At 35.0% G+C, this 72089-nt stretch overlaps 6 protein-coding genes across 9 annotated transcripts in view; 2 read left to right on the top strand and 4 right to left on the bottom strand.

Annotated features, from left to right (window-relative positions):
- The window catches only part of LOC140987322 (uncharacterized), a 4175-nt gene extending 44 nt beyond the window's left edge, over nucleotides 1-4131 (top strand). The window contains exons 1-7 of the mRNA XM_073455782.1: nucleotides 1-288; nucleotides 959-1016; nucleotides 1326-1406; nucleotides 2534-2569; nucleotides 2649-2888; nucleotides 2973-3114; nucleotides 3248-4131. The exon at nucleotides 1-288 is cut by the window's left edge and continues 44 nt beyond it. Coding sequence (XP_073311883.1) covers nucleotides 110-288; nucleotides 959-1016; nucleotides 1326-1406; nucleotides 2534-2569; nucleotides 2649-2888; nucleotides 2973-3114; nucleotides 3248-3729 — 1218 coding nt within the window. The 5' untranslated portion in view covers nucleotides 1-109 and the 3' untranslated portion in view covers nucleotides 3730-4131. The remainder of the gene's footprint in view (nucleotides 289-958; nucleotides 1017-1325; nucleotides 1407-2533; nucleotides 2570-2648; nucleotides 2889-2972; nucleotides 3115-3247) is intronic.
- A 1123-nt stretch (nucleotides 4132-5254) lies between these two features.
- Nucleotides 5255-5941, bottom strand: LOC140987727 (uncharacterized). Its single transcript, XM_073456372.1, has 2 exons — nucleotides 5766-5941; nucleotides 5255-5576 (listed from the first exon to the last, which is right to left on the bottom strand). Exons 1-2 carry the CDS (start codon nucleotides 5939-5941, stop codon nucleotides 5255-5257), a joined length of 498 nt encoding a protein of 165 aa, XP_073312473.1.
- Nucleotides 5942-23367: 17426 nt separating this feature from the next.
- Nucleotides 23368-35961, top strand: LOC140988038 (autophagy-related protein 2-like). 3 transcript variants are annotated; one of them, XR_012177265.1, is made up of 15 exons: nucleotides 23368-23718; nucleotides 24097-25148; nucleotides 25620-25768; nucleotides 26453-26628; nucleotides 26767-29997; nucleotides 30096-30208; nucleotides 31002-31209; nucleotides 31532-31645; nucleotides 33874-33981; nucleotides 34066-34198; nucleotides 34431-34633; nucleotides 34850-35046; nucleotides 35160-35235; nucleotides 35323-35442; nucleotides 35740-35961. XR_012177265.1 is itself a non-coding variant. In XM_073456891.1 (13 exons), exons 1-13 carry the CDS (start codon nucleotides 23515-23517, stop codon nucleotides 35233-35235), a joined length of 5964 nt encoding a protein of 1987 aa, XP_073312992.1. In that variant the 5' UTR covers nucleotides 23368-23514; the 3' UTR covers nucleotides 35236-35238. The 3 variants fall into 3 exon arrangements, 1 of the variants encoding a protein (XP_073312992.1); XM_073456891.1 differs by lacking the exons at nucleotides 35323-35442; nucleotides 35740-35961 and having other exon boundaries at nucleotides 35160-35238; XR_012177266.1 differs by lacking the exons at nucleotides 35160-35235; nucleotides 35323-35442; nucleotides 35740-35961 and having other exon boundaries at nucleotides 34450-34633; nucleotides 34850-34904.
- An 886-nt stretch (nucleotides 35962-36847) lies between these two features.
- Nucleotides 36848-37396, bottom strand: LOC140987726 (uncharacterized). The gene is made up of 2 exons (XM_073456370.1): nucleotides 36958-37396; nucleotides 36848-36867 (listed from the first exon to the last, which is right to left on the bottom strand). The coding sequence occupies exons 1-2, from the start codon at nucleotides 37394-37396 to the stop codon at nucleotides 36848-36850; spliced, it is 459 nt and encodes a 152-aa protein (XP_073312471.1).
- A 5514-nt stretch (nucleotides 37397-42910) lies between these two features.
- Nucleotides 42911-47252, bottom strand: LOC140987471 (ceramide synthase LOH2-like). Of its 2 annotated transcripts, XM_073455989.1 has the most exons (7): nucleotides 47071-47252; nucleotides 46854-47000; nucleotides 45476-45684; nucleotides 44820-44975; nucleotides 44024-44209; nucleotides 43596-43774; nucleotides 42911-43182 (listed from the first exon to the last, which is right to left on the bottom strand). In XM_073455989.1, the coding sequence occupies exons 2-7, from the start codon at nucleotides 46968-46970 to the stop codon at nucleotides 43163-43165; spliced, it is 867 nt and encodes a 288-aa protein (XP_073312090.1). In that variant the 5' UTR covers nucleotides 46971-47000; nucleotides 47071-47252; the 3' UTR covers nucleotides 42911-43162. The 2 variants fall into 2 exon arrangements, with proteins under 2 accessions (XP_073312090.1, XP_073312089.1); XM_073455988.1 differs by having other exon boundaries at nucleotides 46854-47252.
- Nucleotides 47253-52472: 5220 nt separating this feature from the next.
- Nucleotides 52473-55334, bottom strand: LOC140988067 (ferredoxin--nitrite reductase, chloroplastic-like). Its single transcript, XM_073456958.1, has 4 exons — nucleotides 54846-55334; nucleotides 54057-54411; nucleotides 53658-53946; nucleotides 52473-53402 (listed from the first exon to the last, which is right to left on the bottom strand). The coding sequence occupies exons 1-4, from the start codon at nucleotides 55222-55224 to the stop codon at nucleotides 52662-52664; spliced, it is 1764 nt and encodes a 587-aa protein (XP_073313059.1). The 5' UTR covers nucleotides 55225-55334; the 3' UTR covers nucleotides 52473-52661.
- Nucleotides 55335-72089: the final 16755 nt, after the last annotated feature.

The raw sequence follows: 72089 nt of genomic DNA, 5'->3' as shown, positions 1-72089 counted from the left end.
TACCACCAGGAACAAAACATCATCACCTTCTCCTTCCATCCAAATCTTCAGTTCCCCACAATCTCCAATTTTGGAAGTCGATTCTACTGGCTTTGAGTTCTAGTCGACGATGAGCATCGGGGGAAGGTGTTATTGGGTGCGGAATCGTGGGGAAGAGGTGAAAGTGAAGGGGATAGTCGTGGTTTTCACGTGGGCGTCGATTAGTGAAGCTCCATTGAAGGATTTCGTCGCTCTATACTCTTCTCTCGGATGGAATTCTCTTGTTTGCCGCTCCGATTATCTCAATCCGTACGCTCTTATACCTTTAGCAGTTTGGTTTTTGTTTCCTTGATAGGTGTGGATTCTGATGTTTGGACTTTTGAGTTAGATGTTGCAGTAATGAAGTCTAGTTAGCTGTAGACAAAAGTGCCTAACTGTATGAGATAATCGACCTTATGACGATTGATTGAATTGGGTCAGGTTGCTTGGTTTGTTAGATGAAATGAGCGTGTGTGCTCTGTCTATTGGAGGGATTGAGATTTGAACCCTTGTTTCTTGATTATAGACGTAAACTGCATGTTTGAAATGTGTCTTGTTAGTTACTAAATGATCATCATGAGCTAATATAAGGTGGCGAAATGAAATTGTGATTATTGTAATATTTTGAAAGAAATAAAATTGGAAATAATTAATTACACTGGATTGTCTAGTTCTCCAAGCCGCATACTCGTTTATATGATTGATTTTTAGTAATTAATGTGATAAAAATTCACATTAGACGAAGATTTTTGAATGAGATTCTCCTCCCTCCTGCTGTCAACAGTTGTCGCAGATTATATATGTAGACTGCTTATTTGGCTTGTTTTCGTCCCTTTTCCTGCTTAGTCTAGAAGAAATGGTTTTGTGTCTGATCTGCATTTTCCTTCGATCCTGTTTTTTGGTGAAATATCATTTGATTGGTGGGCTATTTTTTCTGCAGATTTATTCCTGAGAGAGCTACATCACTTGCTTTTTCTGTTCTTGGTGAGATAGTCAAGGTCAGTCTTTTTGCAATATTTGCATGTGGAAACAGTGGCAAATCGAACAATAACTTTTGAGCACAAGATTTCAAAACCTTTTGCAATTATCTATTTATTTCAGGCCTCTATGATTGAATGTTAACCATGTTGGGAAATTTTGTTGACTTTCTTCCAAGCATGACTCAATGTTGATGTTCCTGTGTCATTTAAATTGCATGTATCAATACTGTATGTTCTTTTGGTTAATATAGACACGTTTAGCTAGCTCATAAATATTCAGTTATAAAATTTGACTCCTTATTTTACTCCGTGTGACTGTATTCACAGGAGCTAAGGGCTGGACTATGTCCTGTGGTCTTTTCTTCCTTTTCAGGTGGTTCTAAAGCTTGCATGTATAAGGTTTTCCAGGTAAAGTCACTACATGGGCATTTTCACGACTTATACATGCAAAAAATTGCCTCTAAATTATGTGTTGCTTCTTTTCCATTCACTAATCATTCTCAAACTATTTCTTTGACGACTTTGTCGCACAAGTCTTTTCAATTAAGCCCATAGTTGTCAAAGGCGAGCGCCTCGCGCCTCAAGGCGAGAGGCGCTACCAGGCGCGGGCATTGCGCCTGGGGAAATCCCAGGCGCAACGATTTACAAAGGCGAGCCCAGCGCGCGCCTCGGCTCGCCTTGGAATGGCTCTCGGGCGCGCCTAGATTGCCTTTTTTTTTAAAATTCAGTGACAGAGACGTAGCATTTGAAAATGCAACTTCTCTGTTTTTTTTTAATATTAACTTAAAATGTAAAAGGCCCAACCCAACCTTAAACCCTAGCAGCCCAGTTAATAAATTAAATATCATAAGGTGACAAGAGCAGAAGTGTGCAGACTGCAACAGAATTACAGAAGTCAACAACGTGACAGCGTGAATAAGAGAAAGGACAAGAACCATTTATTGAAGAAAGCTCAGGTATCAGTTATAGGGACTCTGATGATTCGATGGAAGAAGATGAACTTGATTTGGATGATTGAAGAATTTTAATCGTGTTGCTTATTATAATGAACTTATTAATCATTTGTTGTTTTGTGTGACATTGTGACTTAATTATTTCATATTTTAATATATTATTCTAAGATAAATATAAGGATCAGAAAAAGATTCATTCTCTTCATAAAAAATAGGAGGTAGAACCAATAAAGATTTCTTTTTCGATTCATCCCTGGCCTCATTCAAGAATTGTTTTTGATCCAATCCGTATGAATCAATAGAAAAAGCAAATCCTTTATGATACACCAGATCTTTTTTAAAAAATAAATAATGTGCGCCTTGCTTCGGTAAGGCGCGCGCCTCGCTTCGGTAAGGCGCGCGCCTCGCCTTGCGCCTCAGGCTCCAGAGCCCTTGTGCGCCTTGCGCCCTTGACAACTATATTTAAGCCTCACATCACTCTGACGATGAAGTCACTTCTCTTATATGTAAAATAGGACTAAAAAATACTCTCTTCTTGTTCTGGATGTGGCATGTCAATGGTTCTTTTTCTAATGGATGCAGATTATTGAAGGATGTTCTGAAGTTGAGCTAAATCTGGTAGATTTTGTCCTTGGTCTTCTATCTATTATGTGTATTGAGGTTACCCCTTTTATTGAACTATTCATGTCACTTAAAGGAGGATAATAGATTGGTTGCAAGCTGCATCTCAGGCCAGATCTATGATTCTGATCCTGTTGATTTTGTTCATGATTTGGGTGCCCGATTTGCTTTACACCGTTCCATCCTCAGAATGCCTGGTTTGTCAAAGCTACTATCGTTGTTTGCAAAAGGTGTTACTTCAAGCTTGGATGCTTTATTCCTCACCAGGTTTGGATCCCAAAATGCAGAGTACTGGCAAACTCTTTACACGTCAGTTGTAAGTTACCAACTGGCCTGTGCTTTTTCAAATCATTTCTCGGCTCTTTTGTTCTCACCCTTGTATTCTTTTACCTTTTTCTAGGGTTTGGGTGCCCCCTTTCTCATTTTAAGCTCAAAAAATGATAGTGTTGCTCCATATTCAACTCTCTGCAACTTTGCTCAGCATTTACAGGATGTGGGGGGTAATGTAAAAGTTGTGAAGTGGACCACCTCTGCCCAACAAGGTGTTAGTCTTAAACCGATGTCTGCCATTGTCTTAAATTTTCCTCTGCTGCCCAACTTTCTTTTAATTTGTTGCTAATTTATATTTTTTATTTTTTATGCATTATTACCTATTTGTTCTGTTACGTGATATAGGTCATTACAAGTACCTAACAATGCAATACACATCTGCGATAGCACAGTTGCTTGAGCAGGCAGTTTCAGTTTTCTCCCGAAAAATACAAAAACTTGGAGAAAAATCTGGGACAGACTATATGCATGATGTAATCTCTGATTTGGTTTGCGATCTCCAGAATGCAGCAGTTGACTCGAATCAAAGCTTCCGAAGAGTTGCTTTGGGGCCAAACGACCACTTCTTCCTACCAAGTTCATCAGCTTATCAAAACAACAAAGAATTCGGGTCCTTACTGGAGGATCAAAAAGAGAGGTCTTCTTTACGATCAAGTCCTTGTATGCACACCAACAGTGTTCTTGGCCAAGTACTTTTTAATGTCTGTGTCCCTAAAACTGTTGAAGGTTGGGATATTAAATTCTCAGGTGCCTTGAATGGAGAGCCGCTTGCCTCATTACACAAGCGATCACCATTCAGTTGCATTAAGCATAGATCAAGATTGTGAGAGCTTCCGAGGTAACTTTGTGCACTTGCCAGTTCTTGGATGTTTGGAGAATGCATAGTTTTTGAAGTAAACATGACATAGAACTATGTTCGAGGTTTTGGATCATATGCAAGGTGGTCTTGAATTTGATGGGGTCACGACACTAAAGGTGGAGTTCGATGGATGTGCATATTAGATTATGTAAAGGTAACCTACTGACTATAGTTGGCACTATAGTTGTGCTTATGAGGGATGAAGCTTGACCAGCAGTCCACTAGCTTACAGTGTGCTGGACTTGATATTTGCATGTGTTTATAGAATAATGTAATCAAATGCTTGTAAAACACCTGTAGAGGACGAACAATGTGAAGTTTAATTTGATGTTTATAAATAAAGGAGTTCCAGCTTTTATGTTAAATGTTACTTACCCGCTCAGATTCTGTGTCCACTGGGTGTGCTTTCTCCATTCATTTGGCGTGGGGCTTCATACCAAATGAACGCCAGATACTACATTGGGTGAAATACATCCAATATAGCATATAATGACCCAATTGGGAAAGGCGTGAAGCACAACTAAAAGAATGCTTCATTTATGCTGTTGGATTAGATTAGATTATTTAATTTGATTTACATAGATTAACTAGGTGATATGACGTTGATGCACCCATTTCATTTTGAGTAGGTCTCTTGTGAGACGATCTCACGAATCTTTATTTGTGAAACAGGTCAACATACTGATATTTATAATAAAAAGTAATACTCTTAGCATAAAAAGTAATACTTTTTCATGGATGACCCAAATAAGAGATCCGTCTCACAAAATACGATCCGTGAGACCGTTTCACACAAGTTTTTGTCTTTCATTTTTTAAAAATACCAAAATTGTTAGAATATAATTTTTTGTAAAAAAAAATAATTTCAAGTCTACCATAAAATTAGAAAGCATTCCTATTTCCTCCCATCTTTATTATGTTTGCCACGTGTCTTACGATTGTCTCATTTTTGGGTCACGTGACGTGTCCAACAAGTAATCTTTCTTTTTTTAACCAAACTTCAATGCACGGATATGCTGCGATACGATGTTAAAAAATAAAATAATAAAAAATGTTGCGATACGACGGATGAGCATATGATAAATCGTAATTATCGAATAGTATATTTAAAAGTACTTTAAAGGGATAAAATTAAAATTTAGAAATAAACATGTTTTTCAGATTGTATATAAAGATATAGACTTACTTAAAAATATAAGTTTTTATTAAATATAATATTTCTCCACTCTAAATTTAGGACACATTTACGAATATTTTACACTTACAGAGCGCCATATAATCATTGTGCGAGTACCTTTTTTTTTTTTTTTTTGAATGAAATACTAATAATATTAAATCAAATTCGGAATAATCACATTTTCAAATATATGAGGCTGAATGTAAACACGGTCTTCAAGATCAGATAAAGAAACAACAGCCCTAACTAAAACATGAGCAGCATGATTTGCTGATCTCCTAACGAAAACAAATAATAAAGATCGTAAATCCAAGGCTTATATTTTGCAATCTTCCAAAATAAGCCCAACTGAAGAGGAATTCGGGATTGAGGAATTTAATCCATTAACAATTGATAGAGCATCGAATTCAATTAAGACATGAGAGAGGGCCAAATCTTTGATCCAACTAAGGACTTCCCTAATTCCTAGTACTTCGGCTACTGAAGGATTTCGAATACCTGGCAAAATCCCATGAATAGCTCCAAGAACAGACCCGAGACGATTCCTTATAATACAACCATATCCAGCATGACCCGACATGAAAACAATTGCTGCATCAACATTACATTTCAAGAAATGCTCTAGAGGTTGAGTCCACCTAATAATATGGAGATGAATAGAAGTAGCATGCGAGTTCAAATAGATATTATGAGCAGCTTGCCATTGAGATCTAATATCCAAAGCTGTCTAGAATATTTTGATTGCCGTTGTGCTCTTTTGATTCCACACTACATCATTTATGTTCTTCCAAATACACCACAAAATGACCACGGGTATCTCGACTTACATGAGTAAATTATTTGTAACCAAAGAGTTCCACCACCCAACAAAAGATCCCACTAAACCAACAAGACTACCAATTGATTTAAGACTCCACACATTATGAGCTAAATCCTCCTCCAAATCATCATGACATAAAAGGGCACCACTCGAGGACCTGTACTCGGTGTATACGTAAAGCATTCCTCGTAGGAAGACAAGATGACAGAGCACGCAAAACTAAATTATGTACTTTGGTTGGGAGGTGTAATCGCCAAACTTTATCTCAATTTACTATTGTGGGATTAAGAATTGGTTCTGAATTTTCCATCAAAATTTTGTATCAACTCCTGACTGTATAGCTTCTTTTTGCATTAGCATCTCACATCCAACGATCATCACAAATTCTGTTGCTCAGTGGGATCGACATAATCTGATATTGGTCTCTCTCGTTAAAAAATTATTTCAACAAATCAATTTTTTTTTAAAAATTGGAAGGCTCATTTTGCTCTACATATATAAATTTTATACAATATTTTTTCATTTATAATTTAACTAGATTTTAAAAAATTTGAAGGCTCATTTTGCTCAACATATATTTTAAAAAATAATAACCTTTTACTACGAAAGCATAATAAATGACAATTTGTTACATGATAAATAATAAATAAATAACTTTTTTTAGTGGTAAATTCAAAATTGAAGGAAAAACAGAAATCGCTCAAGAGTTTCTTTAAAGATCTATATGAATCCTTCCTCCGATTCCGAGGTCGATTGATTATTTAGTACAAAGGGGTTTGATTTGTGAGTGTTTTGTAGATGCAGCTATTGAGTGGTAAAAAAAGAGTACACCAAGGGCCAGAAATACCACCACCGGAAGAAGGTAAAAATGTTCTCTTTTTCTTTCTTAGTATGGAAATGGGATCCTTCGTCTTCTTCATCAAACCTTGTGAATGAATGCTCCGTGTTAGATGCTTCAAATGTAGCTTTTTCATCACGCTTAAAGAATGTTCTGTCACCTTTGTATCAGTTCTCTTGAATCTTTTTCCTGCTAGCATTTCGTGTCATTCGAGTATTTCTTGAAGGGGTATTATGTCTTCCTAACGGCTTCTCAAGTAAGCGTAGGATAACTAATGAATTTCAACTAAAAGATGGCTTTTGTTAGAGTTTGGACCATCATTTATGGCTCATGTACACTAGTATTGGAAGAACTGATGGAAAGGCGAAAAGGCCGGACATTGGTGATCCGTGCATTCGAATATTGGCCGATGGTACTTGGATATGTTGGTCCACAGCGATCTACTAGTATTAGCGTATTGGATAGGACGTTCTAAGAAAGCTAAGATTTTGGGGTTTGATGTCCAGACGAGGCCCTCAGCCCAGATGCTTTGGGTGCAACTTGCATTCAATGACTAGCGCGAGAGTATTCAGTATGTGGTTGAATGATTTACCTTTTATTCAGTATTGATTAAGCGAGTGTTTGTGCATGATATATGCTACTGAAAACTAATACAGAATCCTAGGTATTAAAAGTTTTTTCTGCTATTTTCCCCTGCTCACCCCCTATATTCTGCTCTTAATGGTCAAGTTTAGAGATAGAAGCGATCAAAAAAAGCTATATATCTTCTGAGAGTTAGATATCTATGCATGTTTTTTTTTTATGGCATTTTACATTTTATTTTCCATTTTCAATTTTTTTCTTGGTTTATAGAATATGTTATGTTCCATAGCTGGATAATTTTCATCATGTTACCCTATCATCTTCAGAGCAAGAAATGTGTTTTAGAGAAAGATCTTTTCCTAGTTGCACATATGATATCACTACTATTACTCAAAGATACATCACATCGTTATCGAATTTAAATGCAACTCTCGATATACTAATGGTTGCATTTTTTATCGGGATATATGAGTTGAAAGGACCGTATTATACGCTAATAATAACTTAAGGTTCTTGCAGACACTAGCAGTGATACCTACGAGATTATGAGACGATACTACTAGATGCTCTTACCATGATCTGATGAGTGCAATCAGCCTTGAGTTCTGACATTCTTGATCAAGGGTTAATGAAAAGAACGATGCTAATTAAAGTAAGCCCGAATAAAAATAAATGTTATTCTTATTCACATGAAGTTATGAACCCATGGCTAGCTATATGTCTGAACCATTGAGGGTCATATAAGTATCAAATCCTGTGTTTCTGTTGAGATAGTCAAGTTCAAAGAGTTGAATTTGACAACTGTAGCTTGATGAAGATCAAATAGATTGATTATAAAAGAGTTTATAAGCGAATTCCAAATGATGAAAGATGTGAAAGCTTGCTTAACTGTTAATTAAGTGACGAGAGTGGAACTATCTGTTCTGGTGAAAGAGTTCACAAAACTGGCAGCTGCCAAAAATAGATTAATGAAAATTTTGATCTTTGAAATTTTTTATTCTCATTATATAAAAAAGATTTGTACCATTGTTATATCAGCGTTGTCCGATCGTCGGTTAGAGTTATAATGAGTTCATAATTATTTTTTAGTAAATTTAGAGTCTACTAATTAAATAATAATGTTAGTAGTGATGACTACTATATATACATGATTCTAATGAAATATTCTAGGGACTAGAATTAATTAATTAATTTATTAACAATTAAATAAGAAATTAAATAATTGTTATTTAATTTTACATATATATCTATACATATACATTATGTGTATATGTATGTATAAATCTATACAAAAGAAGAAGAACCGTTCGTAGGGATTTACAAGAAAGAAAAACTCCGCTAATCCCGTACTAGTTTGTTGTCCAATATTAAATACACAAAGATAAACATTCTAAACATCATATAGATATTATAATTACACGATGTCCAAGGAATGTTTCGAATATCGAAATTAAAATTTTTAAACTTATGTTGCGCTGCGAGAAAACAGTTTTCCAACATCCACTTGTACTGGTGAGCCATTCTTTTCATAAATTTGCTAGATTGTTTACAGATTGTTAAAGGGAGAAATCACAATTTGCTAGTCCGAAATAATAACAAGAACGTATTTGATCAAATGGCAGAAAATACAAAAATTGGCATAGCTATAAAGGAAGAACATGATCTAGATTGTATTACGGAAAACAACCATCAAGAGAACAGTACATCAAATCTAAATTTGGATTGTCTGCCTCCCCTGTATCATTGTAATAATTTATGCTCAGTTTCCTCTAAAGGCATCGAGCTTTCAGAATCTGTTGGATATCATGATTTACGTGAATGACCTAATTCTTGACTCGGAATTACCATTACATGCTAAAATGAAGTATTATGAACTGTGTCGCAGCAAAAAAAATGTTTCTTCATGATCATCTTATGAAGGGCCTTGACAGTAAGCTGGTTACTGGAACGATTTTCGAAACCTCAAAGATTGCTGATGCTCTAAAATCTGCTATTATCACGTCCTCTGTTCAAAATTTGCAGTATTGGGACAAAACTTCTAAATTTTTTAAAGACTTGGGCACGAGTGTGGGATTTTTACGTTATTGGATAGATATGCTAGTCATGCTTTCATATGAATACGAAACTACTAACGAAACAAGGAGGGCGAAATTTGCACAAGTTGAAGACAAGAAGAGAGCTCGAGAGGAGGAATTTTTTTACCTTGGATCGTTGCTAAAAATAATAGAAACCCGTAAAGAGTCGATAAAGAGTCTCGAAGCCGAGATAGACGTATCGTGCAGAAAAATGAAGGGCTAATTTAATTCTAAGGCGCATCACAATCGTCTCTTACTCTTTAAGATAACTCATTCGATTTTTGGCCCACTTTGTCCGAAGCAGGGTTTAAGACAAGGTGATCCTCTATCGCCTTACCTATTTGAATTATGTGCACACGGATGATCTTACGTTCTCACCGAGACCACAGAACGACGTTTGATAAAGGGACTTAAAATATCGAATTAATCCCAGCCATTTCACGTCTTTTTTTCGCAGATAACAACCTTGTTTTCTTTAGGGTGGCAAGGGGGGATTCATTGCAAGTCCGACATTATTTGAAGCTTTATAAAAGGGCTTCTTTGCAGCTGGTTAACTATGATAAATCGGCCCTTACATTTAGCCCGAGTACATCACCCCAAATTATCGAGGACATACAAGAGGTGTTGTCGATGGAAATAGTTACGGGCCATTATTTTTACCTAGGACTCTCAACTTTTTCCGTTCGAAATAAAAGATTACAATTTGCGTACTTGCGAGAACGTGTCTGCCAGAAAATTCAGAAATGAAGTTTATTTCAATGGGAGGCAGAGAGGTGCTCATTAAATCGGTTCTACAAGCCACACCATCGTATGCGATGTCATGTTTCAAGATTCCTACATCTATCTGCCATGGAATTGAACAAGCTTGTGCCACATTTCGGTGGAATGTAAAAAATGGTAAACGAGGACTTCATTGGTCGAAATGGTCCAATCTTTGAAAACCAAAATGTGCTGGAGGCTTGGGATATCGCAATATGGTTGCTTTTAACAAAGCCTTGTTGACAAAACAGATTTTGCGTATCATTCATTATCCCAATTCTTTGTTGGCTAAAGTGCTTAAGGGTAGATATTTTAAATTTGTGGATGTGATGGAGGCTAAGCTAGGCTACAATCTATCATATGTATGGCATTCCATTTTATGGAGCTAGGATTTGCTCTGAAAATGTTTTTGCTGGAGGGTGGGAGATGGGCAATCTATATTGGCTAAAACCGATCTTTGGATTCATGGATTGCCATCATACAAGAGCAGATTTTCCAAGGGACAAGAGATACAACGAAAGTAGCAGAATTCATCGCTCCTATGGGGGTATGGAATGAGGTGGCTATCAGAAGTATTTTTATCCCATATGAAGCGGAAGCCATTCTTGACATTTTCTTGAATTGACTAGGCTGCCAAGACATCGAATTTTGGAAAGGTAATCTGAATGGTTTATATTCTGTAAAATCTAGTCATAGGTCCCCCTTTCCAATCCTCACAACCAAACCAATCTTGGTGGTCACTGCTTTGGCATCTTATACGTATCCCCCGAAGGTTCGCATTTTCATATGGAGAGACTTTTGGAGCTTCATGCCAACCACAACGAATCTGTTAGCAAAGCATGTGCCGATTGATGGTGTTTGTCCCTTGTGTAAGATTCATTTAGCCACCACGACACACTATTTTTCTATATTACAGTTAGAAAAATCTGAAGGCAATCGGTTTTTTTGGCAGAATTTGAGAGGTCTTCTGACCACCTTTCTTGATTGTGGCTTACTCTTATCGATGATTCACACAAAAGAGGAGGTTGATGTCTTGACTTTGATGGCTTGGGCTATTTGGCAGGAAGTTTGCAACATGGTTCATAATCAAATGCAACAGAAGATTGAGATTAATACTGGTTGGGTAGTTTCTTTCTTGGAAATATTCCGTATTTCGAATACGAGGTTTGGGATACATGATGCTGCTGTCCAGTTGCAAGATGGAAAAATTTGGAAGCATCCATATCCAGGTCAGTTACATTTAGATGTTGATGCGAGTTTTGATAATATGAAAAATAATCAGAGTGTTGGGGCTGTGGTGAGAGATAGTCACGGCTTTGTTTGGGCGCGAAATCCAGAGGTGTGGAATTGGAAGCCATTGGATTTGGGATGGATTTTTGCTTGAACTAAGGTTTCATCAATGTTTACATCTTTTCGGACTCTTGGTATTAATAGTTGATCGACAATCAAAAAACCTTGGTCCGGAGGGAGCTATAGCTATGGAAATCCGATGGACCAATAGGGAAATCCCAATTCATTGTCCTTGCTTTCTTCCACCGATTTTATTTCTATAAAAAATATGCATCGATCGGAAAATCAAGTTGCACACCATTTGGCTCACGACGTCCTCAGTTTTTCTTTATCTTTCGAATGGCTTAATGGTTGTACATCATCTTGGCTAACTGATGTTGTAAAACTTGACTCATTATATTAGTTTCTAATAGATGTTTTAATTCCAAAAAAAGAGAAAGTATTAGTCATGAAACATTGAATTTATATAAAAAAAAATTCTAAAAAAACTTAGCAAAAATCAAAAAAATTTAAATTTTATTTTAAGTGTTTCGATTTTAATTATTTCACAAGAGTAACTATAAAAAAATTCGACTGTACATGCATACAAAGCTTGCACATGAAGACTAGTTATTATAAATGTTGTCATTTACTTAAAGTCGCCAATGAAATATTTATTTGAAATTTGAGTTCTGATATTCTTCTTATCATGATTAACTTACTCCAACATGATGCAAAGTAATATCCATATCATTAGAATATCAATGACTAATTGACTCTACAAAAAATTGTGAATAATTTTAATGTGAACATTCGATGATAACCTGTTGACAATCCAAGCATACACTACAAGAAATTCTGCATATAACAACGCACATAAGACAACGGTTTTTGTGAAAAACTGTTGTCGTATGTGTTTTAACAACGGTTTTAGCGAAAACCGTTGTCTTTTGGGGGCCAAAGACAACGGTTTTCAAAAACCGTTATCTTTGGGGGGGTCAAAGACAACGGTTTTTAGGGTCAATGACAACGGTTCTATAAAACCGTTGTCTTTGAGTGTTTTTTTAGGGTCAATGACATGAACCGTTGTCTATTAGCGTGTTTTTTTGGACAATCTACAACGTTTTAAGAAACCGTTGTCGATTAACGTGATTTTTGGACAAACAACAACGGTTTTTGAGAACGTTGCAATATTTAGCGACGGATTTTATAAAACCGTCGCTAAATATTGCGACAGTGAATAAACAACTGTCGCTAATTTTAAATTAGTGACGGGTTCGGCAAAACTGTCGCTAAATTTAGCAACGATTTTACGTAAATCCGTCGCATGTTTAAAATTAGCGACGGTTTTACAAAACCCGTCGCTAAATATGGCGACGGTTTTGTTAACACCGTCGCTAAATTTAGCGACGGTTTAGATAAAAACAGTTGCAAAATCAAAAACTGCGACGGTTTTTCAATTACCGTCGCAAATAGCGACAGTTTAAACAAAACCCGTCGCAAACTGTCTACAAATATCACCATACTCGGTCCATTTCCCTCCACAACACTTAAAATTTTTCTCCCTACACAAATTTATCACTTCACATAACACTTAAAATTTTTCTCACCACTTCAACACTTAAAATTATTCTCACCACTTCACAAAATTTAATATTTTTCTCTCTTAAACGATTTTACTACTTCACAACACTTAAAATTTTTTTCTTTGACACGATTTTAGTTTCAATTGTTAGTTTTTTTAGATTTATTAAATTATAAAAAGTTTTTTTTTTATTTTTCGAAACAATTTAGCGACGGAAATTATGATTATAAACCGTCGCTAAAAGTAGCGACGGAATTTATTAGAACCGTCGCTCATTTTAGCGACGGTGTATTAAACTGTCGCTAATTCAAAATTAGGGACGGTTTTGAATAAATCCGTCGCTAATATTATTTGCGACGGTTTTAAGAAACCGTCGCAAATTCGACCTACCACAACGGATAAAAACCGTTGTCGTTGAACGGACTTTCAACAACACCCTCAGTTACAATAGTTTTAGTATGGCTACGAACGGATAAAATCCGTTGTCGAATGCCGTTTTTGTAGTAGTGATAATTTGTATTCAAATTATTTTTCAAAGTTTGGTTCAAAGTTAGGCTACCAAACTTTGAAAATACATCCATCATTCATACTTCACCAAACCCAAAATTTTTCATATAAATAGCCATACATTTGCATTCATCCATCCATTCTAAGACAAGCAAAAACACAAGCAATTGAGTGTTGTATAGCTTAGTCATTTGGATAAATTTTAGTATGCTCTGTGGTTGCGGCAATGTCCGATATTCCAAATCAGAAAGAATTTTCTATGTGATTAGAGTTGTGTGAATTCAACTTTGAAAGCGATATTGAGTATGTCATCCAAGAATAATTATTCTTGAAGTTCTTGGTGTCACCTAAGTTATTCTAGGGTGAGTTCTTGTTATCTCCTATTGTTGTAGGAACGATTTGTACCCATTATTGATATAGTGTAGATTTCTTTTATTGGACTTCGATCTCGTGATTTTTCCCTAATTTGGGTTTTCCACGTAAAAATCCTTATGTCGTTTTCTTCATAATTATTATCATTGTTGATATCGTGAAAATATTTTGATCCGATATTACCGCTAAAGAGAAAAGAATCAACCCTTCTGCTGTAAGAAAAGTTATTTAATTTGGCTATATTTTCCAACAAGTGATATCAGAGCCACATTAGGATACATGGAAGAATCCATTGGAGGGATGTTTAAACTCAACGGATCAAATTATTCCATATGGAAGGCAAGCATGTTGGACCTGCTATATTGCAAAGATTTGTATTTGCCATTGAGTGGTGATATTGCTAACCCAGAAAACCTATCAAACGAAGAATGGACTATACTACATCGGAAAGCTGTCGGTTTCATACTACGTTTTATCGAACACAGTATCTTTCATCACTTCGCGAACGAGAATAAAACTGATGCTCTGTGGACCAAAATTGAAGCTATGTTTGAGAGAAAGAATGCCTTGAACAAAGCTTCGATTATCAGAAATCTTGTACGACCGAGATACAAAGAAAATACAAATATGATAGAGCATTTGAATGCTTAACAAGGTTTAATCAACCAATCTATCACCATGAAGATTACCCTGGATGATGAAGTTACAACACTATTATTACTGAGCTCTTTGCCAGATAGTTGGGATACTCTTGTGGTGCCGCTCAGTAATTCTGCTCCTGATGGAAAACTGACATTACAAACAGTCAAAGATTGTCTTCTAAATGAAGAGTCCAGAAAAAGAAGCAAGAAACCAACTCTGAAACTAAGGCATTTGTTACATAAATTTTTGATAATCGAGGAAGAAATTACACCAGAGGACCTCATAAAGGAAGATACAAATCCAGAGGAAAGTCCAAGACTAGAAAAAAATTCAAGTGTCATTATTGTGGAGGTCCAAACCACTATGAAAGAGAATGCAGAAAAAAGAAGAGAGATCAAAGGAATGGGACAAAGTCGGGAGAGAAAGACACGGCTGCAGTTACATCTATAATATATTTGGTGATGATGCATGTGTCAGTATATCATACCAGCAAACTGATTGGATTATTGACTCAGGAGCTTCATATCATATTACTCAACACAGAGATATGTTTGCGTCCTCCTCAAGTGGAAACGTTGGCAAAGTTAGAATGACCAATCAAGGTTTGACTGAGGTCGTTGGTATGGGGAACATTGTCTTGGAGACAGATACATGGTGTCATCTCATTCTCAGAGATGTTCGACATGTTCTAGATATTCGATTTAACATCATCTCTACATTGTGACCTTTATTGATGATTTCTCACGAAAGGTTTGGTGCTTTGCGCTAAAATATAAAGATCATGTCCTTGAGGTTTTAAGAATTTTCACGTAAAAGTTGAAAGAGAAACAGGAAAGAAACTGAAGTGTATTCGTTTCGACAATGGTGGTGAATACAGAGGTCCGTTTAAGCAATACTGTATAACTCAAGGTATCAAGCTTGAGAAAAGTGTTCCAAAAACCCCTCAACACCATGGTCTAGCTGAAAGAATGACCAGAACAATTTGTGAAATGATAAAGTGTATGTTATCACACTCCAAATTGCCCAATTCTTTTTGGGGCGAAGCTATGAGAACTGCAATTGATTTGATCAACCTTTCTCCATCAGCTTCGTTAGATGGTGATGTTCTTAACAGAGTTTGGACATGGAAAGATATATCATACAAACACTTGAGAGTGTTTGGTTGCAAAGTCTTTGTTCATATACCAAAAGATGAAAGATCCAAGCTTGATAACAAATCCAAAAAGTGCATATTTTTGGGTTATGGCCATGAAGAGTTCGGAAACAGATTATGGGATCCATTGAATCAAAATATTGTTAGAAGTCGAGATGTTGTATTCCTCGAAGATGAAATTGGTTCTGATGTGGAACACAACAATCAATCACAATCATCCAATTCAAAAAATTCCTGTAAATTTAGATCTAGTTTATTTCCCCACAATTCAGGATCACAGGGGAGAAACAGAAACTGAGCATGATGAGTTAGTTGAGCCAATATATGCTCAAGACAACTCTTCAACTCCACCTTCAGAAACAGACAAAGAATACCTTCTACGAGATACAACCCACATGAGTATGTGATGATCACTGATGGCGGAGAACCAGAAAGTTTCAAAGAAGCTGTATCAAGTACACAAAAATATAAGTGGATCGAAGCGATGAAAAGAGATGCAATCGCTTCATGAAAATCACACCTACAACTTAGTAAAGCTACTAAATGGTAAGAAAGCACTCAAAAATAAATGGGTTTACATGTTGAAGACTGAAGAAAATAAATCACGGCTAAGGTACAAAGCGAGGCGCCGAGGCTAGTTATGAAGGGTTTCAGCCAGAATAAAGGTGTTGATTTTGATGAAATTTTCTCACCAGTGGTGAAGATGTCCTCTATCAGAGTTGTTCTGGGACTTGCAGCTAGTATGGATCTGGAAATAGAACAACTCGATGTTAAGACTGCATTTCTTCATGGTGATCTAAATGAAGAAATATATATGGAGCAACCAGAAGAATTGATAGTTAAAGGCAAAGAGGATATGATGTGTCGACTAAAGAAAAGTTTGTACGTGTTGAAACAAGCTCCAAGATATTGGTACAAGAAGTTTGATACATTCATGATGAATTATGGGTACATCAGAACCAATTCTGATCATTGTGTATTTGTTAAGAAATATGATCAGAATGATATCATCATATTATTGTTGTGTTGATGATGTCTTGATCATTGGTCATGATCCAAGCAAGATATAAAAGCTTACGAGGGAGCTTAACAAGTCTTTTGCAATGAAAGATTTAGGACCGGCAAAAAAGATTCTTGGAATGAAGATCTCCAGGGATATGGCCAATAAGAAACTATGGTTATCTCAAGAACAATACATTGAGAAAGTTTTTGAAAGATTCAAAATGGATAAAACAAAGGCTGTTGGTACTCCACTTGCAGGTCATTTCAAACTAAGTTTCATTCAATGTCCAACAAGTCAAGAAGAAAAGAAAGAAATGGAAAGGGTTCCTTATGTTTCAGTAGTTGGCAGTTTGATGTATGCGATGGTATGTACGAGACCTGACATTGCTCACGCAGTTGGCATGGTAAGTCGATTTCTCTCGAATCCTGGCAAAGATCACTGGTCAGCAGCGAAATAGATATTCCGATATCTGAGAGGTACTTGTAGGATTTGTTTGAGATTCGGAACTAGTCAAACTGTGTTAGAAAGTTATACTGATGCAGATATGGCTGGTGATGTTGATTCTAGAAAGTCCACATCGGGATATTTATGACATTTGCAGGGGGATCAGTCTCATGACAATCGAAACTTCAAAAGTGTGTGGCATTGTCCACGACAGAAGCCGAGTACATAGCCACAACTGAAACATGCAAAGAACTACTATGGTTGAAGAAGTTTCTACAAGAGTTAGGCTTGAGACAAGACAAATTTACACTCTACTGTGATAGTCAGAGTGCAATTCACCTGAGTAAGAACTCCAGTTTACATTCAAGGTCAAATCATAGTTATGTAAGGTATCATTGGATCCGAGATGCGTTGAAAATGAAACTGTTACATCTTGAGAAGATACATACCGATGATAATGTTCTGATATGTTTACGAAGTCATTGTCCAAAGAAAAGCTGGAAAATTATAGAAATGTGGCAGGTCTGTTTGAATCTACAAAATGAAGCTTGAGGGGGAGAATTGTTGACAATTCAAGCATAATTTGTATTCAAACCATTTTTCAAAGTTTGGTTCAAAGTTAGGCTACCAAACTTTGAAAATACATCCATCATTCACACTTCACCAAACCCAAATTTTTTCCTATAAATAGCCATACATTTGCATTCATCCATCCATCCCAAGACAAGCAAAAACACAAGCAATTGAGTGTTGTATAGCCTAGTCATTTAGCTAAATTTTAGTATGCTCTGTGGTTGCGGCAATGTCTGATCTTCCACATCAGAAAGAATTTTCTATGTGATTAGAGTTGTGTGAGTTCCACTTTGAAAGTTAGATTGAATATGTCATCCAAGAATAATTATTCTTGAAGTACTTGGTGTCTCCAAAATTGTTCTAGGGAGAATTGTTGTTATTTCCTATTGTTATAGGAACGATTTGTATCCATTATTGATATAGTGGAGATTTCTTTTGTTGGACTTCGGTCTCGTGGTTTTTCTCTAATTTGGGTTTTCCACGTAAAAATCCTTATGTCGTTTTCTTCATAATTATTATCATTGTTGATATCGTGGAAATATTTTGATCCGATATTACCGCTAAAGGGAAAAGAATCAACTCTTCTGCTGTAAGAAAAATTATTTAATTTATTTATCTTTCCCAACATAACCAGATATAACCAAACCAAAAGGAGAAGATTATTTTTATACGGCAAATACCACAAAAAAAGTCAAATTCAAATTTAAGATGGCCACATGACCAAATGACAAACCAATTAAAGCTCCAAACTTTCCACATCCAAAATTCTATCAAGAGCAAAATATACGACGTTGGCACAAAAATTATATCAAAAATATTATTCTGAATAATGTTGGCCTCAGGTGCGACATTTTGATATAAAAATAAAGAATAAAATTGAGATTTACGTAGAAAACCTTAAAAATTATCAAGATAAAGACCACGAGCAAGACGAAAATAAATCCACTATAATATTTTATGGTGTACAATCACTCACTGCATTTCTATAAAAAATATACATTTTCTTACTACAAGAGAATAAACATCTCAAAAATATTATATAACTAATAACTTAAATGCTATAAAATGAGTGAATTGAAAACTGGGAAATTGGGATGCATTCAACTAATTGAAGATTTATTTATAGAGCTCCCCTGACTTGTGAACACGAGAAGCCAATTTTCAATTGCATTTGTCTTCAAATTTGACAAATGTGAATCATGAATATGAAAGCTTCCAAGCTCGTTAAATGTGCCAAAAAAAAAACGCATTCGCATTCAACTTGTCAGCATTCATATTCAACTTATCAACATTTCTCCCACTTGGAGATTTGATTGAGTATCAAACACATCTCAATATCAATCTTGTCATTTCCTGTTGTTTACGTTTTCGTTAGTCCACTTAAAGATCTATACCAGTTAAACTTATCAATGTTTACTAGCTTGGTCAAAACATCAGTCATGTTATCTTTTATATGGATCTTCAGCATATCAACACTTCATTCTTCTACTACTTCTTGAACAAAGTGAAATTGGACTCTAATTTGTTTAGTCCTAGAATGAAATGTTGGATTCATTGCTATATGCAAGACACTCTTACTATCACAAAACAAATGAACATTCTCTTGTTTGTGTTCAATATCCTCCAATAACCTTTTAATCCATATTCCCTTCTTACAAGCTTGAATAGCTGTCATATATTATGTCTCTGTTATAGATAACGTCAAAACTGTTTGTAATTTTGAAACTCAGCTTATTGCTCCTCCTGCAAATGTAAACACATAACCAGTATTAGATTTACTCTTATCATAATCTGAATCGACATAGACTCGGAGTGTAAAATATGATCTTCCGTAACATAACGCAATATTTGATGTACACTTAATGTATCTATGGATCCTCTTAATCGTATTCCAATGCTCTCTTCTAGGTTCACCATATACCGACTAACTGCTCCCACTACTTGAGCAATTTCCGATCTTGCTCAAATCATGACAAACATCAAACTTCTTGCTGCTGATGCATATGATACTAGAGACATCTCAATCATATCTGCTTCACTGCTATGACACATCTCCGAGGATAACTTGAAGTTAAAAGGAAGAGAGGTCGAAATTGGTTTACTATTTTGCATGTTGAAGCATTGCAAGACTTTTTTCAAATAATTATTCCGGGAAAGAAAAATCTTTTTGTTACTTCTGTACTGGTAAACTTGCATCCATAGAATCTTGCTTGTTGGTTCCAAGTTCTTTGTATCAAATTCCCTAGCCAATTGTACCTTCAATTCTTGGACGTGATCTTTTTTGATACCTGCTACCAACATGTCATCCACATATAACAGCAAAATGATATAATCATCATTAGAATTCTTGAAATATATACAAGGGTCTGCACTAAGTTTATTGTATCCAAGACTCGTGATATATGAGTCAAATCTCTTATACCAACACCTCGGTACCCGTTTCAGATCATACAGAGATTTGTTATCCCTACAAACAAAGTTTTCTTTGTCTTTTTCCACAAAATCTTCTAGCTGGAGCATATAGATTTATTCTTCAAGATCTCCATAAAAAATATCGTTTTCACATCTAGTTGTTCTATACGTAGGTCAAACACCGCACATAATGTCAACAATTCTCTGACTGTTGTAATCCATGAGATCAATTCATACCGATCGAACCATTTTCTCCGAGACATCATATTCCACATTGCTCCTGAATCCATAATCCATGTGTCACAAAATTCACGTTTACCTTCTGCAACTGTTGCTACTTCGCTGAATAATATTTCACCACCGCCTGAAGTACTTGCCACATTTCTTTGAGAACCTTTCTCGATGCTCGTACACTCTTTCTTGAAGTGCCTTTTTTCACCACATTTAAAGCAGTAAATATTTTTCTTCTTACTTCTTGACTTTGATCTACCTCGCCTTCAGCTCCCACTGGAGTCAAGGTCCATAAATCTCCCTCGGTAAAGTCTACCTGCTTCGAAGTTACCAACATATTTTCCTTATTCTTGCGTCGACTTTCTTGTCCGAGAACCGCAGTTAAGACATCGTTGAATTTTAAAGATCTGATAAGGATATTGTTGGTTAATTTGATGATAAGTTGATCATATAAATCTATTGACTTTGAAGTAGAAGTTTTGCATGTTCATTTTTCTCTATTTTATATCTCATAGTGGTGAGTTGGGCTAATAGAATATTTAGTGTGTTGATTTGATCGGTTATCGATGAGGATTTCGCCATCCGAAGAATATAAAGTCTTCTCTTTAGGAAAATCTTGTTGTGCAATGGCTTGACCTCGAGCATTTTTGTCAGAGTATCCAAAATATCTTTTGTCGTTTTTATCTTTGAGATACTTGACAGTATTTCGTCTGCTATAGCCAAGTGTAAATTGGCAACAACATTATCATTAATCTCATTTCACTTTTCATCGTCCATCATTTCCTTCGGTCTATCTCCAATAACTATCAAGCAATTCTCATTTCTTAAAATTATTTGTATCTTTATTTTCTACAGCATAAAATTGATCACATTGAACTTTGTTATATCATAAATGCCCGTCATTATGTATACAATAATTTAATAGACTGGACAAAATAATCTTGTTTTAATAAAAAAAATCTCAAAATTTTTTTCTTGATGTGAAAGATTTGTCTAGGCTGCAACCACATAGCATACTCAGAATTTTATAAATTTTAAATCAAAGCCTTGATACAATTTGTCGATCTCAGGTCAAGATGAAAATACGAAAATAAAGAATAAAATTGGACATCGAGATTTACGTGAAAATCCTTTAAAAATTATTATGGTAAAAACCATGAGAAAGATGAAAAGAATTTCATTATAGTATTTTATGGTGTGCAACCACTATATGTATTTTCAAAGAAAACACATATTCTCTTACAACATGATAACAAACATATCACAAATATTATATAACTAAGTACTTAAATGCTATAAATGAGATAATAGAAAACTAGATACTCGAGATGCATTCAATTGATGGAGGAGAGCTCTATCTGGTTTGTGAACACCAGAAGCCAATTTTCAATTGTATTTGTCTTCAAATTTAACAAATTTAAATTCTGAATGTGAAACCTTCCAAGCTCATTAAATATGTCAGAAAAATAATTAGCATTCACATTCAACTTATCAGCATTCATATTCAACTTGTCAACAAATAATAATAATAATAATAATAATAATAATAATAAAGCTAAAACGCAAAGCCAACCAAAGGTTTATTATTGACTACTGCGATATATATTATATGGTGGTTGAAAAGTCCAAATCTATTGAAAATTACATGACGAAACTAAAATATTTTCCATTTGTATCCATTGTAATAATATACCGTAGTCCACTTTGAGATATGTCAAGAAACATGTGTAAAACAATATATATTTAACAACACAAAAATTGGAGGTCCGATGGAAATTAAATATTGTTAAAACATTAGCCATTAGAGCAGTGTTCTAAAAATTCCCGCCTGGGCGGTCCAAACCCGCCCCGATTTTAGGGTAGTCGAAACTTCTAGGCGCCACCATATTAATCGGCCGCTTAGGCGGCGCCGGGACCGCCCCGCCTAGGCGATTTTACAATTATGGCACAAGGATGGATTGTTGATGGTGAAGATGAAGATGTTGAGACAAATGTTGAAGATGTAAGGGAACTTCACGAAGAAGAATTTGTATCGGATGAAGAGGAGGAAGAAGCCATGGATTTTGAGTTTGAATCCGATACAGAAGAAGTATTGGAAAAATATTGAGATGAACTAGAAGAGTTAGATGTTTAGGTTTGATATCAATATATTATGTTGGAAAAAATGTTGAACAAATTTAATTTTCATTGTACAACGGTTGTAGTAAAGTAGTAAACTGATGTGGATGATTCATATATAAAAATTTATTAATATATATTTATTATTACAATTTTAAATTTTATAATAATATATATTTCATATACAAACATAATACTCATGAACCACTTAATGAATTTAAGTTTTAAAAAAAATCGCCTAGGCCTAGTCGCCTAGGTGCTAGGTGTTAGGTAACCGCCCGCCTACCGCCTACCGCCTACCACTTTTTAGAACACTGCATTAGAGTTTTATATTATTACAAATTGTTTATTATTATTTTATTTTTAAAGTACTATATTGATATGAATATTTACCGACTTTTATCGAATGTTAGTGTCATATCAATACTTCAAAAAAACACAAAAATTTCAGTGAGATGGTCTCACGGATCAATTTTGTGAAACAGATATTTTATATGGGTCACCCACGAAAAAGTATTACTTTTTATGTCAAACATATTACATTTTATTGTAAATATAGACATGATTGATTCATCTCACGAATAAAGATTCGTGAAACTGTAATATGAAAGACCTACTCCAAAAAAAACATATCAAACATAAAAAAATAAATAAATTGTATTAACACCAAATTTCAATGATTTAGCTGATCAAACGTTAAAACAAAGCATGGGACGCAATTTTAGACTAATTGATCAAACAAAATATTATCAACATATTGGACGTACAAATTCCTAAGCACAATGTACGAAAATCATCGAAGATTATGCTTCCTAGATAACAGAAATTTACGATTCAACGTTAGCTGAGATTAATGTAAACAACAATCAGAATTGATTTCCAATCAAATTACCGTTGCACGAAACCTTGGACAATCTATCATAGACCCAAATCCAAACACGGGTTCCCCCGAAACACAAGTAACCTCGATTTGATTTCAAGCTTTATCCCCGAAATCCCGGAAAATTTATCTGAAGTTTGAATCTTTTTTTAATCGGTGTTGATTTCTATCTTCTGAGTATTGCTTTCATGGAGGCTGGAGCCTCCATAAGCAAAGTTCTTGTTCAGTTGTTCGTATACTTCGGTGAAACCCTAATTTTTTTACGAAATAACAAAAGGGTTTGAAGCGAGTTGCTAGTAGATTATTAAGGAAGATGTTCACGTGGAATATCGCCAAATCCGCTGAGGCGATGTTCTCTCGCTGGGCGGTGAAGCGTCTTTGTAAATTCTTATTAAAGAAGAAATTGGGGCAGTTTATATTGGGAGATATTGATCTTAACCAGCTTGATGTTCAGCTCAGAGCAGGAACTATTCAGCTCACCGATCTTGCGCTAAATGTCGATTATATAAACCATAAGGTAGGGGCAATATATTTTGTTCGTTCAATACCTTATTTCTATTGTTTTGAATGCTTTGTTAAGAGTGTTGTACTGTTTTTCGATTATCGCACTGAATTTGGTTTGGTGTTTCTGCTTTTAAGAGGGATATGTAGTTTATGGGATCATGTATGATATAGTTTGAAGCTGGTTTGTTACTGGAATCTACTTTAATCGATTGTAATTATTAATTTTGAATGATCCTGGAAAAGTTTGAGTACTTACGATTTGTGTCAGTGCGATGCCCACGAATTTGGATCCATATGGTGCATTTTTTTGCGTTTGTTTTGACGAGTTAAGGTCAGGGATGCATGAAGAAGTTGAATTACTGTACTACTATTGACTGTTGTTATTTTTCAGTTCGGGACAGCACCAGTTTTTGTGAAAGAGGGTTCCATTGGATCGCTGAAGGTGACTATGCCTTGGAAGAATGGTGGTTGTCGAATCGAGGTGGGTGAACTTGAGGTCGTTCTTGCTCCACGGAGAGTGAAGATTTCTGAAGATAAATACGAAAGTTGCAGAGACACAAAAAATGACCATATTAGTTTCAGCAATGCTTCTAACATGCTAGAAAATGAAGTTGTGAGCAATGAGCTGACAAATGTTGCTGTAGATGTTCATGAAGGAGTTAAAACTATTGCCAAAATGGTGAAGTGGTTGCTATCAAGTTTTCATGTGCAAATTAAGAAGCTAATTGTAGCATTTGATCCACTTCTGGAAGAAGAAAATAAAAAAAGATTAGACCGAACATTGGTACTTCGAATCGGTGAAGTAGAGTGTGGAACACATATCTCTGAAGATTCTTCTTCTGGCAGTTCCACCAAAGTTCATAATTTTCTCGGCTTCAGTCAATTAACAAACTTCGTGAAATTTCAGGGAGCGGTTCTTGAATTACTTCATATGGACGGTCTTGATCATCAGTCACCTCCTGAAGTTCTCACTGAAACACATCTTGTTGACTGGTTTTCAGGACACTGTTCATCTGATTCCATGACTACAATAGTTTCTGGAGAAAAGGGAGGTTTTTCGGGGAGTCTTAAACTAAGTATACCTTGGAAAAATGGTTCATTAGATATCTGCAAAGTGGATGCAGATCTTAACATTGAGCCTCTTGAATTAAGACTTCAACCTAGCACTATCAGATGCTTCATCTTTCTGTGGCGCCTATTCAAAGATATTGGCGAAGAATGCGAAGACCGTAATCATCGTGGACTGCTGAACAATTCGTCAGCTCCAAGCTATTGCATAACTCCTGACAAGGGGATATCAAATAATGAAGGCTTTGCTGGTAACTTCTTCTTGATGGAGAAAGAACCAGCAAATGCTCTGCTATCGGAGTCCCATCTTATATCGGATTGGGCGAGTAAAAGCCAGAAACCTCGAAATGACGAAGAACCAGACTTTGGAGCAAGGTAGGTATCTGTCTTTGCATTTAAAGTCTTGTATAATCTTTTCTCAACCTAATGATTCTTGAACAAAATGATTGGCGAGCCTGGAACATACAAAAGAGACCAATTGAGAAAGTGGGAGGGGAACAATGTCCTTATCAAACCTAAGATGGATTTTTCGTCTCCAGACTCTTTGTTAGTTGGAAAATCAGAACCGAGAGAGGACCAATCACCATAGTTTCAACCTTCTTATCCGATCATTTTCATGTGTTCTTGATTAGAAAATGCAATTAGTAGGTGGTTTCTATCTTGTGTAGTATTTGAGAAGTCTTGTGACCTTTTGTTTATAATATGTACTGTTAAAATCATCTCATTATAGTTTTTCATCGAGAATATAAATGTCAGCTTTTTGGTCACCAAATCATATGTTTGCTTGTCTTCAATAGTTCAGTCCATGTTAAACACTTTCCTTATGTATTATTCATCTCTTGACAGCGTGGACCAGTTTTTTGAGTGTTTTGATGGCCTAAGAAATTCACAATCAGCTTTAGGGAACAGTGGCATGTGGAATTGGACTTGTTCTGTGTTTAGTGCAATAACTGCTGCATCCAACCTTGCGTCTGGATCGTTACATGTCGCTCTTGGTATGCGCTTTACTTTTCATACCTTCGTATCTTATCACTTTTTAAATTCATATGATACAATTTTATAGAATTTAAAAACTAGTCTTTATTTCACCATTTTTTTTCATCATCGCTTACTCCTCTTGTGGCTGAGTGGGTGAGCTAAGAAATCGGGTAGTGAAATGTGGTGTTCCATTTGGTGAACAAAAGAATAATGTTAATTTATATATTTGGTGGGTTTGGAGTTGGTGAATTTATTTTAGTGAATGATTGTGTTAACTTTGCCAAGCATTCCCTTATCAACTAATTACTCATGATAGATATGATAGCACTATTGGTTCTCCGCTTTTGTGCTCTGCTCATTAATGTCGTGAATATAAGTGGAGTGAATAGTCACTCTTCTATAGGTGGTTGTAAAAACAGCGGCACTTGGATCATCTTATTGTTGCAAACTCTTTATTAAGCAAGTGACTCGTTGTTTTATACACACCCCATATGGAGCTATGGAGTGATTATGTTGTGGAGTGCACCTTGTTTGGATTTTGTTTTCTTCTACCAGTGTGCCTTCCAATTTGTTTTCATAATTGAAGTACGTACCTTAGTTTCTTTACATTTTCTTCATATGCAAATGCCTGCTAAATTTTACTTTGTTATTTTTGTATTTATCATAGAAACTGATATAGCTTTCTCTTCACCTTGGTGCAGAACAACAACATGTTGAAACGAATTTTAATGCAAGCATTTCAAAATTATCCCTTCTTTTTTCTTTTGCTGATGAAGACCAGAAAGAGCCCTCAAAAATCAAGAATGATGAGGGCAATGATGCTTTTCATATTCGTTGTGTGTGCGCCCAATTGGTGGACCTCTTGGTTGTCTTCCAGGTAATTACATTTGGATCACAATATTTTATTACTCAATTTTATGAGAAATTCTCTTGCTGTACTTTAGTTATAATATGTGATGAAATTGATTTCTCAATATTTTACCGCTTTAACATAAATATATTGGAAGGTTTACAGGTATGCCCTCGGGAAATGAAATTTGAATCGACTGTGCGCCATATCCAACTAATTGATCACTTGTATTCCAAGAATGAATCGGTGAGTCTTGAGGCCCGTGGTTGTAATGAAAACTCCAAAAGTGAAATTTCCTTGATCCAACAAACACAAGATGGTGTACAAAGTGCACTCCGGACTTTTGAAAAGTCGAGCAAAGATCAGGGATTAGATCAATGCAGTGGTTGTTTTGTTGATATTTCATTGAGTATCCAGGACAGCAATAGTTGTAGTCACATATCAAATAGAAATAATGTCCATGGCAAGGACGCCAGTGTAAAGTTGCTTCAGACCTCTGGCATCAGTCAGTGCCATGTCACAGTGAACTCGGGTTCATCTGGTGGCTTGTTACTGGGACCAACATCTTTTTCCTTAAAGCTGGCACCTTTTGTTTTCTGGGTGAACTTTGATTTAATCAATATGATGTTAGATTTTCTTAATGAAATGGCAAATTGTGTCGAACAAACTGCCATGGAGAGTGGTTTTGTGTTGAAATCAGAAAGTAAAAAATATGGGCCTTCACCTCTGGGTGATCAAGGAAAGATTTCACTTCAACATGGATCCATTATGACTAAGAAAAGTCTGGAGGGTAATATATTCTTTCCAAATGCTAGAATAATTCTCTGTTTCCCTCTCAGAGGGCAGAAAGATTTTAGCAGTTACCTGTGTAGTGAGCAGTTTATTGCTTTTGACATTGTTTCATCAAATATTGGAGGGAAGGAGAATAAGTCTGCTAGGCCAAAGCCTGTGGCAAGTCCAAACAAGAGAGATGTTATAGCTGCGTCATGCTCCTTGTATTTGTATTTAGGTAACTTACATCTGTTTTACATCACCTCAAGTTTCATGGATAATGGTGTTGGAAGTGTCTCCTACAGGCAGGAGCCCAGATTTGCTGTTGAGAAGATCGCTTCTGGTATGAAGGGAACATGTCATCTGCCTCTCATTTGTATGTTTTGGCAGGAGGGTGCTGTGACTGGTCCTTGGATTGCAAAGAAGGCCAGGCTTTTGGCTTGTCCAGCGGAGAATGCAAGGAGTAAAGATAACACTGATGGAAAAGGTTTTGAGTTTGCCTCGGTAACCACTGTTAAGGATATTACTGATTTTGATACTCATTGTCGACAAGAGATTAGGTCGAGCTCTGCATTTTTTTTCCATGCACAATTACCTCCTATCACCATTGATCTAGGAAAACATCAGTACGAGAACATATGTGGACTACTAACTCAAGTGATAGAGCATTTTTCATGCATTGTTTCCGATCCAGTCCATACAGGGGAAGAGGATTCTACATCGCAAACATCATTTTTAGTGGAGTGCAGCTCTGTAACAGTTTCTGTTAACATAGAACCAGTATGTGATGTTAAGTACTCTGAACTTAAGGAACTTCCTGGTTCTTGGCATAGTTTAATACTCCAAGTGGACAAGTTTGAATTACTTTCTGTGTCAAATATCGGAGGAATAAGGTGTGCCAGTTTCCTCTGGGTGTCCCATGGTCAGGGCAGTCTGTGGGGTTCAACCACCAGGGGTTTACAAAGAGAGTTTCTCTTGATATCATGCAATGATTCGACAACGGGGCGAGGTAATGGAGAAGGTTCAAACGTTTTGTCATCTAAGTTTTCAGGTTCAGAAATTATAAACTTGTGGGATCCAGAGAGTATTCATAATTTTACTTCAGTTAATGTCAGAAGTGCCACTTTCATTGCCATCGGGGGGCGCCTGGATTGGTTCAATTCAATAGTTTGTTTCTTTAGTCTACCATTTTCTGAACCTGATCAAGCAGGTGATAAGAGTCTGGATAAAATTTGTGGATCTTCTTTTGTTCTTAATTTGGTGGATGTTGGTTTAAACTATGAACCATACTTAAAGAAACTGATGGCTAGTGAAAGTTCAGATTTCATATCTTCTGAAATGAACGCCAATGAATCTATGGGCGAACTGTACGTTTCTTGTCTATTGGCAGCATCTTCCTTGAAACTTTCTAGTGCAAGTGTAGATGATTGCACAGCAGGGGAGCACAAAATTAGACTTCAAGATCTAGGTTTGCTTTTATGCACAGTTTCTGAATCTAAGTTAGTCAGTGGTACCTACAGTGCAGAACATCTTAGGAAGGCTGGTTATGTCAAAGTTGCCCAAGAGGAACATGTTGAAGTACTTCTAAGGACAAACTGTGAGAATGGCCATGCATGGGAATTAGAATGTGACGAGTCACACATCGTGTTGAGCACGTGCCATGATACAACGTTGGGATTGGTTAGATTGGGTACCCAACTGCAAAAACTATTTGCGCCTGATGGGCAAGAACATGTTGTGCACTTGGAGAATAGGTGGATAAATGCTCAACAGATACATGCGAACATGGACGAGAGGACCTTAGGTAACGAGTCTCCTCCATCAGTTTCTCACACTCCGACTTCAAGTGTAGATAATAGCCCCAGTACAGGCAACTTGATGGATGAAATATGTGAAGATGTCTTTCAGCTGGATGGAAACTCAGATGGCCAAGCTAAATTTTTTGAGCCACATCTTCGGTCGTTGTCAACTGATATTTCTTTTGGCCAACAATGTTTTGGAGATCCAGAACATCTCACTGCGGATCTGATTCATACTAGGAATATTTCGGCTCTTGGAGTTGGAGCTAGCATGGCTACATCATTAGATGAAAAGATCCCTGAGTTAATAGAAGAATATTTCATGTCTGACCTACGTCCCCTCTCGGAATTAGCTTTGAAGAGCCAGTCATCTGACATGTTTTATAGCAAGTCTGGTGCTGTTGGAGTGGCTCAAACAGGAAATTGCGGGTGGTACAAGGATACCTCACTTAGAATTTTAGAGAATCATGCTTCAAAAGTGAATGAGCAGTCTAATGTTCAGCAACTTTTTGAGAATGAGGCTTCTTCAAGTGATTCAAAAAATGGTGATGTGGGTAAAGCAGAGGGTTGCATAATTTTTAAGAACATGAACATTTTTTGGAGAATGTATGGTGGTTCTGATTGGTACAACATTCAGAATATCTCTCAGCCTTCTGCAGTGATGACTTCTGGAAGGGATGCGGCCGTATGCTTTGAACTTGCACTGTCTGGGATAGGATTTGAGTACAACTTTTATCCTGATGGTGAAATATCTGCATCCCGGCTCTCTCTTACTGTTCACGATTTCTGCCTGAATGACAAAAGTGATCATGCGCCTTGGAAGCTGGTATTACTCAATTTACTGATATTCATTGTACCGACTACTGATCAAATATTTGGTTAGCATTATTAGCTGATTCGTAACTAACCTCATTAATTGTTAAGGTGCTTGGTTATTATCGATCTAAAAAGCATCCAAGAATGTTCTCTACGAAAGCAGTGAAGCTAAATTTAGATGCTGTTAAACCAGACCCTTCAATTCCTCTAGAAGAGAATAGGTATGCTTTGTCCCTCGCTTCCTTGTTTTTTTCTTTAATTAAATTTCTTGGCTTTGATGAGTACTCTGCTGTTGCTTTAAATTGTTAAATCAATGAATGTAAAGATAGAAGGAAGATGAAGGGAGGGGAAGGATTGGGATGGGGGAGGATGTGGCATCCCCTCACCAAATTCAACTTTAATTGTTCCACCTTATCACAAATTTGCTTTAAAGCTCCTTAGAAATGTAAGTTGCATGTTGTGGTCTGCAAATGCATGTTCATGCTCATGGAATTAGATCATTTCAATAAGAAGTGACTTCATAAATTATTTGTGAAGTGGATGTGGAGGAAGAAGGGTATGAAAGAAGTGTAACTAAAATAGAGATAAAAGTCACGTTGTCTGTAATAAGTTGAACGTTCTTAGTTCAAACTTGGTTTTGTGAATTGTGTTCAAGCAGTTTTTTTTCCCTCTGATCTGAAGTATTTATGGTTGAGGATTGATTATCTTGCTCAATCGATAGTTGTGCTTCCAGTCCCACAGCTGGACTCATAAGTTTATACCTTTGAAAATGACACAAGCATATTATTCTCAAGTGTCCTTTTCCTGTGTATAATTTGTTTGATAATGTTCTCAATCATTAAAAGGCATTCTATGAATTTTTGATGATGATGAATGATGCACCCCTTTTTCACTAAATCATCTGTACAGGATTTCGTACTGAATAACTGCATTGAGTGACAGTATCTTAATCATGTGTGTATGTTTATTGTTCACATATGGTGCTTTCTTTCCTTATTATTATATCCTTGCCAGGTTACGCATTGCTTTACTTCCCATGCGGCTGCATCTTCATCAGAGTCAACTTGATTTTCTCATCAACTTCTTTGGAAATAATAATTCATTGAGTGAACACTCCCCCAGTACTCCTTCCGTTTCTGATCAATCAGGAGAGCAAGCAGAGAAGAGTCGCAATTTGCGGGGTTCAGCCATCAGTGTAGAGGCATTCCTTCCTTACTTTCAGGCAAGTTTGAGTATAATTTCTGAGTAGGCCTAGTTTGAATTTATATCTTAATAGCTATGTATCTGGACACACAATTGAGCGTCTGTATTTCTCAGGAAAAGGGCAGTGTTAACCCTCTCTATGTGATATATGCTCTGCTGAAATCGATGTCGCATCGTTGATTGCTGTAATTCTAACGCTCTTGATATCGCTGTGACATACTGGTCACAGTGTTGCTATTTTTTCAGGGGTCTCATGTCTTTGCCTTGTGCATGTTTGACCACTTTTGCTCATCGTTCTTTGATTTCTGTACTTTTGCTCATCATTCTTTGTTTTCTTACAGAAATTTGATATATGGCCTTTGCTGATTCGAGTTGATTATAGTCCTTGCCATGTCGACTTAACTGCTCTGAGTGGTGGCAAGTATGTTGAACTCGTTAACCTTGTTCCTTGGAAGGTAATTGTTTATTTATTACTTTCAAACCTATAATGATCCGCAGCTTAATTTTGGGGTCCACCCAAAATTGAAAGAAGCCAACGAATTAGTGAATAGATAAACTGATTGATTAATGATGTTGAAAAACTATGATTATGAGGTATAGTTACGGTGAAATCCACACAGTTTCTGATATTCAGAAAACATGAATATATGGTGTTCGCATGGCTACTGCACTAATCTGACATGGATTAGGGTGTGTCTAAACTTTAGAAGATAATGGGAGATAACAATTAACACATACGTGTAGTTTTGTTGTGCCCTAGATGTGTGTCATTCATTGTTCCTATTTTAGAGCTACATAAACAGGTTGTTACAGTTTTTTTTTTCCTTTCTTCAGAAACAAAGACGGAATTAGTCCGAGGATAATAAACAGAACTAAGTTGTTTCTTGCATATATCTGTTTCTAGAAAAATAGTACACATAACCAAATTATTTTTTCTGATGTATTACTCTTTGTTGTTTTTACCATATAATTTTTTTTTATGTTTCTCATTGTATTATTTTTACGTACTTCATTTATTCCACGATTTTCTGTTTTTTTAATTATTAATATTAATTTTACTTTCTTAATCTATGTGATTTATCTTTACAAATTATATTTTTTGTGTAAATGTTTTAAAATTTGTAAGCATAATCGGATTAGTTCAGAACTAGATTAGTTGTGTAAACGAATTTCTGAAAAATTCGTAGACATTAAAACATGTCTTGTCTGATATATTATTGTTTATCGTTTTACCATATAAAATATCTTTTTTATGTTTTTCATCATAACCAAAATTTCACTGTTTTTACTAACCTGCTTCATTTTTCCCCACTTTTCAAATTTTTTTGCATTATGTTACTTTTTCTTTAAGCGAGTTATATTTACAAATTATAATTTTAAGTAAATCTAGTTAATAAATTTTAATTTTTCAAGTGATTTTTCTAAATATTAATGTTTGGATATTATTGATTGATTTATTTTTATTTCATTTTTTTATATTTCATATTTAACATTTATCGTAAAAATTTAATTATTTTGAATATTAACATATTGCTGATTTTTTTTACTTAAATCAGAAGTAATATGCACAAAAAACATTATCTAGTACTTGTTCTCTTTAGCCATTTCAATAATTTTCAAGTCTTTTTCCCAAACAAGGACATGTTTCTTTGTTTTATTAAAAACATTTTGAACTCTCGGATAGATAGATGTCTACTTACACAAAAAAGCTTTAAAAAGAATGTTTCTCCTACAAGTAAAAGAAAGAAACAAAATAAAACACAATGACTCCCAGATAGGACCATTGGACTTTTTGATAGTTGCCATTGCTGAGTCAGTATCATGCTCTGTATCGTGATTTACCCATGTCTAAGCATCCCTATATTGCTGTATTGGGCTATTGGGCTTCTGCGAAGAGAAACGAGCAGCAAGCATTGAGTTATGAACTTCTAGATGCCGTTAATCTGCATATTCATTTTACCTGTTTGGTTTTAACTATCCACATTCACACATTTTTGTGGCTAAATGCTGTCCTGTCGATAAGTATGTGTTTTTGAATCTTGTTTGCAACTATGGGTGCATACATTTCAAATAAGGTTTCTTTAAAACAGGTCACTTTACATCTTGTTTGCAACTATGGATGCAATATTTCCTCCAGAACTTTCGGATTCATTTAAATATCAGAGAGTTCAAGCTTCATATTAATTCCTACTTTTAAGTTATTCTCAAAAAACGCGCTAGCTTTGTGATAGATACGTGCAAATGGACATCTACTATCCTACTCCTAGTTTCTGTTTAATGCGGTGCTGAAGAGGCCCTTTGACTCTTATTTTCACTCACCAAAAAATTGTGGAAATTATAATATTTCTTGGTATGGTTTGAACTTCTACTAAAACTGCGGTTAAATGACTGGGTTCTTGAGGTTAGTTCTGTGTTGTAATGGATATACTCGTGTGCAACTATTGCATATTTAAATAATGTACTATGCATAGATTTACCACTCTGATTGTTTGCACGGAATTTATTATAAAGTCATAATCTTCATAGTAGTTTTCTCTCTCCTTGAGCAGTGTCATAGTTTAATAAGTGGACCCGGGTACGCTAGTTTTTCTTTGACTAATAAGCTAAATGAGCTGGAGAGCCAACTGTTTATCCCACTTTATTTTCCAATTAAAATTTTAATCTTCAGTGACTTCTGATGCAGGATGTGGAGTTGCAACTCAAACATGTGCAAGGAGTTGGCCTCTATGGCTGGAACAGTGTCTGTGAAACGATATTAGGAGAGTGGTTGGAAGACATTTCTAAAAACCAGGTTGAATAAAATCTCACTGTTACACTTTCTATGAATTCTGATATGGTGAATTCACCGAGACTTAATAATATACATGTTCCTTAGATTCATAAATTGTTGAAAGGCCTCCCTCCTATCAAGTCACTGGTTGCTGTTGGTTCTGGTGCTGCAAAGTTGGTTTCTTTGCCTGTGAAGAATTACAGAAAAGATCATAGGTTAATCAAAGGAATGCAGAGAGGTAAATTCTGTGAAAAACATCTCTTCGACTGGTGATGTGAGTTAAGGTGACAAGAAAACTTGAGTTTTCTTTTGTTTACATGCGTCTGTCTTCTACATGTTTTTCTCTTAAAATTATTCATAACCTTTTTTCCAGACCACCAGAACTAGGGCCTATTATTACCTTATTACCTTTCGAATCAAAGACAACTCTTATATACGTTCCACCTCTTATGTGCCTGCTAATAATTCAGGTACTATTGCATTTCTTAGGAGTATTTCGCTTGAAGCCATTGGGCTAGGAGTACATTTGGCTGCGGGAGCTCACAACATCCTCCTTCAAGCAGAGCATATTCTCACAAGTATTCCACCGTCTGTACCATGGCAAGTAGAAAGCAGAGTCGCAACAATTGTGAGATCAAATCAGCCCAAGGATGCCCAACAAGGAATTCATCAGGTTAATAATCAAACTTTTTCTAGATTTATTTTTAAATTAGTCCAGTTTCAAGAGAATAACCTACTACAGATGTAAGTAAATCTTGATTGTCCATTAATAGATGCACAAAACTTCTTTCCATTTTCCCACAGTTTAGTTTGGGAAAAAAAAATTATCTGAGTGTTCCTTAATCCTCATGTATAATTGAGCAAGATATGACTAATTTCGTGATGACAGGCTTGCCAAAGCATTACTGATGGCCTAGGAAAATCAGCTTCTGCCCTTGTCCAAACTCCCTTGAAAAAACTCCAGCGTGGTGCTGGCGTGGGTTCCGCTTTGGCAACTGCTGTGCAGGCTACTCCAGCTGCAGCTATTGCCCCTGCTTCCGCTGCTGCACATGCAGTCCATTGTGCTCTTCTTGGCTTTAGGAACAGGTCTGGAATCTCTCTTCGTTGGTTCCCAAATTTTTACGGGCCAATTTTGTTTCAATAATTGCATTACCATCCCATTAATCAAGCCTTATAACGATTCATTATTGAATGTGCAGCCTTGACCCAGAGCGTAAAAGAGAATCACTCGAAAAGTACTTGGGCAGAGCCCCACCCAGGGAATCCATTCAATAGGTGTCACAAAAGCACAATTATAATGTTTCTTATTGACAGGATTGAGAGGCTGGATATTTTCCCAACTGTTTCATAAATAAGCAGCAGATGAAAAAGAGATTCTATTCATATCAACAACGATCTGTTCATCGAGTCAAGGATTTTTTTGCAAAATGTGCATGCTGCAGCTGTTCATTCGTGATATAGATCACCATCTAATATACAAAGGTAATGACTAATTTCTAAACCTGTCCTATCTTTTACCCCCAAGTTCCTCTGTTCCATGGCTATGCAATTAATAATGACATTTTAGTAGTTTGTTAGTTGACAGAAAAACCTTCTAAATATTAGCTTCTCATTAGTAACTTTCTAATATCAAATTTAAGAAAGCTTTGTCTTGTTCGTTTGATGTTACTCGGAAAATTACATGGTCGACACTAAGCAAAAACTTGTTCTTCTATTTGTTAACTTATGACTTCTGAAGGTGAATATGTCAACTTACAGTACATATATTCTTGTTTCCAGGTGTACATATGTAAAGATATTGTACAGACAGGACACCCAATTTATTGGATTTTTTTAGTCATAGGCATCTTGTGGGTAGTGTCAATATGTGATGATTGATAGTTTTTAGCACCACAATTCAATTAAAGCTTTGTAATTCTATTGCTTCTATTGATTGGAGAATTATTTTACTTTCTTGTGACGATTATAATCGTAACAATATATATATATATATTATCACTGTATTGCTATTTATTTCAGTTATTTGGATAAAGCTCCCACATGATGATAGTTTTTAGAGTAGGTCTCTGTCTCACGAATCTTTATCTGTGAGACGAGTCAATCCTATCGATATTCACAATAAATAGTAATACTTTTAGCATAAAAAATAATATTTTTTCATAGATAACTCAAATAAAAGATCTGTGTCACAGATTACGACCCGTGAAATCGTCTCATACAAGTTTTTGCTAGTTTTTAAAGGTGTTTTTTATACAATGAAATACTAATGTTTTTTAATCGAATCATGATCTTTATGGGACTAGCGGTAGGTACGTTCACATAACAAGTTTATTACAAAATTGTTTACTTCTTTGAATTTTAAAAAATTTCTTCGAATTTCATGAAGTAATCGAAATTATTNATATATGATTAAAAAAAAAGATTCATAGCACGAGAAAGAAGCCCGTAAATATCCATGAAAAAGGGGTATTCTGCCAAACTTTCTTTTGATTATTATTACAACATTGAGGTGGGGTGGCAGATTTTTTTCACTTTTACAAGAATTGCATCCCTTTCATGAAGAAACACCATTGGATGGGTTAATCTTATCTTCGCCACTTACTTGAATCATCCATTTCCCCTTGACTACACACGAAAAATCACCCAAAAAGATGCATCCCGGGGGAGAAAAACTAACACTTATATTCATAAAATACCACTAAATACATAGGGAAAACAAAGTACAGGTGCAAATTAATACATAGAGATCAGTAATAGAAACTGCAGACATTTATACAACACATACATATCTGCAATTCTGCAGAAACCTCAGACCTGACATTTAATGTTACCGAGAACAATCAAAATTTGAAAATATTCCTCCCCATGATCGATCAAGGAACATGCATCAGTTAAAGTTAAACACCCCTGTAACAAGAACAAAACAAGATTAAATTCAACACATTATTTTATATAGTTCTATATCTTATTAAAAGAAAAATGTGTATTCTCACTCACCTTTAAATACATTATTATCATGTGCCTTCAATTCATCGATTCTTTCTAATCCTCGATCCATATTCTTATCTATTTTCTTGGATACAACGTTCGATCTATGAAAACCGAACCTCTCCTTCCACCGGCTCGTCCCTTTGGCTATTCTTGGTGATACGTTTTCGTAGTCGTCGTCACCAATAAGAAGCTCATCTCTAAGGGTAGTAGGGCTATCTATTATGCAATTTTCCTTCGAGGGCACCAATTTTCCCTTGGAAAAAAGCTCATCAGCAGAGATCATAGAGTACTTTGGGACTGAGAACTCGAAATCCGAGGAAACGGGGGCCTCTCTATAGATGTTTTCGAGCTTGATTGGGGGCTGTTGATCGGCAAAATCGTTAGAAAATGAGATTCTTGGTGTGATGTTGTAGAGATTCTGTTGTTGTGGATCATTGTTGAACATGTTTAAACATGCCATAAAATAACACTAGCTAGAAGCTTGAGGGGGCTTTTTTTCTTGTTATGTTGGTCTATTCTTGAACTTCACATGCAATGTGATAAGCCTTTATATATAGGAAATAGCACTCTTTCATGTGCATATATTATTTATATAATAATACATACATATATAATACATACATATATACACACACAAAAACACATATTGGGAGGCTTTCTGGCTCATATAATGTTAATTATTTTTAACCAAAAACAGACAAAAAATAAAAATAAGGGCCTTCATTTTTCATTTATACCCATTATGTGACATTCATGTATTGGATCAATTCTTTAATTTATTTATTTAAGTTTACTGTGTTTGAAAATGGAGTAATGATCATAAAAATTAATATATCAAAGAACCGGATTTGGATCATCTGCTGTAGTTGAAAACATAACACCTGGTGCTGTGCACTTTTTACACGAGTTGATCAGTTGATCATCTGATTTAATTACTTGTCAGAACTGATCATCTCGTATAAAAAGAACACAACACCGGTACGTGCTGTGTTTTCAGCCACAGCAAATGATCCAAATCCAAAAGAACCATGTTCATTTTAAATATTACTGTTATTCATTTCATTTTTTCCATCAAATACAGTATAAAATTCAAAGTAGAAGTTGCATGCATCGCTGATTATTATCATTATATCATATGTATTTGTGCATTGCGGAAATATCCAACATTTATTATTGGAAGGAAAATAAATATAATAAAACAAAATTATTATTTAAAAAATAATAAATTATTATTATTTAACAATTTTTCATTGCCAACACTCACCCGTGTGAGTTTGCTGTGAATTAAATTTACCTTTATTGAGATTGGTCAATCATTGATTATAAATTTGTTCAAAGCTAGATAACATGCACGACCTCAATTATCGCTGTCTTTTGGAGATGGAAACGTTAAATACATATAAAATTTGTTAGAAAATTATGGAGGTGCTTTCCATGAGGATTCCCATATCATTTTTCTAACATTTCAAAGATATCACGAGCTTTGCGACACTACTGACAATAATATTAGATAGATCAGCAATTCCAGTGTCACGTTTTTACATCGGTGAAAAATGATTAAAGATGAGAACAGAAAGACTAAAAATTATTTGACTAAACCAAACCGCGACGACTAATTATATTTTCTGAATGGATTTTGTAATCGGAATTCAAATTTTAAATATTTATATATATGATTTTAATTTTCACCTTTAAGTCAATTTATGCTCAACAATAAAATTTTGTAAGTACAGTTGGACTGCATGTGAGTACATTTAAAATGTCTTTATGGTTAAAGCTATGTTCATTCACTACATGTTGACTTAGGCCAGTGAATCTTTACTAGTCTTTCTTCTTGATTATAAAATAATGGATAGGGTAACATGCAATGCATGTCCAATTAAAATGTAAGAAATCCATTCTAAAGCTGGTTTGATATAAAAATTCTTGTGAAATGCCCGAAATGGTTTCACTTGTCAATTTTGTGAGATAGATATTTTATTAATTTAGGTCATCCATGAAAAGTATTATTTTTATTGTAAATAAAGGTATGCTTGACTCGTCTAACGAATAAAAATCCGTGAGACCATCTCACAGAAGATCTAATTTGGATTCTATATATTAATTTAATGACAATCAATAATGTTGTATAGTAAAAAATGAATATAAAATACAATATAAAGGTGATAAATTATTAAAACCATTCATGAATCACTTTGAAATTTAAATTTTTTTTGCAAAAGGTTAAAAATTATAGATGAAGTTTATATACAGCGCACTATAAAGGGGATACATTAAAACTATTTGTGTGAACAATATTCGATTGTAGATAACATTAAAAAGTTTGGCAGATATACACTTTAGAGTCCATTTTCAAAAATTAAATAGTCAAACAATCTTTGCTCTATGCATGCAACCCTAGCTAGGATAATTAAACATCATTATTATAATTTAGAGAAAAATATTAGGAGCAAAAAAAAAGTCAATAAATAGATCAAAAATTATATTTTTAGGAAGGTATATAAATTTAATTTCACGAATCATATATATTTATTGTCAACGAAAGTTTCAATCTATCCTTAGGGTATTATCATAATGTTACATCTAAATGTGAATAATTATTCCCGTATGTGTGGTTTACTGAAAAAATATGGATTTCATATATATTAATAGAACAATGTCCTAATGATAGCATCTCATTTCTGTTAGTTGTCCACATCGGTTAGATAAAGTCCCCAAGAGTTGCATATATGGACTTTAACAATCCTCCCCCTTTGAGCTAGTTTTTGGGGTTGAGTTAGGTCCAAGTTCCAATCTTAACATGGTATCAGAGCTTATGTTCTACCGTTATGTGTTGGATTGCCCATAGTTAGGACACCCGTTCTGCTCATAATTGAGTCATTTGTAAACTTCACGCTCCAGATGTTCATTCCTGAGTGTGAGGAGGAGTGTGTTAGTTATCTCACATCGTTTAGATAAAATTCCTAAGAGTTGTATTTATGGACTTTGACAATCATCCTCGCTTGAGCTAGCTTTTGAGGTTGAGTTAAGTCTAAATCTCAATCTTAACAATTTTCCGTGCAAATTTTCCTTTTCCTTTCAATTTCAAAAGGTAGTGGTGAAATTAAAGGGCCTTGCCTTGTGATATTAATTAATGCTTTTTTTTTAGAGCTCGAAGATCCATAATTTCTTGGAAAATAATTTGACTATTCACCGCCTATTTATAGATATCTTCAAAAGTCATTTGACTAGTAAAAAGTAGCAACATCGTTACGCTAATCCGCCACAAAATTAATTTTATGTGGAGTAGAAAAATATATATGAATTATTATAAAAAATTAATTTTCTGAAAAAATTAGTCTATAAATAGTGTTGATAACCGTGATAGGACACGTAGAGCAAAGGAGAAAATAATTAAGAACTCAATAATCACTCTATCCATTTTTTTATACATTAATTGCCTTCAATAATGCAGTCTAAATGTTGGTCTTGCAGTCTAAATGTTGGTCTTATACTAGTAAAATTGAGATTTATCAATAAGTAATTGTTTTCAATAAAATTCAATATGTTAGAGACATATTCGTTTGTCATTTTGCAAAGATTTGTAGAATAATAAGGGAATATAGATAGATTTAATTACTTTGTTGTCTTTAGGCCAAACTGGCAAAAACTCCAGTGGCACATGCAGGTTTAATTACAATATATATATATATATATCACGATCGAACGCTTTGTTCCTCGCTTGGATTGCACTAGAAATCGCAAGTGATTTGTGCGTTGAGATTGTAGTCTCCAAATTTCCAAAATCCGGAGACAGCGCAGCGACAGCGAAACGGCGGTAGAAGAACAAGGAAGGCCGAAAATATTTCTTCACCAAGTTTTGTGATGGCCGAGAGTTTTTTTCAGATGGGAGAAATTAATTGATTCATAATCAATCATATATATATATATATATATATATATATATTATACTTGTCACTTCAAATTATTTATCACAATTTTAAGCTAAACTTGATTAGAAAAGACAAAAAAAAATTAACACGAAATCGAAAGATTTTCATTTTTGAGTTGTCTGTTTCTTAATTTTTACTGTTGGGTGATTTAAGGATTATTACACATTAAGTGGGTCGATTTATTTCAGGAGGAAGCTAACTACAAACCTTCTTTCTTTAGCTTGTCCAAATATTATACCTCTTCATTTCAAATATAAAGACTAGGATTTCTTTTTATTTGTCTCAAATATACCGTCAAATAACTATATTTAGTATTATTTTCTCTATTCTTACTATCAACCTATATCTATTCTTTAAATACATTAGTTAATTCCAATAATTTTTTATATCATTTCAAAATATTCGTTAAATAAAGGTAAAATGAAATTTTTATTTGTAAATTTGTTTTTTCGATAATTTTTTTAATCTGGGTGAAAAATATATATGAGACGGATGGAGTATACGAGAATGAAATTTGGATAAAATTAGTAGATCTTAAACATTTTTTGTTCAACTTTTTTTTACTATCTTAACTGAATTTTACATATTTCATGCATAATTTTCTTTTATTGTCAGAATTAAAGAGGTAATATTACAATAAAATCTCATGTAAAAGAAGTACATGATCCACCCCTACTTAGGGGTGTCAATCGGTTGGGTTGGGTGGTNAAAAAATAAAAATATGCAAAATAAATATTAAATTATGAAAATTTATCATATAAATATACAATAAATTTTGTTCAAACATACAATATATAAAAATATAGGTAATATTTTCAAAAAAAAAGTTCGCGGGTCAACCCGCGACCCAACCCGAAACCCGTCTAACATGGCACTAACCCGAATCCACCCAACCCGAACCCGAAAAACCTCAACCCGAACCTAATTTTTTTCGTGTTGGGTCATGTCGAGTTGACGGGTCGTGTCGCATTTTGACACCCCTACCCCTACTCGACATTCAATTTTGTCCATAAATAAATAAATAAATCAAATACAATTCTTTTTATACAGGTATTATTGAAAAAAAAAATTCGACTTTAATAGGTGGACCTCACATGGTTAATCCAATTCTTTGGATTAGTCAATGGGTTCAAAACAAGTTGGATGATTCCCAAGATTTAATTGTACTAAAAAACAATAACTTAATTTTGAAGAAAATGGCCATCAAAAGGTGGAAGATACTTTGCACTGTGTTTCTTTTGGTCTCCCATTAAATGAACAATCTTTTTTGTCTTTTTACTCCTAAATTTATAACAAATTTTCTTGCTATTCTCTAGTATTTTTTTAATATTAAATAATTGATGGGTACCTTGCATTTTGCCCCTTTTCCAGATTGATATTTGAATAACAAGTTATGGATAAGTTTCAGGCCACCAATTAGTTGTATTAAAAATTCCTTACAAAAATTGAAAGTTGGTCAAATTCAAAAGAACGATAGAATATCTTTATCCAATCAATTTTGAATACGAACGAATCTTTATCTGTGAAACAGATCAATCCTATCGATATTCACAATAAAAAGTAATAGTTTTAGCATAAAAATTAATATTTTTTTATGGACGACCCAAATAAGATATTCGATCCACAAAATTGATATGTGAGACCGTCTCACAAGAGTTGTTGTGATCAACTTTTCCGTGTCATGAACTTTCATCGTGAGAAGGATTAAACCGAATTTACAGCATCGAATATCAATATATAGAAATTGGTGATAAAAAAATGGCCAAGGCTTGGGAATTCACGTACCAAACTCACTGCCAAGTCAAATTACTCGTTCAATGTATTTTTCAATATTTAAGGATATTGATAAATTTTATAACATAAGTGTTTGAATTATTTATTTCAGGCATATGATAACTATCGATAAACTTACTCGAAAAAAAGAGAACAGCAGATAATTTACTATTTTACTTACATTCTACAGTAAATTTATATGAAATATGAAAACATCGACCAAAATAGAAAAAAAGGATAAAATTCCATAAACTCGAACGAATGGACATTCCATCACTCTAAAAATCAAGGGACACCCCGAATTTTGGCAAACAATGGACTGCAAAACATTGTATACGTGAAAACTGAAAGACCAGGAAGTGTTGCTACCTATGTAATGATACAAGAATTTGAATATCCCAATAAACTAGACGGGGATAGTTTACAATAAATCAGAAGGACAAAACTGCAAGATATGCAGCAGATTTCACCAAGCAGACACATTTGTCTTAGAGCGTGATTTCCAACTAGTCCTCGTCTTCTGAATCTGCGCAAGGATATACTAGTAGTGTTAGTAGATCTTCATGAATAATCTTTATCTAAAGAACAAACAAGAACTGACTGCTACACACTAGAATCGGGTAGGTATATGATCAAGGAAGAATATAGAGATATATGAACAATTTCTAACAGTCAAGCGTGTCGAGTGTGACCGAAAGGCAAGACATAAGTCATAACATGATCAAGATACTTCAAGGATCAAACTCAACCAAGTGACAAAAATCATCATCTATGAATGGGAACTTGCATTTTTAACAGGTTTCCGGGGTCAAATTTGTTTTTATCCTAATAACAGGATTTGAAAATTCAGAAGCGTTGGGACAAAGGGAAGAGTCACATGCGATTTGCAGGCGAGTGAATAGTTCATATATGTTTGAATCAACTTCCAGTAATGCCTACCAGATCGTATATCTTCCCCGACTTTTCCTTTATTTTTCAGCTGTCGTGTGATCATTGACCAGATGAGGATCCACCAGTAAATGTGAAAAACAAGCAGGGTCAATAGCATTGTATTGAAGACATAGTATATCACCATCATGTAAGGCTCCGATAGTCTCAAGAACTCGCATGAATAGTAGCTGAGGAATGACAACCAAAAAATTTGGTAAGAGGAAAGAGGCATGGACTTACCAAGCAAAGGCAAACTGGAACAGCCACCTTATCCAAATTAGAAAATATTAAATATCACATATGATTGTCCTAAAAATTATAAATTTCAACTCCATCCTGAGATTCATGAAGATGCATGCCATCAAAATACAATTCCTTCACCAGAAGAGATCAACTTATCGTTAAGAAAAAATTGCAGTGAGAATTTAATTATCAACCTTGATGATCTGATGACCCAAAATGGAAAAATGACGAGCCTCAGTACAAGCCACGACAAGGCAAAAAAACCAAAGCATATACTAGCTCCAAGATCGTTCTCAGAATATTTAAAAACTTTAGCAGCTTCAAGGAATACATCACTGGCATCATGCAGAGCCAGAATGACTGCTCCTATCCGAAAGAACCTAAAACAGTGCAAATCAAATTAGTCAAAATTTTCCTTTTAAGAATAAATCATCAGCATTTGTAGCTCTGTGTATATGTGTGTCGTTAACTAATAAAGTAGTTTTCTTCTGTTCATTTTACCTAGGTAATCCACAATAATATGATAAACTGGACGCTCCATTCAGATATCCAAGCACTAATTTCTTTTAGTAACTTGTGTGATGTCACAAGATGTTTCATGTTTAAAAGTATTTTAATAGGGATAAATACCAATACTATAACCCTAATATGCATAATTAATAATCTTTTACAGACTCATTCTCATAACTTTCAATGTTATCGTTTAATATCAAAGTTTGATATCTTTATCACACTGATTTGGCTACTATGTATTAACAGTGATTTCAATTTTCAGAGATCTAGATTTCCACCGCACTGATTTGGCTAATATGTATAGGACGTGCGAAACAAGTATCACAACAATAAAATCATAAAGATCACGACAAAATATAAACGACCATTTGTCTAGTCTCTGATTAGTTGGTTACTGTTGGATGCCTTCTACTGGAAACTAAAAACCTATTTCAGGACCTCAGCAATCGTAAGCAGCAGATAGATAAAAAAAAAAACCTCGTGATGTATGAATAAGCTATCAGGATCACAGTGACAACATGATGAGACATCATGACAAAGAAATCCTTCCGACGTGTTTCCCAAGTAAGGAGGGCAGCAATACCACAGATATAGAACCCACATTGGCACATGTAAATGAGTTTCAGGGAACGCCTGAAACAATCAATCCATTGTTAATCTAAATGCAATGGGCAATTGCTATAAGCTAAGCTATTAATAGCTTATAGCTTCTGTAGCTCAAGGCATACAATCATGACATTTATGCAATCCTAGGGTCCTGTGAAGATTATTTGTAGCAATGACTAGGAACATTTTTCCCATGAAATATGTACGCAAGGATCAGAAGAGTTTTTGACGCAAGGTCACAGACTGATGGAGAACTAGTTTCTCTGGACTCCACTTCAGTGATTCAAGAGTAAACACAAACATGTGCAATAAATCACATAAAATTAACAGAAAATACAGATTGTATGGTCACACAACACCACTGGAGAGATGCATAGTTTTGCGATCAAGCAGATGTCATACAAAAAATCCTATTACAAAGCATGAAGAATTTTAAAGACAGAAAATTTATCATTCTTATCACTGAAACAAGAAAGCGAAATGCCTACAGATTGCTACAGTATCCATGATGAAACATTATCACTTACTTCAGCTCTTGATCGGGCCAGCCTCTAAAGTACTCCCTCGCATCGCGGAACCAGGATTCATGATAGGTACTTGACAAAATACAAAACTCAACAGTGGCATAATAGGTTAGTTTCCACATGGACTCTGAACATTTTATTATTTTTGCCTTTACAGCCTCATTTATTTTTAGCATGGGGGTTCCTCTACTCAACAACCAGAAGGCCAGACGCTGAAATAGATGGAATCAATCGTGAACCAGAAACATTTTATCAATGAGCAGTGATATCAACAGCATCAAGAATTATCTGCGATTACCAGAATTAGTCCAACCCAGATTGTATGATGCTAGTATGCTCATAACAATGCTATTGGTACCCAAATTTGACATGTACCGACCTTTGGCATACAAGTAGATTAAGTACAACCAAGACAAGCATTTATTAATCAACACGATATGTTTTCCTCTTTGTCCAAAAAGCTCAGTGCAAACAGCATATTATTTATGTGATCAAAAGCTAAATAACATATTGTTCTGTATATATCTTATTAGAGTAGTAAAAGAGGATACAGGACTACTAAAATTACTCAAAGAACCGAAGTTAGGCTGAAAAACAAAATCTTTGAGATGATCAGTAGAACAGCAAAGTCCACGGTCTTTCCAAACTTTTAATGGTTCACAACTCATCCAACACAAACTGCAGTGGATGTACTTGATTCATCGTCATTCAATCATATCCAGAGACACTAAGAGTAGTTGGGATAGATCTAAAAAATTATAATTCCTCACATTTTCCAACAGAACCCTCCTGTTATCGACACTACCTTAACATTTGTATGCTCGTTTCAAGACTTAAATTGGGATCTTGGAACAACTTAAGATGTGAGAACTGACATTCCATCCAACATGCAACATTTTAGAAAACACTGCAATTTTGTTAGAACCAGACAACAGTTATTAAATCTGAATATATTATCGTACTAACTAGATGCTCCGACAGAAAGTCATAAAAAATTCGTAAGCAAGCAAGCAAATGCTAATTGCTCCATCCATCAAGCCTTATCTTGTTGGAATAGTTTCTCAGACGGTCGGTGCGCATAACAATGCATGCGAANAAAAAAAAAAAAAAAAAAAAAAAAAAAAAAAAAAAAAAAGAGAAGATCCTAAACTCTTTGTCATTGCTCAACTAGAATCACGGTTGGTGAAACAACACTGAACCATATAATTCACGACGCATAATCTCATACCCAAGCAAATGATTACCATTGCCATATAATCACTATCCAAACTTATTTTCTCTGATTTTATCTAAAAGAGAGAACTAAAGCCAACTTGAATCAATAAAAAAAAAATGAAACAGACAAAAAATGCAGCCACTAGACGAGATCGAGAAATCTTACACGAAAGACGAATCTGTCAAGGAAAAACCTCGCAGCAACAAATGCAAAAGCGAAATAGATAGCAACGACAAAATGATAAGCACAGGGGACGCCATTCTGGGCCCAGATCGATTCCATGAGATAATTCTCACTTCCACCAAACGAGAACTGACCAACGAATCAATCAATCATCACAGCATATTTTTTCAGCACACCAATCGAAGCAAAATCTACATACAATAACTATGCAGAACAGTAGAAATCAAAGCATGTGACGATCTTGTTTCAGCTCGATTGCGGATAAGTAATTAAGTAGTGTGAGTGAGAGTGAGAGTGAGAGTGAAGATCTTGAAATATTCCCAAAGTATTTGAATAAATTAATCGGAGTCCTCGCAAATCTAGCTGTTTTTGGTCACTGGTTGCCTTGTATGCTTTTTCAAAAAGTTTCCATTTTTCCCCCTTCCGATATAAATGTTCAGAATGTTCATTTGGGTAATTAATAATAAAAACATGATCACGAGATTTAGATAATGTTTAAAATCGTTTGAATAACATAGTATTTATAAATCTAAATATATCAAAATAGATAAAATACTTCATAACTGTAAATCGTATATATTCATTTATTTATATTATATTTTTCAATCTGCGTGATTATAAAATAATGACAGTTTTCTCAAATTAACAAATATATTTTTTCGTTCAAATATAATTCTCAATGGAAAAAAAAAATAAAAATAAAAATAACATAATAGTGAATTTTATTAAAACTAAAATAAAAACACAATATACTTAAATGGAGTACACATAGACAAACGATTGTCAAATGAAATTCCCTTAATTAACTAAATTATCATAATAATGTTAAAATAAAACCAATAATCTTGTTACTAAGTTAAATATCAAGGTTTTGTTAACTTTTTTAACCCCTTGCGGATTTTATTTAACTTTCTCAGTTTGTTTTTAGAATACATATTATACATAGTTAATTTTATATCAGAAAGGATCATTTGTAAATTAATATTGATTATTAATAATTTCATGTGAAATAAAATTTTAAAATAATATCACTTAAATATATATGTATGGTAAAACACATATATAAATAAAATAACACAAACATTTATGATACGATCTCACGAGTCAATTTTGTGAAACAAATATCTTATTTGTGTCACTCATGAAAAATTATTACTTTTATGTCAAAAATATTACTTATTATTGTAAATATGACAAGGTTGATCCGTCTCATGGAAAAATATTCGTGAGACTATCTCACAAGAGACCTGCTGATAAACTAATATGTAATACTCAGTTAAAAATATCATATGTAAAATTTTAATATCTAACAAATACTAATAAATTATCAGTATAATTCATATTTATTATAAAGATTATCTTGGTTAAAAAATTATAAGGATTTTCTCATAAATTTAATTCAAAAATATAAAGTACTTTTCATTATTTTTAATTTCTCATTAATTTATCTTTTTATGAATAAAGTTGAAATAAATCAAACTAATCATATTATATTACAACTAAAAAATTAGAAAAATGTGCAAAAGTGCATATAGAATCTACAAGCTCTCAATGTCTGTTTTTATCAGAAAAATACCATAAAAATGACAATTACTGACATGTTTTAATGACACTTGTAGAAAAACGTAAGTTTGATATATATATATATATATTGAAACATTAATTAAATATCATAATGTAAGAAATTTAAAATAAAATAAAGTATGGTATTAATGTCTTTTGTAATAATTGTCGTCAATGCAAACGAATAATGAAATAATGTTATTCTCATTTTCAATTTCAACCCAATATATTTTCTCGAATAATTTATAACAGTATTTGAAATTTATCATATATTGTCTAAATTAGTTTATTTAAGGAGAATTTCAAATTTTCACTTTATTAATTTAGTTAAATCAACATAATATTAATCAAGTTAAACTTGATCACAAATCAAATGATCTCATCTAAAAGCAAATCTATATACTATCACACTCACACTTTACCCCAACTATTTCATCATAACAAATCGAGTGGAGGTGGTAGTGATAATCATTTAATCATATATACGCTCCGTTGAGTTGCAACAACAACAACAACAACAACAACAACAACAATAATAATAATAATAATATATTTATTAGTAATTTTGACTTAGTTAATATATGGTACATGACAGTTTCGTCATTTAAAAATGAGGTTAAAAGTTCTTCTTAAAAAAATTTATATATGCAATGGAGTTACGGAAACAAATACACAGGCGCTAAAATAAAATAAGACCTTAAAAAACTCAATGCACCAAACAAGTTAATGTAATAAAATTAAAATAAATATAGATTATCATATAATTCGGAAGAGGAGAATAGATAATCAATAAAATAAATGGATTATTTTGTAAATCAAGAAAAAGAAATGGATTCAAAACATTTACCATCGATAAATTAAACTAATTAAATCAAGGAAACCAACTTAGCGTCAAATAATTAAGTAAAAAAAACTCATAGAATGGGGAAAATAAATAATCACTAAAATAAAATGAAACTCTAAAAGATCCAATGCATTAAAATTTTAATGTAATAAAAATAAAATAAATATAGATTAATATATAGTTTGGATGAGGGGAGCTCAAAATAACCATCAAAACAAATCTTTAGAGATAAAGATGTAATCTTCAAATTTTGTGAAAATTATCAAATATATTTTATTAATTAATTAACCAAGCTCTGAAAAAATAAGAACCAATATCAAACCGCAAGGCGGGAAAAAGCAGGAATAATTTCAATGTATTCAATGAATATTACTGCTCATATGTATAATTCGGAAGAGGAGAGAACAAAACTGATGGTTGGCTCTTCCTCTCACATTCAATATTTCTCGTCGGCTCCGAGCTTTTCGGGCTCGATTAGAATTTCCATCGGTTGATCCTCTGGAGATCATTTTAGTTACCCACAGAGTTGGGGATTTTTCCCTGGTCTCCCCTTCCCCGAACGGGCCTTTTCTGACGTGGTGGGTCTGGAGTGATTCCCCTACAAGACTTCAGAATTCGGGACTATGCTAGATGGTAACGGGCTCAGATTCTTGGGGACCCACGGGAGTGTCTTTGCTATTTTCTCCGACGGGTTTGCTTCAATAGAATTTGCTCGGAGATGATTTCTAATTAATTGCTTACATTCACTAGTATCATCATATTATTTCTGATCGAACACACAAAACTTCAAAGCTGTTTTCGCGCCTTGGGGAGAGCGGTGGGAGCTGGTTACCTTATCTTCGCAAAGATTTACAACTTGGTCCTTTGATCTTTTCAATGTAGAGTAACTAGAGAAATGCCCCAGAGGATTCTCCCTTCAGACTCGTTCCTTTACTTTCTCGGGTTGACTGCTTCTCTCTCTCCTGACGGCCTCTCTCTTTTGTTTCTGAGCTTCCTCCATATTGATGTATTTCTATGCCCGAGATAGTAAATCTTCAAAATCTCTCGGTAGCTTTTTACCAAGGACCGGAAGAAGTCCCCTTCCTGAAGCCCTTGGGTGAATGCCGTGGTCTTAGTTTCTAGGGCACATGAAGGTACCTCCAACGCTGCTTTATTGAACTTGCGGATGTAAGCTCTCAATGATTCCTCCCTGCCCTGCTTGATCTCGAACAGGCTAAAGACAGTCTTCTTGTACCGTTTGCTGCTGCTGAAGTGATGTTAAAAAACACTCTTGAAGTCCACGAACGTAGTCAAGAAAGTTTTACACTTGATCTCTTCGCCATGACAATACAACATGACCATGTTTTCAAAATGAGTTAAGTGCTCTTTAGGGTCCGAGTTCCCATCATATTCTCTAATGTTTGTTGATTTATAGTGGGCTAGCAAGGGCTCATTGAGTATACGAGTAGAGAAAAGACACCCTGTTGGTTGAACTTGGAAAGTTCGAGGAGACCTGACCTGTCCTTCCAGTTTCTTCACCTTTTGTCTCAAGTCTTCTAGTTCTTCAGCCACGATAATAGCCTTGGAGCCTTCTTGGGAACTTTCCTCTTTTTCCGCCTTCGCTCCATCTCGAGAAGGAGATTCTTCTCAGGGCCCTTCCTCACGGGGTGCCCGGCTACTGCTAGGAGGTATATTTTCTGCAATTGCCTTATGAACAGCTGCTGCTATCCATTGAGTAATTGTTCCAGATTGACCACGAAAGTTTACTGGGGTGGATTTCCTTAGGGAACTTGTCTGAGGATTCTTTCTGGAAATGTCTCTCCGAGCTATTTTCGAGTGTAAACCATATCTCCGTCTTAGATCTGAGTTCCCACAGACGACGCCAATGATGCGATCAGGTGAATTGAGTGTGAGATAGGTGGGCAATTTCATCGGGCCGGGTTATATTAAAAAGGTTCTCTTCCAGCTTTGGAAATATCTGAAAACTTAAAATAACAGAGTGGGGCACATGATGGTTTTCTGGCGTAGCCACTCCGACGCTCAAGTCAATATTTTATGAAGAGAGTGAATATTTCGTTTGAGAGGGAATATTTCTGAATGAATTAATATCAGGAAACCTGATATTTATAGGATAAATTCAATGAGGACTTTGTTTTCAGTGTCCAAGTGCTACTCATGATGAATTGATTGCACATGCCCTGCTTACTGACACTGTTAAGTCTGACAACACATGCCTACTCTGATGAAGTCACATCATTCTTACGTGTGTTGAAAGATCTCTCAATGATGATCAATTCCTGGTATCCCATACTTGCGACTTTGAACACGTCACCTGTACCGGAATGCCTGAGTAAATATCTTGGGTGGTAAAATACTGTTTTGATTTGTACTACCCGAGCTCTGGCTTCCCAAGCCTTCACCTCCCGGGATCTAAGATAACTGGCTGCTCCACTCTCCTGGCTATCCTAAATTCATTCTAGATATAAATCGGGTACAAGGTATTTCCCAAGGTATCACCAGTTAACATACCATGCAAGCACTTTTATTATAGTTGTGAATTAACTTTTTCAATTGTTTATTTTGTGTTGTTCTTTAGGGACCAACTCTTTATCAAAACAATACAGGCTAATAGCGTGAAAAGTCTTAAAAATATAAATTGACATTATAATATATTTTCTTTTAAAAAAACTAAGCACATTTAACACGTGTTAAAACAATTCAAACACATTTACCTGATTTTAAGGTGTTTTATGCCTAATTTTTTAAATTTTTAATATGAATTGTTTCGTTTTTTAAAATTTTTGTCCGATGCTAGCGTAACTTGCCGAAAACAATGAGTGAAACAAGTAAAAGAAAGGAGTAATGCTACATGTACAATCAAATTTGTACAACAATTTTTACAACACAAAAAATTCAATACAAAAATTCAATTTATAAAATTCTCATGATAAATTCATTGTAAAATCCCACGATATAATAACAAAATCCCACGATTTAATTGTTGTAAATATCGTTGTACGATATTTTGGTTGTACCTTTAGCATTATTCAAAACAAAAACATTGTCCAATGTTCCATCATGTACCATAATATCATAAATTTTTACCGAGATGCACGTGTAAGTTGCCAGAAACAATAAGTGAAACAAATAAAAAAAAACATTGTCCAATGTTGCATCATGTACCATAATATTATAAATTTTTATCGGGATGTTCGTGATACTTGACAAAACAATAAGTGAAACAAGTAAAAAAACAACTATCTAATGTTCCGTCATGTACCATAGTATCACACAAAAATTTCAGTGTGTTTCATAACACTTGGTATGAGTTAACAAATCTTATAAACAGATAGCACATGTTTAAGCTATTTCGTTCCTTATTACATATCCAACCAACAACAGAATCAATCTTCACTTTCTTCCCTGTCTCTAGGAACTGCACCAAACTTTTTGACCAACAAATCCACAATCAATGGAACCAAGTCATCACAAGGCACACCCTTCTTATAAACGTCTCCCAAATGCGAGTCACTCCCAATCCTTCCCCCAACGAAAACATCAGCCCCCTCGACTACTTTCCCCTCTCCATTCCTCGTCATGCATCCCATGAACCCGATATCTGCCACCTGCACTTGGCCACACGAGTTAGGGCAACCAGTCCAATGCATCCTCACCGGTCTCGTGACAGACACGAGCCTTTGAACCTCCTCGGTAACCTTTAGTGCACGTGCTTTCGTCTCGATTATGGCTTGTCCGCAAAATTGGTTCCCAGTGCAAGCCACCAAGCCTTTCATTAGAAGAGGTGGCTCTGGGAAGAACCGGTCCCTAAGAAGGGGCTCGTTGAGCAGTGCCTTGATTTTCGAGTTCTCTACATTTGGGATTATTATGTTTTGTTCAACTGTGAGGCGGAGTTCTCCTGATCCATACAAGTCTGCTAGCCGTGCGAGTTCGTCCATGTCATCAGCTTGGACCCGGCCGACAGGTATGTGAATGCCGATGAAGCTATAGCCTTTTTGCTTTTGAGGGTGGACTCCAAAGTAGTCTCTTCTCTCCCAGTTGCTTTGGATAAGATCTTCCGATGATGCTCTCTCTAAATGCAACCGAGGCATCCTCTTCACAACTTCTTCTCTAAATCCTTCTATCCCCTGTGTCATCAGGAAAGTGCAAGTTCAATATTAAGAGACTCAATTATCCTAAACATGTACTCCGGAAATGACTAAAAATATAAGGCCTGATTAAGTTGTATCTTGGCTCACGACATGCAGCTGAAAATTCAATAATATTAACCAGCCAACTAGCGCAAGTTGCCTCCTTAACTAAAGCTCATTAACAAAATCGTTTCGTATCCAACGTAGGAGAAGCGGAGAAGGGAAATTACAAGAAGAGACAGGATTACTTACTAGTTCATCAATAAGCCACATCATTCTCGTTTTCTGCCTGTTTCCTCTAAAACCGAGATCTCTAAAAGTTTCGAGTATAGCTTTGCAGATTGGGAGTATATCATCACCAGGAACCCAAGCATCAAGAGGGATCGCCTCTGCACATCTCTTTGGGCTGAAGAACCCCCCAACGAGAATATTAAATCCGAATCGACCATTTTTCGTGGCTGGCATGTATGCAAGGTCGTTAATGTGCGGATGCTCGTACAGATCATGTGAGCCTATGACACACACATTCCACTTTCTCGGCCTGCAAAAGTTGCACCAACAGAGACTTTAGCCTAAAAAACCAAATCCCCTGTACATTTTCCATAAAATCTTTACAGATATATTGAATTACGCTTCAAAGTACAAACTAACAGGTTGGTAAAAGCTGGATTGCCTCGCGAATTAGCAGTAATGAATTGTGAGAGCAGATTGTTATAAGGCCTCGTGTCGATGATTTCATGAGGATCAATACCAGCAAGGGGATTCCCGACTGGATTCCGCACATTGTCCATTCCACTCTGCAGACTAGTCAATCCAACTGCTTCGAGCCCTTTAAGAATCTCCGGTACATCAGGCAAAACAACGCCACGAATCTGCCAGTTCTGCCTCGTGGTAACATCAGCACAACCATCCTTCCCATATTTCTTGATAACACTCGCCAAATATCGGGTTTGGGCACTTGTTGATACCCCATTTGGGAGCTTAAGTCTCATCATGAACCGGCCATCTGGCCATCAAGAACAGCAAATTGACAGTTCAATAATTAGGAAAATAGTTCATTGATCAAGATATTTTCAGAAAATGGTAAATGTAGCAGATAACTATAGAGGCAAAAGAAACAAACTTTCGATCTCCTAAACATAAATTAATCAAACGGGATCAAGAAATAACCAAATATTGTCTCCACCATTCATAAGCTCTTATCAAGAACTTCATAGCCACAAATGTTATTGCCAAGAAGAAATTCATGAAAAACTTCCTGTAAAATGGTTTGCCCTTCATCTTATCCACAGATTTATAAGATTTAAATTTGATCAAAGATTAAAAATTATTAGATGATTGCTCAGAGAAACAAAATTAATTTAAAATCTTAATTATCCAAGTTTTCCAAATAAATTTCTTAGTTGGTCCGGATGGAAACAGTACGGAATCAGAACTTACACTGATGCTTTCTCCTATGAAAGAGACCGAGCCACTTGAGCCTGATATCAATATCATCCTTACTAATTTTCGATTTCTCGATTTCTTCGAGTGGGATTTTGGCAAGCTTTTCGATTCCATTCTCCATGAACAATTTCATCGGCTCCTTCTCAATCTTGGCTTTCTCCGGAGGAGATATCCCTTGCCTGAACTTCTCCTTCAGCACAAAATACCCATCCTTCTCTTCAACTCTAGGCTCCAACCTGTCGGAGCCGATATTCGCCGGCGATTTCGGTGGAGCCACAGTCTGCGGTGGGATGGCATGAAGCCTACTGCTCTTGAACCTCGTAGTGCAATTTGGCAATGAAGTTGCCAAGAATTTGACAGAAATTGATTCCATATCGTAATGAATATCCCAAAAAAGTGAGAATATGAATGAAGCTTATAGAGGCGGCAGCTGCGGCGGTGGCGAGAGGTGGGGGAGGAAGAGGGGATGTGAGACCATTTTGCAGGATGGGGGGAAATGCACCTTAAGTAGCGGTGTGTGTTGGACTCTTGAACGTTGCTAAAGGCCATTTTTCTATTCATAGGTGACACTTGACAGTTATTGTTATATGACCAAAATGACCTCTTGATCGTATTGTCTGAGACGATGTGCCACGTGTCAGTACCACAACTGTGGGAATATTTTGGACTTTCCAGACCTACTATTTCAGGTAATAATTCATGTACGAGAAGATGATTATACCTCATGTACGAGGTAAAATTTATGTTATAATTTTTTTATATAAATATTATAATAATATAATTAATGAAATATACAATATAATACATTTTAAAATTTATTAGCATATAGTGGGCAATTTGTCGATTCAGTATTAATGTGAAATAAACGATGTAACAAAGTTGTCAATTCAAATGGCAAGCCATTTGTAAGATATTGGCTTGTGGTGCTTTACAAAATTAGTGCGCTTCTTGGGTGAATTAGATGGTTCGAGATAATATTTTTGATATAAAAAATATTATTTATGCATGAGTCGAATTAGATATATGATCAATATCACAAAATTGACTCGTAAAACAATCACATAAATGTTTTTGTTTTACAAAATTTGTCCTGAAAGTTCTCTAAAAATAACTCCAGACATTAGTTTTTCGTCAAATTCGACATATGATTTGAGCATGGCACTAAGAGACAAGAATAAAAATGTTCTTTGGAGATTATTAATTTTCAATGACGCGTGGTGTTTACTAAGTAGATCCATTTGGGTGGGGCGGGGCAGTCTCTCGATGGTGCGGAAATTTATGACAACGTTGTTTATTTTCTTTGGGAAAATATTTAATTTTCGAAATGAAAACAAAACAATGTTCGTATTATTTTATAATGATGTCCAAAATTATGTTTTCACAATTTTCAGTATAATCAACATCTTGTATCTAATTTGTTTTATAATTTCAAATATATATTATTATACTACATCCTAACAAAATATATAATTATATTTTCCTATTTTCATTTTTTAGAAATTTCCTAAAAAATAGACTTTAGAAATAAAATTAAAAAATAAAGTAAAACACATAATTGAACAAAAAAAAATGAAAAATAATAAATCGTTTATGATTTTTTTTTATTGACGTAATAATACACGCACAAACTTGTAAGCTAAAGTTTAAATACATATATGTATAATTTTTTATTTTATTTTGAAAATTAGAAAAAAACAATTCGTTTTTAAAATATTAATATAATATTTGATAAAAAAAAATTTAATGTAGATGTAATTAATAATCGATGAGGAGCCAACGTGTGACGCTTAGAATCTATTTTCTAGGTGGTACATGATCTGCAATTCCTAAGGTGGTATATAATTAACAATATGAAATGTCAATATCTGAAATATGAAAATTACACCAATAACTAGAGCATGTATGAATCGATCTCATATCAGAATAAAAAAACATAATATATATGTAATAGATATTTATAATATCAACAAAATACATCTTCTGTTTTGAAGTTAATAACTTAAAAATTCCAAATTTACCGTACTTGATTAGAAAATTCTAGGATGTATGACCCTGAAATATTTCTCAAGATGCGTGTTAATATAGATTTGTAATAAGAAATAATTCCAAGAAGAAATGTGCACGTTAACAAGGGGAGAGGTTCGATGGCTTAAAACACAACCTAAGGGGTCCGACCCTTATTGACTTAAAAAATGAATGAAAATTAAAGAAGACGAAGGGGTGGCCTCACATAAAATTGAAAGGGCAAGAGCCAACAAGCCCCAAGCCGCCTCATTTTTGTTTAGTTTAAAAATCAAATTCTAGCAACTCTTCAACTTTATTACTCCCAAACATGTGGCGCCTGTGTTTATTTACATTTATCTATGGTTCGAAATAATTCTATGGGTATCGTAGTTTGTAATTTTATCTGATATAAAAGTCTTAAATTTGAGGTGAAATTTTATGTTCGATATCTAATTATAACAAATTTCTCTTATACTCGAAGAAAAATAGTAATTCTACAGCTATGGTTGAAATCATTTTCGAAAAATATTTAATTTCAAAAGATAAATGTTACAATGTTAAATAAATATGGTTTAATGTTAAATAAATATGGTTTAATGGCTTTTTGGTCACTACTCGGTACAAAATTAACATTATTAGACAATAATCATGAATTGAAACTCCTCCAATCTATCTCTATTTGTATTCTACATTTTAGATAGTGCTACATTGATCCTCCATGTTTGTAGGATCATTGTACATTAGGAGTACCAAATAAGATGATGACATAAATTACAAAAATGACATCCTAGAAAATTGTAAAAGAATCTTTTTGTATTTTTTTTTATTTTTTGGTCCATTTCATATTTTTTAATTAATTTTAGTGTTAAAACTTTTTTTTTATCTCTTTTTAATTTATTTGAATTGTTTTATTTTTTTCGTTAATTAATTGTAATTTTACTATTTATAATAAACATCAAATAAAAATAGCGAACAAGGTAATGACCTAAAAATACACAACACAATTTATTACCAACTTTTATTATTGAATTAATTTAACTTGATAAATATGTAATATTTTTAGACAAAAAAATAGACAATATTAGATGACATATCACGAACAATTTGAAAAACACAATCAAACAATAAAATAAACACAATTTTAGTTCATTGCAATCATGACAATACACTGATACTCTGGAAGTTCGGACTCGGATGGTGAATTTCGTCGGAAGAACTGTCCAAATGGTGTAAAAGTCCTGTCGGAGGCATCCCCCTACACTACTCTTTTCTGTCAATTTTTTTGTTGCTCTTTGATTAAGTATGCGCGGACTGACGCACATGGTGTTCATCTTTAGTATTTTATTTTCTTCTTTAAAGGCCATTATTGCATTCCTTTGTTTCTCAACATCAATCAGTTGTTGTTGATGGACTTTAGCATTCGCATTACATTTGGCCATGGTGAAAAGGTATTTCAAGTATTCTTCATTAGATTTTCTTTTGGCTTTGACCTTTTTTATGCCAATTGGACCTGCAATCAAAGTGGGCGATAATCACTAGACATGCACGAGTGCTGCATGATATCACGACATGCATTATAATGCATAATATGATTATTGAAGATGAAAGAGACGATAATTTTCCAGTCACAAATTATCGCGAAACACCCACCCATATGTTGAAATGTCACGTCCCTATTTCAAGAGTTTTTTGCATGCCATCGTCAAATAAAAGATAAGTCAGCTCACAGTGCACTTCACGATGCTCTTATTGACCATTTTTGGGAGGAGTGCAGTAATTCGAAATATTAGTATTTTTAATGGTCAATTTGTGTGTTGTTCTTTAAACCATATATGTCATTTATATTTGTTTTGATTTATATTTTATGTATGTATGATTAATTTTGTGTGTTGTTTGCAATTTGAAGAAAAAATAAATGCATTATTTCAAATAAATCGAGTCGAATACACATTTAATTGTGTTATGTTTAATAATATAATACTTAGTTGTTTAATATATTATACAAGTTATTTCAAACTTATCGAAGTTGAATAATATATTATGTAATTATTAAATTATATATATATACGTATGTGTGTGTTTGAAAATAATAATAATAATAAAAAAAAGATTTGGGATGATAGATGATGAAAAACAGAAGATATGAGTCAGAGATGACCTAAAAACTTCTTTTAGGCTACGAAATACCTGAAACCTAGAGCTGGTGCCGGGAAGCCAAGAGGAGACCAAATGAAAACCATCATGGGTTAACAAATAGCATCCTGTTTAAACCATGCCCGTTATGTCTCAACCAGGAAAAACTACAACACAAGAAGACTGAGTCAATTGATCATGAAACTTGTCCGCTGATAATCAAGGGGTTATTCCTATCCATGTTCTCAAACCGTATTGAAACCTAGTCGTGGGCCATGTCTTGATCACAATGTGGCCATCACCTGAATATCTCGGAGTGGTCACTGACTCTGATACATTATAAATACCCCAGCCCTCCACAAATGCTTTTGTTTTTCAAGTATGTGGAACATCCAGCTCGAGTTCGTTTTACTTGGTCACCAGCACTCACCAGGAAGGAAATCATCTATGCCCAAGAAATTATCCACACAATTCACCCAATTTTTCTGAATAGCATCAGATTCTATATAATCTGTAATTATATCATCAGTGCCGATTTTATTATGTAACATGGGCGATGGAATGTCTCTGTCGTAGACTTTGTCGTAGACATGATTAATATATTAAATCCACTCGGAACCGATCTAAATTGTGTTTGGTTTAATCCAGTTAAATCTAGAACTAATATAATTGGTTTCAGGCTGAATTGAATTCAACACCAACAGTGAACCAGATTGGATTACTTCAAACTAGATCCTGAATTATTTTAATTCGATCCATTTAAATCTGATACCGAAACTATTTCATGACCAATTTCATGTAGTTATACTAGATATCATGTACATTAATTATATATAATTGATAAATAAATTAAGATATAAAAGAGACTTGTATCTATTTTTTTAGTTAAATAATGATTTTTTTTAAAAAAAAAACAATAGTTGATACCATTTGGTGTAAATATGGTCCAATCCGATTTTAATAGAGATTCATTCAATTAGATTTTGGATTGAATCACAATCTCAATACAAAAAATTTAGTACTGATCAAATCCGATATCATGCATAATTGGTTCGGTTTCATCGTTTCACAATCCAGAACTGTTTCAAAACAAGTCCGATGTGGTCCAGTAACATGCCTAGACTCTTGGTTGGTTTAATTTGTAATAACGAGTTTCTAATTGGCTCGCAATGTTATATTTTAATCAACTAATTAATTATTCTGGGTTGGACATTTCAAATTGGATCTTAAAAAAACGAAAATGAGGGCAGTTTCGTTTACATTCAGGCCCGTTATAATAACAAAAATATATAATATTTGTGTGATGTTGACGTACTGTGGGGACCCGGACGCTAATCAATTCTTAATCATCATTAAGATCGATTTACTAATCCAGTAATTAGGGTCAAAAAATTTTTTTCTTTAATTGCGGAACGTAATGGAATCAAACTCCTATACATATCAGTATGAGAGTATAAAGCTGATACAATATACAAACATCTCAAACTAAGGTTCAACTACTACTGTCAAGTGTCAAAACCCTATATACATCAAAGTCCGAAGTCTCCACTCTAATCACAATCTCTCCTCATTTCCTGGACCCTGATCATGTCCCGCCGGATAACTCGTGAGAATATAATCCCAGTATAAATCAACGAACATGCGATAATATAATCAATATAAAAGCATGCAGTAAATATCAGAAATAAATGTCAAATCTGAAACATGAATCCATATAAAACTGTAAATAAACTCGTGACTCCACGTCTCAGACTAGACTCAATCCTAGTCTAGGGATCCCGGTTTCCAGATGATGGCATTCCATATCGAATATCCGTGATAGAAGAAACTCCAATTCTAATCAACATCGATATAACCAAACATCCAATGTCTTGACCTATCCGTCACAGACCTTAGCACTTTCGCTAATACACTATCCTGTAACAGAGTGCAATGTGCCAATGACGATTCCATCACTATCCGGCACTTCTGTCACAAGATTACTCGTCTAATACTCGCCTATAACATGCTTCCTATAAATCAATAGAAACAAGCATATCAATTCAAATCAAGGCATCTAATAACAATCAGTATGTGATTTAGGGAAACTCAAGTATGTCCTACTCAAGTCGATCTCCCAATACCACATTTACTTATACCTTTCGTTCGTAGTCTCGGTCTGAAGCAATATCAGTTCTGAACTCAAGACTGTCTCTGTAAATGTCCAGTTGTAGCTCGTGTTGAGAAGAGTCCGGTACCGTGTCCGGATTTAAATTCTGATAGCCAGAGCTTGAATAATCGAATTTCCACAATTCAAGAAGACCTCGAGGATTTCTGGAAATGGAGATCACGATCTTGGCTGGAATTTGTCAAGGAATGCAAGATTTATATCATGTATTGCATGGTGGTGACAAGTGTCACTCAAGTGCTAATTGCACTTTAGCCCCTGAAATCTTCACTATTTGCAATTCAACCCTCAAAACTCTTTTTAATTCCATTTCAATCCTAATTAATTACAAAAATCGTGGAATTTAATTCATCATTCCAAAATTCATAAATTAAATAATCTCGGCTTAAAGTGGAATAATCTCGGGCCTTACAATCCTCCCCTCTGAGACATGATTTTGTCCTCGAAATCTCAAGCAATCATATCACAGGCAATCAAATCAGAAATAACAGAAACTGAAATAGTAAATTCACATCAGTGGAATAACTCTGGGGATTCCTGTCTCATAGCTGATTCAGTCTCCCAAGTAGCTTCTTCAGTTCCATGCCGAGTCTATTGCACTTTCACAAGAGGAATAATCTTCGTTCTGAGCCTCTTTTCTTTTCGATCAATAATCTGAACTGGTTTTTCAACATAGCTCAGTGATTCATCCAGTTCGGCCTCGTCTGGCTGAATAACATGTGAATCGTCGGGGAGGTACTTCCGCAACATCGATACATGAAAGACATCATGTATCCCAGATACAGAAGGCGGTAAGGCGAGTCGATAAGCACGATCTCCTATCTTCTCGAGAATCTCATACGACCCAACATATCGTGGAGACAGCTTCCCTTTCTTGCCAAATCTGACAACTCCTCTGAGAGGTGAAATCTTCACGAATACTCGGTCTCCTGCCTTAAATACCAACGGTCTACGTCGAACATTGGCATATTTGGCCTGTCTGTCTTGAGTTGTCTTCATTCTCTTCTGAATCAGATTTACCTTTTCAGTCATTTCTCTGATCATGTCAGGTCCAATCTGAGGAACCTCAGAGATGTCGTCCCAATATAGAGAGGATCTGCACTTCTTTCCGTACAACGCCTCAAAAGGAGCCATTTCAATACTCGTCTGATAACTATTGTTGTACGAGAACTCACAAAGTGGCAATGCCTCCTGCCATCCAGTACTAAAATCAAGTACTACAGCTCTCAGCATATCCTCCAAAGTCGGTATCGTCCGTTCTGACTGTCCGTCAGTCTGGGGACGATATGCGGTACTCAGATATAACTTCGTACCTAGAGCCTGCTGCAAACTCTGCCAAAAGTGCGATATAAAACGAGGATCACGGTCTGAGACAATCGACTTCGGTACTCCGTGTAATCTGACCACTTCCTTGACATAGATCTCAGCCATCTGGTCATATCTGTACGTCATCTTGTACGGAATAAAACATGCAGATTTGGTCAGTCTGTCAATCACAACCCAAATCGCATCAGAACCTCTGGAGGAACGCGGTAACTGTGTCACGAAATCCATGGAAATGTGATCCCATTTCCATTCAGGAATAGATAAACTCTGCAATAGTCCTCCGGGTTTCTTTCTTTCAGCCTTCACCTGTTGGCAATTCAGACATTTGGCTACAAATTCAGCAATATCAGTCTTCATTTGTTTCCACCAAAACTGTCTTTTCAGATCGTTATACATTTTTCTGCCCCAGGATGAATGCTAAAACGACTGCTGTGCGCTTCTGTCAATATCTGCTGTCTCAAATCCGAAACATCTGGCACAACAAGACGATTATTCACATAAAGTACGCTATCACGTACCTGATATTCTCAGAATTCTCAAAACAATCCTCAAATGCTCAACATGCTCAATCATATTCTTTGAATAAATCAAAATATCATCAATGAATATGATAACAAAATCATCCAAATATTTCTGAAACACACGGTTCATCAAACCCATAAATACAGCTGGAGCGTTAGTCAAACCAAATGGCATGACAATAAACTCGTAGTGTCCATACCTGGTTCTGAACGCTGTCTTCGAGATATCAGAATCCCTGACTCTCAGCTGATGATATCCAGATCTCAAATCGATCTTGGAATATACCGAAGAACCCTGTAACTGATCAAACAAATCATCAATACGAGGCAAGGGATATTTATTCTTTACCGTTGCTTTGTTCAGTTGCCGGTAATCGATACAGAGTCTCATCGAACCGTCTTTCTTTCTCACGAACAGTACTGGAGCACCCCAAGGAGATACACTCGGTCTGATATATCCCTTGGCCAGTAGATCCTCCAACTGTTCTTTCAACTCCTTCAACTCAATCGGTGCCATTCTGTACGGAGCCCTCGAAATCGGAACTGTACCTGGCATCAACTCAATACTGAAGTCTATCTCTCGAATCGGAGGCAATCCCGGAATCTCATCTGGAAAGACGTCAGCAAACTCACACACCACTGGCAAATCCGCCAATGATGGGCTCAATTTCAGTAAATCAACTGAATAGACAAGGAACCCCTCTGCTCCTTTCTGCAATAATCGAGTCATAGATAATACGGATATCAAAGGAATTCTAGCTCTAGAACCCTTACCGTAAAATTTCCACTCTGCAGCCATGTCAGGTCTGAATCTCACAATCTTGTGGAAACAATCAACTGTAGCTCTGTACTTGGTCAGCATATCAATACCGATAATACAGTCAAAATCAGACAACCCAAGTACAATACAGTCTAGCTCAATCTCATGTCCGTCATACTGTAGCACACAAGATCTAACCGAAGTCACGGATATCAAACCTTTCCCCAAAGGAGAAGAAACAGATACTACAGTAGATAGGGACTCAACAGGCAATGCATGCATCAATGCAAATCTCTCAGAAATAAATGTATGCGATGCACCAGTATCAATCAATACATATGCAGGATAACCAGAAATAAAACAGTTACCTGCAACAACGTCATCAGGTGCGTCCTGTGCCTGCTCCTCAGTCAAAGCGAACACCCTGGCCTGCTGTCTAGGAGGCTGGCTCACTGTCTGGCTTCCTCCTGGCCTCTGCTGTGACTGGGTAGATAGTGCTGGCTGGAAAGAATGAACAGCTGAGGGTCGTCTCCCTGTCTGAGCCACTGATCCAGATGACTCTGCTCCCTGGGATCCCTGAGAACCTCTCTGGGGACATACTCTAGCAAAATGTCCCTGCTGTCCGCAAATACGGCAACTGCCAAACACTCCTCGGCACTGCTCTGTGGAATGTCTCCCTCCACACGTGCTGCAATAAGGTCCTGTATAACTTTGACTCTGACCAGTCTGTCTCGAGCAACTGGAACTGGAAGAACTGCTGCCAGACTTCTTAAACTGTCTTCCTCTGGCTTTCAAATAGTCCTTCTTTCCACCACTGCTGCTACCACTCTCAAATCTGGGAGGGGGTTGCCGTGGTCTTGGTGCTGGGGCAACATATGAAGCTCCTCTCTGTCTCATCAGACCAGCTTCTGCTCCCTTTGCTCTGTTCAGGGCGTCAGCAAAGTTGTTTGGTCGCCCAGTGTTCACCAATGTAAATATCTCCGGATTCAAGCCATTGATGAACTGATCAGCAACAGCTTCGTCGTTCTCGGCCACATGTGGAGCAAATCGCAATAAAGTAGAGAACTTGGCCACATACTCTTCAATGTTCAACTGACCCTGTCTCAAATTTGCAAACTCTGCACCTTTGTCCTTCCTATATGACACTAGGAAAAATCTCTGATAAAACTCAGTTTTAAATACATTCCAAGTAACATTCATACCTCTATGCTCCAAGGCTCTCTTCGTTGAAATCCACCAGTTCTTTGCAACGTCATGCAACTGGTGCCCAATCAGTCTCTCTCTCCGCTCAGCTGTATAATCCAAGGACTCAAACAACATCTCAATGTCATCTAGCCAATTCTCGCAGTCAACTGAAGTCTCAGTACCCTTCAAAGTCGGTGGATGGAATGACTGAAATCTCTTCAGCAATGTTTCCATCGGTGTTGTTGTCACATCCATCGGATTACCGGAGGTACTACCTTGTTCTGGGGCTCTTCGAGGAGGCATATCTGATTATCAAAAAGATTAGTAATCAAATCTGATAATTCTGTCTCAGTCCTCTTCTGATCATCTTATCTCTGATCAAGAATCAGTTCTGATTCATTCTCAAAAATACACTTTACCAATCAAATCAGATAATTCAGGTAACCATGTATTTGAAAACAATAACCATGCTAGCACACAGAAGCAGGAAAGAAAACTCAATCTACCCCGCTCACTAGCTTCTATAGCAATCTAGTCTGGTTCTATCTCAGTCTCAAGAACCTGCAGCTCTGGAACCTACGGCTCTGATACCACCTGTTGTGGGGACCCGGACGCTAATCAATTCTAAATCATCATTAGGATCAATTTACTAATCCAGTAATTAGGGTCATAAATTTTTTTCTTTAATTGCGGAACGTAATGGAATCAAACTCCTATACATATAAGTATGAGAGTATAAAGCTGATACAACATACAAACATCTCAAACTAAGGTTCAACTACTAATGTCAAGTGTCAAAACCCTATATACATCAAAGTCCGAAGTCTCCACTCTAATCACGATCTCTCCTCATTTCTTGGACCCTGATCCTGTCCCACCTGTTGTCATGTACACAGACAAACAAGACAACAGCCGGATAACTCCGGTGAGAATATAATCCCACATATAAAACTGTAAATAAACTTGTAACTCTACGTCTCAGACTAGACTCAATCCTAGTCTAGGGATCCCGGTTTCCAGATGATGGCATTCCATATCGAATATCCGTGATAGAAGAAACTCCAATTCTAATCAACATCGATATAACCAAACATCCAGTGTCTTGACCTATCCGTCACAGACCTTAGCACTTTCGCTAATACACTATCCTGTAACAGAGTGCAATGTGCCAATGACGATTCCATCACTATCCGGCACTTCTGTCACAAGATTACTCGTCTAATACTCGCCTATAACATGCTTCCTATAAATCAATAGAAACAAGCATATCAATTCAAATCAAGACATCTAATAACAATCAGTATGTGATTTAGGGAAACTCAAGTATGTCATACTCAAGTCGATCTCCCAATACCACATTGACTTATACCTGTCGTTCGTAGTCTCGGTCTGAAGCAATATCAGTTCTGAACTCAAGACTATCTCTGTAAATGTCCAGTTGTAGCTCGTGTCGAGAAGAGTACGGTACCGTGTCCGGATTTAAATTCTGATAGCCAGAGCTTGAATAATCGAATTTCCACAATTCAAGAAGACTTCGAGGATTTCTGGAAATGGAGGTCACGATCTTGGCTGGAATTTGTCAAGGAATGCAAGATTTATATCATGTATTGCATGGTGGTGACAAGTGTCACTCAAGTGCTAATTGCACTTTAGCCCCTGAAATCTTCACTATTTGCACTTCAGCCCTCAAAACTCTTTTTAATTCCATTTCAATCCTAATTAATTACAAAAATCGTGGAATTTAATTCATCATTCCAAAATTCATAAATTAAATAATCTCGGATTAAAGTGGAATAATCTCGGGCCTTACACGTACTTTGCATTTTAATGTGTATTTGAAATATATATGAAAATGTCATTTTCTTAATTAAATAGTTGACCGAAGTTATTTTACAAATTTTTCTTTTTTTTTCTCTTCTTTTCTTTTCGGAGATGTCTTATAAGACGGGGATTCCGAGTGTGATGTGATCAACAAGAAAAGACTTGATTCCATCTATCGAGTTGCTTATTATCGATAGATAAACAANTAAATAATTGGGTAATCGGGTATGGGGATTTTCGGGTTCGGGTATGGAGACGGGTTTGATATAATCCGACCCACACCCGACCCGAATACCCGAATAAATTAATATATATAAATATATATATATATATATATATATATGTATGTATATATGTGTGTATATATATATAGTAATTATATTTATTTATATTAAATATTCATCAGTCAATCCACCGATTTTCGTAGTTTTCAATTCATATAATCATAAATTTGAAAATCAAAGAAAACGATGCTTTGTATATTAAAAGAGAAGAAAATATATATAACTTCATTATATATTTTTTAAATATTCATAACTTCATTGAAACAATTTAAATTTGAAAAAATTTAATTGTATATGATAATTGGGTATTTGGGTAGGGTATGGGTATCCGATAATCCGATGGGTATGGGAATGGGGATGAAATTCAATACCCGATGGGTATGAAGATGAATGTATGAAATGCGACCCATACCCTACCCATTATCATCCCTAATGTTGATGTACTTTTCAACTTGTGTGTACCGTACGAGTCCACTAGATTCAACGCAACAATCAACATGTAAAGCAACAGTTGTATGTGGTTTATTCCTTAAACCCAACTGGAAAGATTCTTTTTTCCCTCTTTACTAATATAATTTATTCAGTCAATCAATATATTTTAGGAGACTTGCAACTTTCATAAAAACTTATAGTTTTTGGAAATTTTTTGTTCTAACTTGCTTACTGTCCTATTTGCTCGTCCCTTAATCCATTTGTCACCAGGTTTAGATACAAATATTTTTTTGTCATCGTTTACTTTCTTTATAAATAAGTTTTCTTTGCAATATTTGTGATGTTTCTCGGCTTTTTTTCCATTTTAGTTGTTGTTTGAATACGTTCTCGGTTTTTATTTATTGTAATGATTATCGATTTGCCACTCCTTTTAGTGTGTCATTTTGAAATTTATTTCGATTTTCCACTGGTTTTTAGTGTATGTCATTGTCTAACACTACAACAAAAATAGCTTTTCGCAGCGCGCAAATACTCTTTCCGCGGCGCACAATGCACGCTGCGAAATTGCAAGCTGTTGAAAGTTCAAGTTTATCCGCAGCGTGCATGCGCACGCTGTTAATACTACTATCAACGGCGTGCATATGTACGCTGTTAATACAACTATCCGCAGCGTGCAATGCGCGCCGTTAATATTAAAAAAAATCTAAATATTAGCGACGGTTTTTAAGAGAACCGTCGCTAATTTGCGACCGTTAAACACCAAAACGACCGTCGCTAAATTAGCAACGGTTACTACTCCGTCGCTAAGGGAACGACGGTGTTTAAATTTAGCGACGGTTACAAAACTGTCGCTACATTTAGCGACAGTTCATAAAACCGTCGCTAAATGTTGCGTAAAAATAAAAAAAAATTACTTTTATAATTTAATAAATTTTAAAAAAAATTCCAATAAAACTATCATCTCTGAACGAACACTTAAAAAATTAACCAAAAATTTTTAAAAAAAATGTACTTAAACCTAAATTAAAAACGCATATTAGAGAAAAGTTTAAGTGTTGTAGAGTGGTGTGAATGTGAAACGGAAATCGGATATTTATAGACAATTTACGACAATTAGCGACGGTTTGGAATTAAACTGTCACTATTAGCGACGGTTTAAACATAACCGTCGCTGATTTACAACTATTAGCGACAATTTAATAAATAACCGTCGCTTAGCGACGGTTATTTATTAAACTGTCGCCGATTTAAAATCTGCGACGGGTTATTTTATACCGTCTCTAAATTTAGCGACGTCGTAACTTTAATTAGCGACGGTGTAATAAACCGTCGCTAATTTAAAAATTATTCCATTTCAACGGCGTGCTTTTACTGCACGCCGTGAATGCATAGAGTAGTAACAGCGCACATTATTGCACGCTGCGGATAGTATATCATATAACTTTTCGCAGCGTGCTTTTAATGCGCGCCGTTAATATATATGTTATTAACGGCGCGCATTAAAAGCACGCTGCAGAAAGTATATAATATTTACAGCACACATAAATGCACGCTGCGGATATTACTTTCCGCAGCGTGCTTTTACTGCACGCCGTTATTTTTGTCAAGTGCAACAATATTAACAGCGCACATATTGATACACGCCATTAAAAGTACTATTCGCAGCGTGCTTTTAATGCACGCTGTTGATGATGCGCTGCGTAAAGTCATTTTTGTTGTAGTGTAAGTGTAAATTATTTTGTTTGAATTTATAATTGTCACATTGCTGCCTTCTTTCAATTTACTACATGTTGAAGTTTTAGTTTTTCTTTGTGTCATCAAGTTATGTACCAAATTCAATGTATTTTATACTAGAATTGCGATATATTAAGTCGGAATTGTCATATTTTGTTCCAATAATATAATTTTGCTAGCGTCATTACTTGATACATATAATTGTATTAAGAACTTGTTTTTTTTTAAAACTTAAATTGGTTAATTATATATACGAGTTTAGATCTACTATGCGATGTTCCTTATACTTTATACTCAAATTGTCAAGTTATTTATCGAATTCAAACAATTTTATAAATAAAATTCATGGTAAGAAGTGTTTTTTTTCCTATTTTTTACTCATAAAATAAGCATATGAGTTTAGATTAAGACGACTTTTGTGCCCCTAAGAGTTTATGCTCAAATATATATGTTATGTACCCAAATTCGGACATATTATACCAAAGTTATGAATTATTATGTTTGAATTAGCACAATTTGTGCCAATAATAATATAGGTAATGTTTTGTTTTAATAAATAAAAACATGATAAGAAGGGTAGATGAGATCCTACCTATGTGGGCACTACCCTCACTTCATTTCAACGGGAAAGATCTTGCCACACATACAATTTCCAAAAAAAAAAAAAGTGGGTCTTATATATGCATGGGCAAATCTTGGCCATCCATCCTATCATGGGAGCAATGCCCACATGGGTTATGTTAGTTTACTCATTAAATATGTATATGAGTTTTGATCTAGACTTCAGTACTCCTAAGAATTTATGATAAAATATCAAGTTTATGTACCTGATTTCGGACAATTTATTAAGCTGAAATTTCAATATATTACATCCAAAATAGTATATTTTATGCAATAATAATGTAAGTAATTATTTTTGTTTAATAGATAACATTCATTGCATGGATTTCTCATTAAATAAGCATATGCATTTGGATCAAGATGATTTCGGTGTTCCTAAAAATATATGCTCAAATATACGGGTTATGTACCCAAATCTGGACATATTATACTGAATTTACGAATTATTATGTTCAAAATATAATATTTTGTGTCAATAATAATTTTAGTAATAAATTTTGTTTTAATAAATAAAAACATGTAAGAAGGAGTTAACTTATTAAATATGCATATGTGTTTGGATCAAGACTTCGATGCTGAAATTGCAAAATATTATGTCCGAAGTGCAATTATTATGTCCGAAGTGCAATTAGCCCCGTGTTTGTATCAAGACGAAGAATTTATGCCTTAATATCCATGTTATGTACTATATTTTGGGCATATTATGCTGCATTTATCATGATATAGTATACCCAAATTAGCATTTTGTGACAATAATAATGTACATAGTGTATTTTATTTTAGAGTGGTTTCTTGTGAGACGGTCTCACGAATCTTTATCTGCGAGACGGATCAATCCTACCGATATTCACAATAAAAAATAATACTCTTAGCTTAAAAAATAATATTTTTCATGGATGACCAAAATAAGAGATCTGTCTCACAAATACGACATGTGAGACCGTCTCACACAAGTTTTTACCTTTATTTTATGGATAAAAATCACGGGAAGAAATTTTTTCCTACTTCTTACTCATTAAATTGGCCTACAAGTCTAATCAAAACGAATTAAGTGTCCCTAAAAATTTATGCTCAAATATCAACGTTATGTGCCACATTTGGACATATTATATTGAATTTATGATATATTAAGCTCACATTAGCATATTTTGTATCAATAATAATGTAGGTAGTGTTTTTTGTTACATAGATAAAATTTATGATAAGAAGTTGTTTTACTATTTTTTACACATTAAATAAGCGTATGAGTTTGGATCAAGACGACTTCGTTGCCCATAAGAATTTATGCTCAAATTTACAAGTTATGTACCCAAATTCGGACATATTATACCAAATTGACGAACTATTATGTTCGAATTAGCATATTTTGAGCCATTAATAATGTAGGTAGTGTTTTTTTGTTTTAATAAATAAAAACATGGTAAGAAGTTGTATAATGAATAAGAAGTAGAGAAAAACTGCTTCTTACCTGAATTTTATCTATGAAACAAAAGATATTACTTAGATTATTATTAACATAAAATATGCTTATTCGAATACAATATATTGTAAATATAGTGTAATATGTTTGATATTTGGCACATAACATGGATAATTGAGTATAAATTGTTAGGGGCACTGATGTCATCTTTGTGCATATTTAATCTGTAAAAAAGTAAGAAAATCATTTTTCGTAATGATTTTTCACCATAATTTTCACATTTTGTTCACAGGATTCTCTATGGCAACGAAGAAATACATTTGTTTATATGTCCAATATATATCATCTGGAAAATCATGTATCAATACTTTCATCCTCATGGACCAATTTGCAAAATATCAATAAATTATGAACACTAATATTCACATTCTAATTGCAAATATCCAAATCAACATTGTACTATTCAAACATTACACTAAAGTGCAACATGAAATTAACATTGCACTTTTGATCTTTGTCCATTGATCTCGTTGAGTTTTGGTTCAAGCTTATTCTTCACGTTTCCGAAATAGGTATAGCAACATCGCGACATTGATCATTGCTCCTTGGCCTATAAGATTCAATAAATTTTTTGGTCTAGTCATTTTTACATTATAACATAAAAAACAATATCACCATAACTAATTTAAATACAAAAAATAAAATTATAACTTTTATTGAAAAAATGTAATATCAAAATCAGACATAAGATGCTCAATACCAAACACAAAACATATTACTCAATCGCCTCAGCCACTCACACTTCATTCAACCATATGATTTCCATAACA

This window comes from Primulina huaijiensis, chromosome 11, assembly GCF_012295235.1.
Source record: "Primulina huaijiensis isolate GDHJ02 chromosome 11, ASM1229523v2, whole genome shotgun sequence".
Lineage (NCBI taxonomy): Eukaryota > Viridiplantae > Streptophyta > Magnoliopsida > Lamiales > Gesneriaceae > Primulina > Primulina huaijiensis.
Note: the sequence above shows the minus strand (reverse complement) of the source record. Positions and strands in the feature narration are given on the sequence as shown.

What these genes read in the sequence shown, in the direction of transcription:
- LOC140987471 (XM_073455988.1), bottom strand. Translation starts at nt 46,970, where the DNA reads ATGGAATCGATCTGGGCCCAGAATGGCGTCCCCTGTGCTTATCATTTT. An exon ending in TGGCCCGATCAAGAGCTGAA is followed by an intron (nt 44,976 to 45,475) that starts GTAAGTGATAAT and finishes TGATTGTTTCAG; the next exon opens with GCGTTCCCTGAAACTCATTT. An exon ending in CGGGGAAGATATACGATCTG is followed by an intron (nt 43,183 to 43,595) that starts GTAGGCATTACT and finishes ATCCTTGCGCAG; the next exon opens with ATTCAGAAGACGAGGACTAG.
- LOC140988067 (XM_073456958.1), bottom strand. Translation starts at nt 55,224, where the DNA reads ATGGAATCAATTTCTGTCAAATTCTTGGCAACTTCATTGCCAAATTGC. An exon ending in AATCCAGCTTTTACCAACCT is followed by an intron (nt 53,947 to 54,056) that starts GTTAGTTTGTAC and finishes CAACTTTTGCAG; the next exon opens with GCCGAGAAAGTGGAATGTGT. An exon ending in TGTGGCTTATTGATGAACTA is followed by an intron (nt 53,403 to 53,657) that starts GTAAGTAATCCT and finishes CTGATGACACAG; the next exon opens with GGGATAGAAGGATTTAGAGA.
- LOC140987727 (XM_073456372.1), bottom strand. Translation starts at nt 5,941, where the DNA reads ATGCTTTACGTATACACCGAGTACAGGTCCTCGAGTGGTGCCCTTTTA. An exon ending in GTTACAAATAATTTACTCAT is followed by an intron (nt 5,577 to 5,765) that starts GTAAGTCGAGAT and finishes CCATATTATTAG; the next exon opens with GTGGACTCAACCTCTAGAGC.
- LOC140988038 (XM_073456891.1), top strand. Translation starts at nt 23,515, where the DNA reads ATGTTCACGTGGAATATCGCCAAATCCGCTGAGGCGATGTTCTCTCGC. An exon ending in GAACCAGACTTTGGAGCAAG is followed by an intron (nt 25,149 to 25,619) that starts GTAGGTATCTGT and finishes ATCTCTTGACAG; the next exon opens with CGTGGACCAGTTTTTTGAGT. An exon ending in ACCTCTTGGTTGTCTTCCAG is followed by an intron (nt 26,629 to 26,766) that starts GTAATTACATTT and finishes GAAGGTTTACAG; the next exon opens with GTATGCCCTCGGGAAATGAA.
- LOC140987726 (XM_073456370.1), bottom strand. Translation starts at nt 37,396, where the DNA reads ATGTTCAACAATGATCCACAACAACAGAATCTCTACAACATCACACCA. An exon ending in TGATAATAATGTATTTAAAG is followed by an intron (nt 36,868 to 36,957) that starts GTGAGTGAGAAT and finishes TTCTTGTTACAG; the next exon opens with GGGTGTTTAACTTTAACTGA.